Source organism: Podarcis bocagei (assembly GCF_964188305.1).
Source record: "Podarcis bocagei genome assembly, chromosome: 3".
Taxonomy (NCBI): Eukaryota; Metazoa; Chordata; class Lepidosauria; order Squamata; family Lacertidae; genus Podarcis; species Podarcis bocagei.
Window position 1 is genome coordinate 38,655,996 of NC_138127.1, and position 72,089 is coordinate 38,728,084.

At 42.2% G+C, this 72,089-nt stretch overlaps 1 long non-coding RNA gene across 1 annotated transcript; it reads right to left on the reverse strand.

Annotated features, from left to right (window-relative positions):
* Nucleotides 1-12,724: 12,724 nt before the first annotated feature.
* LOC308583084 lies at nt 12,725-46,493 on the reverse strand. Its single transcript, XR_014006040.1, has 3 exons — nt 46,163-46,493; nt 45,373-45,449; nt 12,725-12,992 (listed from the first exon to the last, which is right to left on the reverse strand). It is a non-coding gene; the product is annotated as an uncharacterized lncRNA (long non-coding RNA).
* Between the last annotated feature and the right edge of the window lie 25,596 nt (nt 46,494-72,089).

Here is a 72,089-nt window from a genome sequence, read left to right on the forward strand (position 1 = left end):
GAGGCAGCTTTGGGGTTGAAGAGTTGCTTGTTTGTTGTTTGTATGTTTGCTTAGTGCTTTGCGCTTCCTTAATTGTCTGAAGGAGCTGAAAATAAGGAAAACGAAACATGAAAGGCATTTTGGAGTGATCCTGGCATGCCCTCCAACAGTTCTGTGATGAAAATAGGAACGTCTTATTCCATAATAATAAAAATAATTTTATTATTTATACCCTGCTCATCTGACTGGGCTGATAAAAACACACTAAAACATTAAACATAAAAAACTTCTTTATGCAGGGCTGCCTTCAGATATCTTCTTAAGGTTGTACAGTTACTTGTCTCCTTGGCTCCGGAGTTGCATAACTCCCTATCCTCCAACATTTCTCTGATGAAAATAAGAACATCCTACCATATGCTCTAATGCAGAACATTCCGGGACCAAAGCAGAAACCGGTGTGGCTTTTGTAAATCTGGGACATCCCAGGAAAATAGGGACACTTGATAGGTCTGTCCTTGATTGATATAATTTTGAGAAACATCATGCAAATAACCAATGCAATGTTAGTCATGCTCAGATGTTGAAATTAATGGATGTAGGGTTGCCATATGTTCGGAATTTCCCGTACATATATGGAAAATACGGATGTATGGCAAGCCATATTGATAGTGTCATTTTTGCTAAATTTTATATAAAAATAGCTCTAATTAGTTGTAAAGCAACAAATTTGTCTGGTGGTTTTGCAGAAAACGTTCAACTTTGGTCAAAAAGGGGGGGGGGAACCATCTCAACAACATTTGTGTCTAGATTTTCACTTTTTGAAATATGGCGACCCTATACTAAATTAGGTCCATAAGTTTCAATGAGTCTATTCTAAGTAGCACTAAGTTATATGTAGCCCAAAGAGTGAGATTCCAATTTCCTCATCTCATGGCAACTCTAAAATCTGTTCCTGGCAAAGCTGGTATTTTCACTAGAGAAAGGGTGGCTTCAATTTCATCATCACTTTCCTTCTTCTTTTTAAATGGGAAAATATTATTATTTTACTGTTTTAAAAAATGCAAGGAAACCAGTACAGTGGTATATCGGGTTACATACGCTTCAGGTTACATACACGTCAGGTTATAGATTCCGCTAACCCAGAAATAGTCCCTCGGGCTAAGAACTTTGCTTCAGGATGAGAACAGAAATCATGCTCCGGCGGCGTGGCAGCAGCGGGAGGCCCCATTAGCTAAAGTGGTGCTTCAGGTTAAGAACAGTTTCAGGTTAAGAACGGACCTCCGGTATGAATTAAGTACTTAACCTGAGGTACCACTGTAATTACAGTCACTCCATGCTGCAGGAACAGCAACTGACACTCGGGCAATTAAAAGGAGTTATTAAAGGTGCTGCTGGTGAGAGGGGATTCATTCATTACTTGTCCCCCAGCTGTAATCAACAGGTAGTAATAAAATAGGCAAGGCATGCAAACAGGAAACTCTTAATTAACATAGAAGAACTTTGATGAGCTGAACCTACTTGTTAGAAACACAATAAAAGTATATTGGCTTTGGAGAAGGCATCTCTGCCTTATATTGCACTATATTAAATATGTTGTGTGAAATCTGTTTTAATTTGACATCCTTCCATTATGGAAAAGCAATGCATCAGCAGTGCAAAGGCTCTGGTGTGGAAGCAATGACTGTGTTTATGCAGAGTGCCTACGATGTTACCACTGTGCTTCTGGATCCAATCATGAAGAAATCAGGAACTGTACCACATATGCAATGCATCAATTAATCCCAACATCCGCTTATCAGCCATTCTTCTGTCTGAATAAATATCATCTTATCTTTGAGCAAAAATAATGGTGGCTTGAGTATGCTCAAGTGTTAGCAGATACAGATCCATCTGTTTTAATGACTTATATCTGCTCAGGCAGCAAATGGGCTTGAATTTCCTATCCCGATTCAAATCCAAGTTTAATCATAATGATGTAATAATTGCTATGTGATCACTGCAATCACACTTTCCATTCTAAAACACTCCACCCTTTCCGCTTAAACTGCAGGTTTCAATGCAAAAAAGTGCAAACAAAAACACCTCCTTTCTTTTTCTTTTCTCTTTCCCGCTATTCTGATGCGCGCACAAAGTCTGTAGCCTCATTGATGCCACATTGCTGCACAAAAATGCTCTTGCTCACAAGCCAGCGCTCAGCGTAGAATCACATCATGCTTTTAGAATCAATTGTTGCTTGAGTGTGTTTTCAGTGTGGGAAATGAACATTTTCAAAGTTATCTTTTATTTAGAACAAATGACATCTTAGAAATGCTTTTAGAGTCCCGAAAATAAAAACAAAGCACTTTTTTCAAGCGACATTTCACTGTGGCTGCAGTTATTTTTCAAATCCAATTTCCTTTGTCTACACATTTCAGTGCGGATGACATGCCGCTCACATCAACGTGAACATATCCTCCTAAGAAATCTTCTTTTATTTATTGTGGTGTAACACTTATCCAAGTAATACAATGATTTCCATTCATAGGGGAGTTGTGTGCAGATCACTCCCGTCATAAAATTGAGAATGTGGGAAGAATTTATGCCTATCTTCCACTTCCAAGTCAGACATGGATATTGCAAGCCACTCCCAGTTTTGGCATTCCTGTCTATGGTGGCCCCAGCCAACGTTATCTTTAATCACATGGGAGCTATTTCTGGGATGAGTCCAGAGAACACCACTCAGTAATGGCAGAAGTTTGAAATAACATGGAACAAACTCACAGTAAAGCTTCTTTCTCTGCTATTACAATGTGCCTCAAATCACACTTCTCTCCCACACTTCCAGGGGAAGGGATTTTCTGCTCAAGTCTTCAGGCTGTATTCAGCCCACCCTTTAGGAATGCAGTATCAGCATGCCTATTAAAGGCAGATGTGCCTTCCTTTAGTGGATTACTGCAGCAACCCACCCTCCAATCTATATTTTAAGCAGCATAGGATTAGCCAGTGGCCCTAGGGATCCACTAGCAATGGTTGGGCTCCTATTCCTATCAGAATGGATGGGCTTGGATGTCAGGTTTGTTGTTGTTTAGTCATTTAGTCGTGTCCGACTCTTCGTGACCCCATGGACCAGAGCACACCAGGCACTCCTGTCTTCCACTGCCTCCCGCAGTTTTGTCAAACTCATGCTGGTAGCTTCGAGAACACTGTCCAACCATCTTGTTCTCTGTCGTCCCCTTCTCCTTGTGCCCTCTATCTTTCCCAGCATCAGGGTCTTTTCCAGGGAGTCTTCTCTTCTCATGAGGTGGCCAAAGTACTGGAGCCTGAGCTTCACGATCTGTCCTTCCAGTGAGCACTCAGAGCTGATTTCCTTAAGAATGGATAGGTTTGATCTTCTTGCATGGGACTCTCAAGAGTCTCCTCCAGCACCATAATTCAAAAGCATCAATTCTTCGGCGATCAGCCTTCTTTATGGTCCAGCTCTCAAGTTTAATTGGCCAAGGCTGGAGGGAAGGAGGGACATGAGGGGCAGTGGCTGTCCTTCTAGGGTTCCCTACCCTTGCATTGGAACAACCAGAGCTGTTTCAGTCCCAAATATAGGCTGGGAACCAGCATGGAATGTAGGGGTAGCCAACGAGAACCATGTACACCACCTTGAACTCAGTGGAAGATAAAGGTGGTATATGAATTTAATAAATAAAATGAAAAAATAAATAAAGCTCAAAATGCCCTCAAAATGTTTTGAACTACAGTTCCCATCATCCCCAGACTGCAGGACCAAGAAGAAAGGAGTTATAGTCCATAACAACTGGAGGACACCATGTTGTTCACCCCTGGGCTAGATAATCGATGCCATACAAAAGTGATAGCACAGATTGAGCTACCAAATACCAAATTCAGAGTGAAAAGCATCCCATGTCTTCAGCGGTACAAAACAGCAAACAGGGTTCTGGCTGCTCAGGCAGCAATCCCTCCCATGCACATGCCATGGCCGTCATCATTAAAAGCCTGGCTAATAGCTTCATTTCCTCACCCTTACTATGCCAGTGCTACTGAAGAGGCCAGAGGCCATCTTGGCTGGGAGTCCTGGAAGACCTGCTCCCTGCCTTGCAGGTCTTTTCCACCGGGCCTGGGAGGGCAGGTCCCTGGCAGACTCCAGCTAGAAAAGCTAAGGCTGCTGAGCAAACTCTTGGGTGGAGCTCCTGTTTGTCAGGGAGCATTGTTGCTGTTATTGATTTTACATTTTTTGTATCTTTATTTTAGATGCCATTATGATTTATGTGGAAATTGTTTCAATTCAGTTGTACACTTTTGGATGTTTTATTTATTGTTCATGACTGCTTTGGTTGTGTATGTGATTTTTGTATTTTTTTCATGTTGTAAGCTGCCTTGAGCACAGTTTTAACTATGGAAAGGCAGCATACAATAAAATTATGCCTGTCTGTCTGGACTCACTGGTCTATGGAAATAGTCTGAAGGCATATGAGGGCACTGCCTTGCTTAAGCCGAAGCAGCTCTGGGTCTGGGAATCACATGTACATTGCTTGGGATCCATGATGGAAGAAAGGTGGAGAAAATAAATAAATAAATCTGAGAAATGTATCTCATATGATTTCCCTGTGTTACATAATGGAGGCAGTAAAACCTTGTGAATCAGGCTCTTTTTGATTTGGAGTTAAAATGATTCTGTTGCCATTGTTCACTGGCATTCAAGCAAATGCCACAACATGATATTCAAATCTCCATGTGTTTATTTCACTCAGCACTAATTGCCTTGCTGACAGCCACAACACTACCTCTGCAAAGAGCAGTGTGCATTGTTGTGGACACTCTGCACACTCAGCACTCCTGCCTGCTCTGGGTGCTCTAACCTTCCCAGCAGAACAACAAATCTTTTGATTTCCCTTTCTTCCTTTTTAACCAGCTTTGCTTGAATATAAAAAAACAATTCACTCAACACTTTCCTACATGATTAAAAGAACACAATTTAGTCCTTTCAACAGAATGTGGTGTGTGGAGTCCCCCAAATGCTTCAAAGTCCCTTGACGCATGACTCACCACATCCTGATTCAGCTCAAGATACACGTCAAACCATTCACAATATCATTTAAAAGCACACCAGCATAATAAAGAAGGCAGTTTGTGTTTGTTTCACTGCATGGCTCTTTGAACTGGCACCAACATTGCCCCTTCAACGTTGGTGTTATGTACTGAAGTTCTCACCCTGGGCCAGCAGGGGGATACTGTAGATAGTTTTCACTCAGGTCCACATATGCAAATAAGGTATCAAAAGTGACGTTCAGTGATTTGATAGTTACAGAAAATGGTTACTGTTGCGTTCTAGTGGAGCTCTATATAAGCAGGCTGGCTGAACCCTTCAGTTCAGTTCTGTTCTGGCCTGTGAATAAACAAGAGCTGTTTGAAGAATCGCTGTGTCGTCTGATATGTTCACCCACAACCTAACAGTTGGTGCTCCAACTGCACCCATTTGGAGGAAGATCAGAACTTGCCGTGGTGACACAAGTCTTGAGTGCATTAAGATGGGCAATGCAATGCACTGTACATGGCACTGCCTTTGAAGAGTCTCCAGAAAATCCACTTGGTTCAGAATCCACCAATGGTGCTCTCAGGAACATGGATACATAGCATATTATGCCAGGTTTAGAACAGCTGCATTGTTTACCAATATGTTTCCTGGCCCAATACAAGGTACTGGTTATAAAACCCTAAAAGGCATGACTTCTGGGTTCCTAAAGAGCTGTGTCGTCTTGTACCATCCTGCCCACAACCTAATAATAATAATAATAATAATAATAATAATAATAATAATAATAATTTATTATTTATACCCCGCCCATCTGGCTGAGTTTCCCCAGCCACTCTGGGTGGCTCCCAATCAGTGTTAAAAACAGTACAGCGTTACATATTAAAAACTTCCCTGAACAGGGCTGCCTTAAGATGTCTTCTGAATGTCAGGTAATTATTTATCTCTTTGACATCTGATGGGAGGGCGTTCCACAGGGCGGGCGCCACTACCGAGAAGACCCTCTGTCTGGTTCCCTGTAGCCTCACTTGTCGCAATGAGGGAACCACCAGAAGGCCCTCGGCGCTGGATCTCAGTGTCCGGGCTGAACGATGGGGGTGGAGACGCTCCTTCAGGTATACAGGACCGAGGCCGTTTAGGGCTTTAAAGGTCAGCACCAACACTTTGAATCGTGCTCGGAAACATACTGGGAGCCAATGCAGATCTCTCAGTACCGGTGTTATGTGGTCCCGGCGGCCACTCCCAGTCACCAGTCTAGCTGCCGCATTCTGGATTAATTACAGTTTCCGGGTCACCTTCAAAGGTAGCCCCACGTAGAGCGCGTTGCAGTAGTCCAAGCGTGAGATAACTAGAGCATGCACCACTCTGGCGAGACAGTTCGCGGGCAGGTAGGGTCTCAGCCTGCGTACCAGGTGGAGTTGGTAGACAGCTGCCCTGGACACAGAGTTAACCTGCACCTCCATGGACAGCTGTGAGTCCAAAATGACTCCCAGGCTGCGCACCTGGTCCTTCAGGGGCACAGTTACCCCATTCAAGACCAGGGAATCCCCCACACCAACCCGTTCCCTGCCCCCAAAAAACAGTACTTCTGTCTTGTCAGGATTCAACCTCAATCTGTTAGCCGCCATCCATCCTCCAACCGCCTCCAGGCACTCACACAGGACCTTCACCGCCTTCACTGGTTCTGATTTAAAGGAGAGGTAGAGCTGGGTGTCATCTGCATACTGATGAACACCCAGTCCAAGCCCCCTGATGATCTCTCCCAGCGGCTTCATATAGATATTAAAAAGCATGAGGGAGAGGACAGAACCCTGAGGCACCCCACAAGTGAGAGCCCAGGGGTCTGAACACTCATCCCCCACCACCACTTTCTGGACACGGCCCAGGAGGAAGGAGTGGAACCACTGTATGACAGTGTCCCCAGCTCCCAGCCCCTCTAGACGGTCCAGAAGGATGTTATGGTCAATGGTGTCAAAGGCCGCTGAGAGATCCAGCAGAACTAGGAAACAGCTCTCACCTTTGTCCCTAGCCCGCCGGAGATCATCAACCAGCACGACCAAGGCAGTTTCAGTCCCATGGTGAGGCCTGAATCCCGATTGGAAGGGATCCAAATGGTCTGTTTCCTCCAGGCGTGCTTGGAGTTGTTCAGCAACCACCCGCTCAATCACCTTGCCCAAGAATGGGAGATTTGAGACTGGGAGATAGTTGGCCAAATTGGCCGGGTCTAAAGATGTTTTTTTAAGAAGCGGTTTAATGACCACCTCTTTCAGCAGGTCTGGGAAGGCTCCCTCACAGAGGGAAGCATTCACCACCCCACAGAGCCCATCGCCCAGCCCTTCCCGGCTCGCTTTTATCAGCCAGGATGGGCAAGGATCAAGGAGACAGGTGGTCAGTTTCACTTGTCCAAGCAGCCTGTCCACATCCTCAGAGGTAACAGATTGGAACTGATCCCATGTAACAGGACCAGACAGAACTCTAGCACTCTCCCGCCCTGGCCCTGCTCCCATGGTGGAGTCTACCTCTTTCTGAATCTGAGTGATTTTATCTGCAAAAAAACTTTGCAAAAGCATTGCAGGAGATCTTGGAGTCCCTACCAGGCCCCAGTGGTACAGGTGGTTCTGATAGATTGCAAACCACCTGAAAAAGTCTCCTGCTGCTGTTTTCTGCAGATGCAATGGAGGCGGCGAAGAAGGCCCTCTTCGCCGTCGCCATTGCCAGTTGGTAGCCTCGACATTGACCTCTAGCCCGTGTCCGGTCTGATTCAGAATGAGTTTTCCGCCACCGGCGCTCTAGCCGTCTCAACGATTGTTTCATCACCCTCAGCTCCGGAGAAAACCACGGGGCTGTCCGGGCTCCATGCAATCGGAGAGGGCGCTTCAGAGCCAGACAGTCAATAGCCCTGGTTAACTCCGCATTCCAGCGTGCCACCAGGGAATCAGCTGAAAGGCCATCAACTTGGGATAAAGCATCCCCTACCACTCTCTGGAAGCCATTTGGATACATTAAGTGGCGGGGGCAGACCATCCGAATCGGTCCCACCTCCCTGCAGAGGGGAAGGGTTGCGGAGAAGTCCAGTTGCACCAGGAAGTGATCTGACCATGGCACTTCTTTTGTTTCGCTTTTAGTTAGTGTCAGATCACCAACATCCATAGAGGTGAACACCAAGTCTAAGGCATGTCCACGGCTATGAGTTGGGCCAAACTTATTCAGGGACAGCCCCATGGAGGCCATGCTTTCCACGAAGTCCCGAGCAGCCCCTTGTAAGGTCGTGTCGGCATGGATGTTAAAATCCCCCAGGACAACCAAACTAGGTGTCTCCAGGAGTATATCCGCCATGTCCTGAAGCAGCTCGGGCAAGAAATCCTTGGTGCAGCGGGGAGGTCGGTACACCAGTAGGAATCCTGTACTGCCCCTATTGCCCAACTTCCAGAACATGCACTCAGAAAACTGGGTCTTCCCAATAGGACGCCTGGTGCAGACTAATGACTTCCTAAAAATCACTGCAACCCCCCCTCCCCGCCCACATGACCTGGGTTGCTGTGCGTAAGAGAAACCTGGTGGGCAAGCAGCGGCAAGGACAGGCCCATCTGCTTCATCCAACCAGGTCTCTGTCACACATGCCAGGTCAAATCCTCCATCCACAATCAGGTCGTGGATGGCAGTGGTTTTATTCATCATTGACCTGGCATTGCACAGCAACACTTTCAGGTCATGTGGGTTTCCCTTGCTGATTACTGCATCCTTCCGGTCAGGACCAGACCTGGAGGCAGGGATAGTCCTCAAACAACGACTAAACCTGCCTCCTCAGTAATATTTAATATATGGTGGAGAGACGCATCTCTACTTCCTAACACAGACTATGGCAATCCTGGTCAGGAGGCATGAGGGGTTCATTGACTGCACCACAGGTGTGGAATTCTCTTCCATGCATCATTTCCTTTGTGATTACTACTGCCTGGTTCAGATGGGTTTGCTTAGCTTAATGTGGCTGATCTTTCATACTTTCTACATTCTCTGTTAGCTTATATAGAGACTCTGGTTTTCAACATGTTGCACTGTCTCTTTTATAGCTTTCCTGATTTTATGTTGCTCTTTATATTTTTAATTGTGTTTTTCCCCGCCTAGGAATGGAACTGTTATCCATCTTTGTATCTCTATCTCTCCATACTAAAATGTGGTGTGTACTGTATCTTAAATGACTGGATTGTATCTGAGCATTTCTGGCAAAAGCACTTTGCCTTTGGCTCTTTGCCCTCTTGTGTGTATTTATGAGTTTGCACCCTGATGACTTGTGTGTGCCCCACAGGTACCCCATAGCAGGCAGTATACTGCCACTGGCAAAGGCAGAGAAAGCACACAGCACCATAACCTAACAATTCAACAGTGCTTTTTTTCTAAAATAAGTATGTTTAGGGGTACTATCATCCTCAGTGTTGTTTTCATGGGATTGTTTCATTCTGCATTTTAATTATGGGTGTTTTTAGTTAAATGTTTGTGTAACTGGTTTCTACACCTTGTAAACCTATTTTGGCAATAAGTAGTATATAAAGTCAACTAAAGACAACTTACCATGCCCTGCCCCCAACCTCTCTCACTGCCAAGGAAAAGCAATAAATGAATAGAAAGAGAACCTACCCAAGTGATGCTAACACAACCCCCCCCCCACATACACTATGTAAAAGAATCTTATCAGCCCCACCCCTCATCCTTCCCTTCCCTTCCAACCTTATACTGTATACAATATAAATGTCTCACACTAAATGTAACAGATCAGTAGAAATGATTCTATGACCTGAAAAAGAGACAACACACGTACTTTTGTACCCCCCCCCAAAAAAATCCTTAATAAATATTATTTTTAAAAGAATCTCCCATGTGATTATTTGTCAAAAAAGGAAAGGAAGAGGTTTGTTCCGTTTTCCAAGAACAGCTATCAGAGCTGTACCCCACTCCCCATATTAATCCTGAATGATATTACATTTTATATCCCAACCTTCTTCTACAAAGGATTTCAAGACACTATAACCACAGGACTATACCCAGGAATTTCCCCTTCCAAGCGCTGACAAACTACGGACCAGTACAGCTTGAGCACGGTTGTGGCATCAAGTTCTTCTAGACAATGCATGCACGAACGCTTCTGCTGGTAAGATTGAGATCAAGGGAAGAAAATCACTCCAATTGGTCAAAAGGGCAGTGAATGTACAAGACAAGACTGTACACCTGTACAACTCCTCCTACCAATAGCGCCTTGAATATATTTCAGCAGAACCTGATGCTACACTGGTAGTGGTTCACAGGGCAGTAGCTTCAAATGTAAATGACAGCCTGAGACTATGGATGTCCCATTTCCTGCTTTGTATCTCATAAACCTGCCTGGGTGATTTAGTGAAGCTTTGCTGGTATAAATGGTTATTAATAACCCATGCACAACAGTGACAGCTGGTTGTAGTTGCCAAACCAGACAAAAGCAAGCAAGATTTGTGGTCAGCATTCCTCAAACATTTAATGAGATACAGCTTCCATCCCATAGAGTTTGGCTGCAAGCTGACTCACCCAAAGCTGACTCTCGAGTTTCATCTCTTTCCAAGGGACTCCAATCCCAGTCCCTTAATTTATGATGGGCTTCAGTCTAAGAGCAAAAGTGGTGGCGATATGTAAAAGGAGACAGGAAAGGGGGGGTTATTTTTACTCTCCATACTCCATGGTTGTTGGTTTTTTTAAAAAAGGAATTTCCTGTTGCTCCATGTGGGTCCATTAACATTTCAGTTAGGAAGCAATGGAATGGCTTATTTGAAAAAGATGTATTTATTTTCCTTCACCACCTGGGGATTTCCAGTGTGGAAATGCAGTGCAATTCATGACAGCTGTCATTCCGTTTCACTTCCACTTTTCCTTTTGCTCATTTTGCTTATGTGAGCTACAAATAAAAGGTTTTAAAAACAAAACAACTAGTTGCCTGTGAATGTCTGGGGTGTGTGTGTGTGTGTGTGTGTGTGTGTGTGGAGGAAATTCCAGACTTGCTTGGACATAGTTTCTCACAGAAATTTCCTTGAAATGCAAAATTTCCTAATACTGAGGCCCATCAACAAGACTCAGTCCCAGAGCCAACCCTACAAGAAGGAAGAGCAGCCACAACACGGTGACACTTTAAAAGCTTAAGGTTGTTGGCTGTGACACTTCAGAGATTGTCACAAATGGTTACTAAGGATCTGTTTCACTCTAAAAGTGTCACGTCTGAATATTGTGAATGAAACGTCCGAATGGAGAGGTGGGGCATCTATTTTGAAATCGAATGTACATTTTTATAAATGTGGCTTTTGCATTTGAACCCAGCATAACTCGTGTCACTGGTGTTAGCATCTCGCTTGTGATAAACAGCCTTCAATGCTTAAGGGTGGCTGATTGAAAGGTGTCAGTGAAAACGCAAGAAGAGCCCTGCTGGATCAGGCCAATGGCTCATCTACTGCAACATGCTGTTCTCACAGTGGCCAACCAGATGCCTATGGGATACCTGCAAGCAGGACCCAAGCCCAAGGGAAAACCATCCAGAGCAATGTGCGCTGGAGAGACATAAGCATGGCCAAAGGGAACTGCCTGAGTATCAAGTTAGGCCATAGCCATAAAGTGTTTTATACAAAGTCAGAGAGTTAATCCATCTAGCTCAGTATTGGCTACACTGACAGGTAGCAGTTCTTCAAACAGGAGATTTTTCCAGGGGTGGAGCAGTAAAATTCTGGACTGTACCATTCAGATTGCAGGTGAATTCTCTCCATGCAAAAAGCTCCTTACATATGGTTAGCAGGCTGTGTGTGTGTGTGTGTGTGTGTGTGTGTGTGTGTGTGGTTAGCTATATGGTTAACTATCACATCATAGAAAAAGGCTTAGCCTTCTTCATAATATGTTTGTGTAACTGCATGAAATGTGCATTTTAGGTAGATAAATATTACAAAATATGAGGCCCTTCGCCTCATAGTCTGATGTGGCACAGTCAAGAATTCAGTTTCCTTCAGCCCAACCTATTTTGTATAACATATAGATCAACTCTGAGTGTTATGGTCCCCACAGGATGGGCTCTGCAGCTGATTGCAACCCCCACCCCCCACCTTTCCTCTTGCCCGAACTCCATTCATATCCATATAGATCATTTCAAAGTATGGCCATTTCAAGTCCTATAAAAACTCAGTGTGAATGCGAATGCACCGTTTGACAGCAAATTGAGTGGTCATCAGAACTTTCCCGCAATGTCTTAAATATTCATAGAGCATGAGGAGGTGCTGTGCAGTCATAAACTCCTTTTGATGTTTACATAAGAGATTGTGAAAGAACTATATATCTCAGAGTCACATAGCAAATACCACAGTGCCCAAAGGGCTTCAGGCAAGCTGCTTTTCCTTGAATCTAAAGAAAAGTCTGCTAGGACCCAAGAGAAGCAAAAACCTTCACAAATGCTTGCACAGGAAGTTCATCCTAACTTGTACTGAGAGACCCCCAGCAAACTCTTCACAAAGGAGAATGAAAACATTCCCACAGACTAAATAGCGGTGCAACTCTATACATGACTACTCAGAGGGATGTCCCACTGAGTTCAATGGTGCATGCTTCCGGGTAAGTGTGTTTCTGGGATGTGCATATAGGATGTCAGTCTTAGTCAAAGGCTGTGCCTTTCCATATACATAGCCCGAGATTTCTATTATGAATGAACAATGAAGACAGATAACAGCATTTAGAACAGTCACAGTAGATTTATTCAGCCTCTTCTGCCTTCATGAGTTAGGTAGGCTATTTCATGGTACACATATGTTCATTTATGTAAATGTTTGTTCATCACCTTAACAATATGTGTGTGTGTGTGTGTGTGTGTGTGTGTGTCGTGCACACACACATATATAGCTGTTCCAGGCATTGTAGAAGAGGAGTTGGTAATGACACAGACACTAGCCAGTCTGCACCTGCCACAGCTGGATTTGCTTCATTCAAAATGTATCTACATCTGTAGGAGAGAGAGAGAGAGAGAGAGAGAGAGAGAGAGAGAGAGAGAGAGAATGGATAATGGAGTGAGATATGTTAGGTAAATGAGGAAAGAAGAGTACTTGCATACAATCACTTTAACTCCCAATTTGCTGCAGCTCCCTCCTGTGGTTGGCCTGCTTTAGGTGTCATGCGTGGCAAGCACCCAGGAGGCAGTGGCCATCTGCCTTGCTGGCCTGGCCTCAGAAGCTTCCCTGGGCATTCCCCAACTATAAAAGGTGGTCCTGGCAGCAAGGCCAGGCTTGCTTAGAACATGGCTTCCCCACCCACCCTCTCTCAAGATGAGGTCTTCTGCTGAGAACATGGGTTGCTGCTGCCTGACAGAGCCAGAAACAATTTTAGCTCACACCTAATTGGCCCTTGGTGGTGAGGATTTTGCCTTCCACCCAATAAAAGCTGTCCCAATAAAAGCTGTTTGCATTGTTAGGCATATTTAATACATATTTCTGTCACAGCTCCAGTGGGAAAAGGCACTAGGCAAGATCTGGACCTTAAGTGAGAGCCTCACATGGGGTCTTGTGTTAGTCCTTGGTCTTTGCCCTGGTTTGGGTGGGAGAGCTTTTGCCGCACAGCCCACATTTCCAGCTGAAACCATGATGCATGGCCTGCACCCCAGTAGGGTTAGGCTGGCAACACCCAGAAAGGTGCCCCAGCAAACAGGTTGAGTGTAGGATCAGACAGTAGGCAGGCTGCACAACCATTGAACCTTGCCCAGTGCTGAGCTAACCTCATGTACTTCTGAAATCAATGGAACCGTGGCCTATTTTTGTCTATATTTGGTCTGATTTACTCTCATTCTGCTCCTGGAGGCAAGGCATCAGTGCATATGGTGCACAATAGTAAGTATTCACAACATACTATTCAAGAACTGGATATGATTTCCCATTTACTATGGGTACACTCAAAGATCCCCTGAATATTATGGTCCTGTTCACTGGCTGCAAATTTGGGCGCCCATTTCTCTGACTTGCAGGAGGGTGGAATGTGCCCCTTGCCTTTAGCAATGATGGCATGTGTGGCTTCTTCTACTTTTATCTTAACTTTATTTCGCTATCAGGACCTCCAGGTACATTGGCTCATGCCATGTTCGTGCTGCTGTGTCCTGGATGGGAGAAGAAGAAGAGCTCTCTCTATAAAGTGCTTCTACCACTGCTGACATTTTCAAACAAGGAAATAAATTCTGTCTTCACTTACCTGACCTGACTATTTCTCTTTTCAGCTTCGTGGCAAGCTACAGAAGAATGATGGTGGCAGGTTAAGACTGGACCATGATCCTCACTTGCACAATTTTCTGTAATTCTCCCCTCACTATGGTGGCTAATGCTCATTGGGAGTGGTAGAATAGAAGTGAGAGGGGCCAACAATAGGTGGAGACAGAGTCAATGCCAGGTGGAGCCAATTTATTTTAGTTTTGCTCCCATCGTCCTCCTTGTTGAGTCCTACCAAGGCAATGCTGAGATGGAGGAGGAATAAGCTGACAACCAGTCCCAGTGCCTGGAGTGGACATAAGTCAGAAAACAGGTGGGTGGGGACTCTGAAGACATACTGAGGTTGGTGGAACAGTCCCCCATTTGCTGTACTGGACCAGCCTCCACTATCCCCTCAGGGGTTGGATGCTGGAGGAAGAAGAAGGCCAACATTTGCCGAGTGATGCTCTGAATGCTCTGAAGAACTGGCCAAGCTGTTCCATCTTGGCTGGCTACTCAAGTGTATTATTAAAGGATACTGGGATATGTTCTCTGGCACACACTTTCAATTTGCTAAGGGAGCTGGCCAAGGGAGGAGCGGATTTGCCAGTCCCCTGAGCACATTGATATTGTAGCATTAACAACATCTAGTTTGAGAAAGGAGGAGTGGAAGAAGGATAGGTCCTCTCGAATCCTGTTTCACCCCAGGGGCTTTTGGTCACTGATTGTTTCATTTTATAACTGAATAAAATAAAAAGTGAAACTTCCTTCCATAGTAGAGAGGACCTGGCTTGCTTCAATCTATAACAAAAGTAAATAAAATACGTTACAAGAGATTGGTATGCTAATACTTTATTGACAGGCATGCCAGTTAGTCTGAGCTAAAAAAAACCCCCACCCCTGTTCCTAATAAGAAGTTACAGCAGTTTCCCCCACTGGGTTAAAACAGCTAAAACCTTCAGGATTTCCCTTGTGTTTTGAAGCAATTTACTTCTTGAAAACAAATCCCTTACTTCCTCTTCTAGCAAGGGGAAAATGTTTTATTGCTGCACTGCTTGGTTTTGCAATGGCATGCTGCCCCCCCCCCACACAAAGTTTCAATAAACACAAAACAAACTGTCAGCATGGTCATATCTGTATAGTTAAAATGAAAAGCAGAACTTTGGCATTGACCATTAGCTTTCACCAAGACAGTTTTTTTCAAGATCTTTGTTCATGTGGAGACCACCACTGGTTCTTCACACTAGTCTTTATGGTGAATCTTCACCTATTTCTATTTTCAATTAAAAAACAAACTGGGGGCAAAATATTGCCTGCAGTATTTGTGGAATGCCTCAGTGGGTCATCTTTCCCCACTCTCTCCACTACTGTGTGTTTCCAGTGCCTCCTCCTTCTTTTTTCTGGTTAGGGCTTCTTTCTCCTTCCCTAGAGTAACCCTGCAGTGAAGTGGCGACATCAGGTTTGGCCATATGATGATGTCACTACGGGGGACTGATGCAAATTTAAATGGAAAGCAATGTTTCCAGAACTGGTCACAAAGATGGTCCCAGACAACTGGACTGCCGATTTTCTTCATTTTGAATAAATGAACACATTTGTTTTCTTTCACTGTAGTCTCTGAAAAATCCCTGAAAGGTGGTTGTCTGAAAATATCCCCATTCAGCAAGCAGCAGTGATTCACCTGCCAGGCGGTCAGGTAAACACCTCTGCCCCAACATGATGTCTACAAATGTGTTTTAGTCTGTAATTCTCTGTTAAACTTTTGTTCTTATTTATTTATTTTTATTTATACAATTTATACACTTACTTAGCTATATCTAAGCCTTGTACAAAAAACTTAACACAATGAAGAGAAAAACCAGCTAAAATTATAAAAGTAGAATTCAGTTAATATGCCTGCTAGAATAATACTAATAAAGCCTTCAGTAGGTGCCTGTTGTTTAACTGAAAGGGGGGCTATTTGACCTCAGCTGGAAGAGAGTTCCATAAAACTGGGCCGCATGGCTCCTGGTGGATACAAACCCTACATCTGAGCTATGGGGGAACCACTGCCCCCAGATACCTCCGTGATCAAGCAGGGGATGGATGGTATTCTGGACTCAAGTCGCTATGGGTCTTGGTAAATTAAAGCAAGAACTTATGCTGTTATCCACTTCAAGAATTAATTTCCAAACTGAAATGTGGGCTCAAATATATATTAAGGAAATTAATAACCACATCCAGGAAGGCTTAGCTCATATAAAAGATGAAAGGGAAAATTATGTATTTCAAAAAACAAAATACAGGTCTGCTGATGAAACTTAGTCCCATTTTTTGTGGCAACCCTGTGTTCTTTGTAATATTATATATGCATGGATTTTGCGACTTTATTTTTTCCTTTAAGAACATATTGTATGTTACCGAAGCCTCTAAACACCAAAGCCAACTTCACCAAATTACTGTGCAAAAATATTAGAGATTAACAGGGCTGATGTCTTAAATTTCCACCAAATTGTTTTTGCTCAAATGACATAATTTAACATTATATTTTCCAAAACTGCATATTACATAAAAGTCCGAGATATACCCTTGAGAGTAGTTCAGAGCTGCTCAGCTCTAACTGAGGTGGGATTTAATGCATTGTGTTTTCAGTTCAGAGTGGGGCTAGTTCTTTTACCGTTCTAGTTTGTCTGCTCCTAAAAATCACCAGTGAAGAGTTTCACTAACCAAATATTTGTTTGCAGAAAAAAGCTATTTGCTGGCATTCGCATAATTGACCACAGTAATTATAGAGAAAGCTATTTGTGTGTTATTTATAATTCTGCTGGATAGCTTGTTTTGGCAATATATAAAATCTAAGTCTTTAATCCACAAGAAACATGTTTTCCAAAGCCTATTTTGAAAATTATGGGGTTTTTTTGGGGGGGAGGGGAGGAACTTGCAGTTCCTCATATATTCCATAAACTATACAGTTCTTACTTAGTACTTTGAATTTTAAGGAACTAGATAGCTGTGGGTGTTGAATGGCAGTTTATTGAGGCAGCCTATAAACAGGTAATGTGAGCTACCATCACTGCCCAATCAATGTACCTTAGCAATGACCTGAATGGGCTATATCCAAAGGTGAGAAGGTCATTCAAAATGTCAACAAGGCCAGCTGGAAAGCTTGGATGTAGACAACATCAACTCATTAATAGACTTAAGGCTATATTCAACAGTCATATGGTAAGAATTTTGGTTACCATACCAACCTAGACCAAATTCAAACCAGTGACCTAGGGCTGAAAGACTCCATATCATATTGCCACCCCCCTGGGCCATTCAGACTTTGCAATTGTAGCTTTTAATGCTTGGTTAGGAATTCATGCAAGAGACTAAGAAAATTAAAGCTGTCTACTTCCCTGGTAGTAAGGAAGCAGACCCCCTCCCAAAAGTAGACTCATTTAGAAAGACATATGGAACTTGTCAAGTTTTCGATATTGCTTTTGCATTTTGCTATTGAAGATACCTTAAACTCCACAGATCGGAGTGAAGAATAGTATTCTCTCTGTACACCAGTCATTTTGGGAACGGATTTCTTTCTTTCTTTCTGAATTAAAATGAATTACTAATGTTTTAGTAGCCGTGTTGGTCCCATAAATTAAGACACATAAACCAAAAAGTGCACTCTTATTAAGTTCCATTGTGTTAAAAGATGCTTACTCCAAGGGAAGGGTGCATAGTTTCAGAAGTCCAAATATGGCAGCTAAGATTCCAAAACACATGGTCCTTTCTTCATAATGTAGTTTGCAGCAGGTTTACTCAGATGTCCCATTAACTTCAATGAGCCTCACTCACTAGTAAGTGTGTATAGGAATGCAGCCATAGTCTCTCAGTGGAATCAATATCTTATTTTAATTCCTTCCTGCTCCATGTAGGTGCCATTTTATAGCATTTGACAGATGTAAAAGATAGAATATATATATGCTAGGCTTCCCCCTCTATTTTTATTCTTGTTCTTGTCATTTCCAATTTTTACTTGGGACAGTTGGTCTGAATGGAATTTCATTCTGTTATTATTATTGTTTATTGAATTTATATACCGCCCTATACCCGCAAGTCTCAGGGCGGTTCATAGCATAAAATCAAAATATAAAACCACCAAATACATAATCAAATTTAAATGTAAAAATGTGAGCAAATCCTGAATTAAGCTCGGGTTGGCTGATTTATCATAAACCACTAACCCACCTTTGAAAAGTGACAGTGTCCCACCATTTCTTCTGAAAGCCACCGCCACCATTCCCCTCTGTTGCAGGATGTTCATCTTTGTTGAAGCCCCCTAAGCTTGCTGGCTACCCCCATGTGAGGTGGAGAACACCAGGTATTCTCTAGTGTAGGACTTCTGCTTGTGCAATGGAATGTTCTCCCCTTCTCCTTCCCCTGTGCACCCCCAAAATCAGCTCTAGGGGTTCCCCCAACCCTCTAGAGCAGATTTGGAGAGTGTGCAGGGTGCAGAGAAGTGGAGAAAGTCTTGTTGCACAAGTGAAAATCCTTGTACTGTCGGGATGCATTCACTGCATATTGCCCACTGTCCCATTCCCAGTACTGAAGTATGGTCCAACTGCTAGTAAGTTTGGCTTCTGAACATGGAATGAGTGGGTGTCAACTTTTCCTTCATCTCAAGCAGCAAAATGTCTTGGAACAACCCTGGGTCTCTGGGAATGTGCTGCCTATGAATAGTTGGATTAAGCTGTGAAAATTAAATTTGGGCCACCGGGAAATCCGAGGAGAATCCGGTGTGTTGTATTTTGCCTGTTGCACCAATTCCATCCCCACAGTTCTGCAAGGTGAAGATGGGAAATGGGCATAGCTCATGCAAGTCACCTTGTCCACAGGCCATCCTGATGCTAAGGCTTCAGAAACATTATGTGTGTACAAGGTGACAACAAACACCTCAGTAGTTCCAATGTGAGATAAACTGCAGAACTTTCCATTTCTTTGTAGGACAGAAAGGCTTGGCTTCAGGTTGTTTGTTTTAATTTGTTTGTCAGTTAATCTAATTTGCTGATTATTTAAACAGGAATTTAATTCTTACTGATGCATGGGAGCTTGTCTGTTGCAAGAGAAAGTATTTGCAGCTGTCATGCCTGCCAGCTTCTGTTTGGACACTAAAGCAGACTTAACTAATTAGGAGAGCTTTCCATCTGGTAAACTCTGTGTGAGCACAGCTCAGAGCCAAGTTCTGAACCATGGCTGCTACTGGTCAACTGACATAGGCCAAAAAGATGTAGAATGGAAGCTCCTGTCATTTCTTTCTGATATAAGACCACATGAAAAAATGTGGGAGTTAAATATTGTAAACAGCATACATCCTCAGAATAATAAGTGCTATATCACTTTCACCATATGCAAATCATGCAAAGGATCACATCCAGGTTCATTTGTCATTACATGAATCACTATTCTCTCCCTCTAATAGAAAGCTCATGTGCTGTTGACAGGATTGTAGCCAAAGCAGGACCATTGAGGAACAAGAGAGAGATAACAGTGTTCTTGGGTGAACCCCATTTTGGAAGTACTTTTTTAAAAAGACACCCAATAGAACAAAGAAGATAAAACAACAGCAGCCCAGTGAGGTCTGAGGATACTCAATAGTCACAGACTATCAGTTGGAAAAGAAACAGCTCCCTGTTTGTGGAATGCTCTCATCAGGGAGGTTTGCCTGGCGCCTTCATTATACACCTTTAGGCGCCAGGCAAAACTGTTCCTCTTTCGCAAATTTCCACATGGGGCTGAAGCTAAGTGATAATGATGTATACAAGACCACGTAGTGCTCAGAGAAAGCACAGGTAGAACTGCACTGAGCCAGGGCTACATTAGCAGTCCAGGTTAATGCCTGCATGGTTGATTATTCCTGCATTTACAAAAATAAATAAAAAAAAATCCTTGCTGTAGAAACATAGCATGTGGGATGCAGAGCAATCTATTCTAGATGTCTTCCTGACATACTAGATTTCCACATGCAAGGAATTTCCCACAGGGGAAGCATTTCTTTAAACAAACAAACCTTCTTTGCATGCTGAAGTGGTTTAGTCTCAGGGTGGGGATTTTACTGGTAGTATAGATAAACTCTGATGCTATAAGAGTGGACTTCAAGTTTGAAATCTATTTATAAAGCAAACATTAATATGCATTGCCTTCTGTGTTTAGAAAACCAGTATGTCAACGCCAAAACATTTTATTTTAGAATCAGAAGATAAAAGTGCTGATAAAGAGTATGCTAATCATATTTGTGGAGAAGTAAACAAGTCAGCTAAAGGGTGACCTCACTCAAAGGGATGTGGTTTGGATACTATATGTAACACCCTACACTGAGTAAATAAAATAGCCCTAATAGCAGGAGTAAGAAATGCCTAACCGCAATTTGCATGTTACCAACAAACTTGATTACACTTGCTGCTTGATCCCATTCGGAAGAAAGTCCTGATGTGATCAGTTGGATTTAAGGGCAAATAAGAGTAATTAAAAAATAAATAAACTAGTATATAAATAAATCAAAAGACAAGAGGCTTAAAGCTAGAATTTATAGAAGGTCCCCAGTTCTCCAAATTCAACATCTAATTTCAAATGCATTTTGCCCTAACTGAAAAGTTTCAAGTCACATCTGAAGGTTTGTCAGGTGAATAATAAGCCATGATGTAGAATCATAGAATCATAGAATAGAATCATAGAATCATAGAGTTGGAAGAGACCACAAGGGCCATCAAGTCCAACCCCCTGCCAAGCAGGAAACACCATCAGAGCACTCCTGACATATGGTTGTCAAGCCTCTGCTTAAAGACCTCCAAAGAAGGAGACTCCACCACACTCCTTGGCAGCAAATTCCACTGTCGAACAGCTCTTACTGTCAGGAAGTTCTTCCTAATGTTTAGGTGGAATCTTCTTTCTTGTAGTTTGGATCCATTGCTCCGTGTCCGCTTCTCTGGAGCAGCAGAAAACAACCTTTCTCCCTCCTCTATGTGGCATCCTTTTATATCTTTGAACATGGCTATCATATCACCCCTTAACCTCCTCTTCTCCAGGCTAAACATGCCCAGCTCCCTTAGCCATTCCTCATAAGGCATCGTTTCCAGGCCTTTGACCATTTTGGTTGCCCTCCTATGATGTAGTCATAGAACAGTGGTATCTCCTAGGGATGGGCATTTGTGGCCTTAGTATTGAGACAAATCAAAGTCAAATTGTGATGTCAAACTCAGGGCCCCTAAAAAGCCACAGTGTTCTGTTGTTCTGTTTCTGTGATCCGTATGTTAACATAGCTGTATGCCTTCCTATATCTCTTGACTTTAACCAACTAAGTTTTACTCAGAGTTGGTTCACTGAAATTAATCGACCTAAATTAGTCATCTCCATTCATTTCATTGAGTGTATTCTGAATATGATTAACAATAGATAGAACACACACTGTTTCCCTAGATCACATCTTATTAGGCAACCAGTGGACATCTTTTAAGTGACTGTCATTAACAGCAGAACAGACTATGCTGTGTGTTGTATTATTTTCTATTCTTATCTCACATTCATGGGATACAATTAATCTTTTTTCTGTGCAATATTTTAATCTGCCTCTGGCTACCCATAAAACCATTGTTTGAAAAACCCAATAGGCTTCATTTCCTTGCAAAAATTTATTGTAGGAAGAGTAAGACTAATTTATTTTACTAGTGGAAATGGTCACCCTTGTGTCTCCAATCAACAAAAATCTCATAGAACCTTTCCCCTTAAGTAAACTAATAAGGCTGCAATCCTATACACTCTTTCCCAGGAGTAAGTCCCATTGAATTCATTGGTCTTACTTCTGAGTAGACATACATACATGGGATTGTGCTGTTAAACTATTAGTGATGATGTGCCACTTAATGGTGATATTTTATCCCACTTCAGTGTAATTCCCCAAGGCAACTTTGATATATCTCATCATTCATGGCAATTTGTAAGTGGGAGCTCATTCTCAAGAAGAAGGATTTCTCCCACTAGTTTATTCATGGTTGTCTTCATTTTTCCAGTATTCTAATTTTTTCCATTGATTAATTAAAATCATTCTCGCTCCACAAACTTAGCTAAAAGAGAGAAAGAGTAAGGAAAGGAAAGGAAAGGAAAGGAAGGATAAGCATAAATGCCAAAACATATTTTTTTCCCAGGGTTTTCACACAGCTCTAATTCACATTGCAGTCACACACCAGGATGTGTCTGAAAGAAGTTTGGCGTTTCCTGCTTATGCGTGCTTGGAATGCCTAACCTCTGAGATGTCAAGAAGTCAAGTGGGTCATGGGTACAAGGCCTGATCCACAGGTTATGTTTTTGTGGTTTGCAGATATGAAGCACGTAAACAGCCCTTTGATGGTTTAGGTTTGATAGATTACACAGTTTAAGGAAACCACCAGATTAGCTTGTGGGTGTTTCTGAAAACGAATGGCGTATTTTGCGTTCCTGACTTCAAGGGAATTTTGTAGTTCGTAATGAAAACAAAACAAAAGGCATAAAATAAAAAGGGAGGCATATTAGAGCAGGCATTAGATAACGGAGCAATACCTCATCACAACTACAGTTGGAAGAATGGGGTTCTGTTAATCCTTTCACATTTTTATGTGTATTTGATTCCCCCTCTTGTAAAGATGGCCATCGAAACAGATTCAACATTGCAATGAGACATGTCTCAGATATTGTTACACCCAACTGAGACTTTAGGAGCACCCCAGTGTAACTAGCTCTCAATTCATTTCCCTGGGGAAGGAATAAATCTTGCAAATATGATGGCAAAACAAAAAAGGAGAGGCACACAGGATTGCACCTTCCATTGAAATAAATGAAGAAGCCTCGTTTTTGGGGATTTCATAGGCACATCAGAGTTTCTGCACTGCCAAGAGATTGCTGAATCTGAACAGAGATGTTTGATGCAACCAATGCTGGAAAATATACTGCGGTTTGGATATTATTTTTTTTGCCTTAAAACGGTGCTCACACATAAAACACCGTGGGAATGAATCTTCAGGGCAACTGCCTTTGCTGGATACACACCCACTTCAAGCACTTCTGTCCCATGTCAGTCAGATGATATTTTTCTCATACATCAACTACTGAGAAGTTTGCTTAAAAAAATAATCCATAAAAGAACACTGGGCTGTAGAGTACCAGCCTCTATCAAATGCCCATTGCTATTTGTGTGCCATGCACAGTTCTTTCACATACAAACGAAGGGCACATATCATGGGTTGAAGTTGTAAGGACTTTATTGTACTCAATATAACTATCTAATCACAACAAGCAATATATTGATTTGACTTCCCCTGTATTGATCTCCTTTAGGTTATAGATGGAGGAAGGAAAGAGTAGGAGACTGCATACACGCTCCCTTTTATGCTTCATCCAGCACATTCCCACCACTGGTTTGGGAAATGGTGAACATACTGTTATCCACAATGAATATCTATTTTGTCATTTCTTGTGCTATATGTGTTTTGATGCATTTTTATTTTGAGGATTAGCTAAGAGGGACAACCATGAGGTGTTGTTATTCTTGTTGTTTGGAGAAAAGGTGGGATATAAAAGCAATAAAAAATGATAAATAGAGAGTAAATAAGTCCCAATGAAAATCATGCACAAGGCCGGAATGTGAAGGTCTTAGGAGGCCAATGCTTCTTCTGGTTCAGTAATCAGCACTGGTAGGAGCAAAAAGTATTCACTCCAGCCTAGAAATTGTCCATCCTTTACCTCATGCTAAATAGACCTTATCACATACCAAAAAAACCATGGGAACAAGATGGAGCTCTGACAAAAACATCCATGATAGATGACAAATTTATGAGCCTCTTCTAAAATTACCCCATTACCTGGCCTGTGTTCTGGCTTGCCAAGAAAGGAATAGCAGCTCTAGCTTTGCGCTCTGAGGTAAGTTCAGCCAGACAACTCATTTCTTGCCTTTTCTGTCAGTCATTGAAGGCCATTCTATACCAGCAGGCTTTCACTTTAGATAGGGGCATGTTGAGGGCTGGGTTTTTCTTATTCTGAAACACCTGTCTAACTTTATGCTATGAATTTATTTTATTGTGATTTTAATTTATGTCTGCCACACTGAGTGGGGCATAAGCCTCAGAAAAACAGGGTAGAAATATTGGGAGAAAATAAATAAAATTTACTTCAAGGCTTCAAATACACTCAAGAGCCTCCTGTTTTCTCCCCCAGAAGAGCATAATCAAGTGTCGTTCTTGTTGTTTTTCACATGACTTTTCATGACCTTCTTCACTCTTTCCTGGAACTTGAATAATACTTCTAAATGTTACTTCCCAACATGGTAATTATGATGTCTTATTTGCCTTTGCATTCGTTTTAATAATACCAATGCTTCATCTTTGTGGGAAGTGCCTTCACATAGCAAAATCTTCACCACTCCTTCAACATACAGAAATCTAATAAGCCTATATATATATATTTTACCATTGAGAACCTAGCTACTCATGATGGTAATCAAAGGGAGCTGGTAGAAATGTTCAGTATATGTATTTTGTTCCCCGGGGAGTTAAAAAAAAAACCCAAACCCTCCATCTTCACAGAGATCTTCCAGCTGAAGTCAATGGGAGTTTCATCACTTTATCGCTTGACCAATAATAGGATTAGACCCCTGGGCAGTATGTGGCATAAAACGGGTTTTGGTCATAGAACTCAACGTTAGAATAGCATTAGAAACTCTCCTACTGTGTTAGCATCTATCACATCAATACTACACACAAGTCTTTAGTTCCTAAGTAAACATTACTTTTTATCCAGTCAGGTCATATAGAGAGTTCCTTTATTTATAGGAGAGCACAGAAGTATTATTATAGGTCCTTAGAAATATTTTAATTATTTATCTTTCATTTTAAAAAGACTTAGGACTTTGAAATTTCAAATACAGTGGAATCTTGGTTCTTGAACACCTTGGTACTTGAACATTTCGGCTCCCGAATGCCAAAATCCAGAAGTAAGTGTTCCTGTTTTTGAACATTTTTCAGAAGCCAAACGTCTGATGTGGTTGTCGGCTATTGTTTCCAGGGCGCCTGCGCCAATCAGAATCTGCGCCTTGGTTTTCAAACATTTTGGAAGTCAAACGGACTTTCGGAACAGATTATGTTCAAGAACCAAGGTACCACTGCATACAATATACTGTGGCAGTCACACTATATGCTCAGTTAGAAAGCAGTGGCTTGCTTTGTACACATTAGAAGTGGATTATGCAACCAGTTTTTATGGGGGGGTGTCACTGCAAGGTGGAGTCCTTTCTTTATTCATGATTATAAATGTACTGTCGCACAGTGGGAAATGGTATATGTGCACTGAACACTGGTATATGTGCCCCTGGATGCAATAATGCTATTTTATTGCAATACACACAAAAGGGAAACAGAAAGGTCCATGGCTATTACTAGCTCAACTCTTTCCCCTATCAGCATTTTATATAATAATGACTTGCAGCCTGAAAATCCCACAGGAGATAAAAATAACACATGGGTTTGGATCCTAAGCCTTGATTCAATGAATGGAAGAGCTCCTTACATTCAAGGTAGGCTTTCAGTCCATGGTGGATCCAACTGGCAGAAGGATAGAGATAATTTCCACTCATTCCCCTCTTCCTCTGAAGCATCTCTTCTCCGTTGTTGGTAGAAAGATACTCCCACTGGTGGAAAGAAATGTGAACTCCAAGTGTTGTATTCAGCTAAGTTGAGTAGACCCATTGAAATTACCAGACTTAACTTCATCATTTATCATTAATTAAAATGGGACTACTCTGAGTTAAACTTAGTGGAACCTTCCATGTACTTTAGGAGAAAGCTCCCAAGAGGCATCACCCTAAACATCAGTGCCTTTGTGAAATTAAATACTAATCTTCACTCTTATAATTACATGGCCAGCATTTTTCATGCCTCGTGCTACAAAAAGGGTGAACACAGCCATTCTTGACAGCCTCGGAAGCAAAGGATCAAGAAGCAATATGGACACGAAGAGGTGAGCAACAGCCAGCACAGCCATTTCAATTCAATTTATGTATCACTTCACACTGCCGTAAATAGCCCTGAAGCTATTTACAGGGACAACAGCACACAAATAATAAATGAAAGTCCATTTACAGTAAAACAAATATACTAAAAGTATTTGTCGGCAAAAAACACCCAACAAAATAAATAATCACCCCATTCACATAAGGATGAAAATAACAAAAGACGTAATGAAAAGATTGATCATTGACACTGTCCAAATGATTGGGAGAATAGAAATATCTTTGCCTGGTGCTGGAAGGATGACAAAGTCATCATTTGAAATATATTTTTCTTTCAATGGTCTTATATCCTTCTCTTCCTCCTCCTATTATTGTTAGTAATGGTATATTAAACAAGTTATTGGTTTATTATACAAAAAGTTCTTCAAGTGACTTACAACATATTTAAATACAAAAGCATAAGTAATAGTATGTTATGATATGAACACATTTACACAAAAGCATGTGCAATTCAGTAAAAGCAATAATACCCCCCTCACCCCATCACAGGAACAGAAAGCTTCAGTGGCACACAAGCTACGAATGTCATCATGATCTATCAAAAACCTGTTAAGTTTTTACCTGATGAATGTCAGTGGGAACAGTGAGCGGCTAACAATATAAGTGAATCAGATGATCATAAATGACAATTAAAATAAATAAAATCATCATTCACACAACCAGAGGAGCCAACTCTTAGGGGCTGTGGGGGCTTTTACCACCACAACAAAATATTTGATGGGGCTGCCCCCCCACAAAGTTGATGGGAGTCTCCATCAAATGGTGTTTGTGCACTGCATCATGTGATCGATTATGCAGGGTGGGGCTTACCTGGGCCCCCACAATATTTTATTCAAGTTGGCACCACTGCATAAAATTGTAACAAAACTGCCACAGAGGTGGAAGATTTAGGGTTCATCCATATGTCCACTTGTCTCATACCTAGAAAGCACGGTTTTATACTTGACCCCCCTGATTCTTTCCCAAGGAAAACCTGATCTTTAGTTCTAAATCGGAGCAAACATCAATCCAGAGAAAACCCAGAGCGATTTTCCCCAGGAGAAAGCAGTTAGACAAAAGGAAGTATGGATGAGCCCTTAATAATTACATTCCAAAGGCCTGGAAAGGTTTTTTAACTGTGCCTATGTATTGCTAACACGTGGGGTAGCCAAACCTAGCAATTCCACACCCTCAGCGCCTAGTGCAAAGGGTGCCACCACCACGTTGACCAAAAAGGTTATTTGGGCAACTTCTATTTGTAATGGGGAATCAAATTATTTAGTTTGTTTGTGAGATATACAACTGGCTGGGTATTGTTTTTCATTCAGGCTGATGGGAAAGTTTGTGTCACAAAATTAAATTGCAAGAGGCACATGAGGCTTTGGCCTTGAAAAATGTGCTGTCTCCCCAATTGCTTTCCTGAATGTGGCCAAGTATCAAAGAGCAACATCTGCCCTCATTTTAGCTTTAACAGCAAGATGTTGCTTTAGGGTGGTTCTTTAAGATGATCGCTGCCTTCAGGCTTAGTTAAGGCTTTGAACTATGTAGATGCTTGCTGTTCAAAGCCTTTCTTCTCTGCTTCCCCCACCCCCTCAGAAAAAGCAGAAGCTAACAGTTGCCATATTTTTCACTTTTACATCCAGATGCACTGCCCCACCTTTCATATCCTCTCTCTCTTCTCTCCTATTCTCTCTCACCTACCCACCCGACTTCTGCAACCAGTCTCATAAAACTATCAACCAAACACAACTGAATGTCACATACACACACACTTAAAAATAACATTGTCACATTGGCTTCTTTCTTGTTATCTGGTTGACAGGAAGCAGTTAATAGAAACAATGTGCTCTGCCACTTAAAAAGAATTGGGAATTTTAAAAAAAGAAATCAGACGCAAAAGTATTTCGTGCTTAACAGAGACATGCATCACACACAGAGAAACAGAGAGAGAGAGAGAGAGAGAGAGTTTAGATCTGAGTTTTAAGTAGGTGGAAAAGTATATGACATTGTTGCAATAATTTTGCTCCATGCCAGCGGCAGGGGAATGTGATCCACCACTAGCTATGTTTTCACAAAGGGCTTGGAAAATATTTGAGCAGGGCCTCTTGTATAGTATGCCATTTTTACAATCTAAGTTTTTCTTGGAAGCTACTTTCCGTGTTGGTGCTACTTAAAATTTTGAGATGTGAAAGTTGGATACAGGAAGTGGGGGTGGTGGGGGCTCTATATTTTCCAAGGCTCAAAAAAGAAAAAAAGAAAGAAAGAAGAAGAAAAAAGGAAAGGAAGGGGAGACTTATTTTTTTAATGGTAGAAAAATTGAAATGATTCTTTTGCAGGCAGGGAAATCCAGAAGTAAAATAATTTTAAAGACTATATAAAATAATGCTCCTTCCCCTAATAATATGGTTCAGGCTCCCATTCCTGCCAGAACACAGTTGAGTGGGGCCCTGTCAGTGTGCCAGCCAACCTGCAAACTCTTCTACACTTCAAGCCTACTTCTCTCATCCCTAGGTATGGACTGGATGGATCTTGATGCCTCCCCACCCCCCAGTTACATGCCATATTTGGACTTCCCCTGAAGACACAGGGTGTAAACACAGGGCCTAGGTACATTATCTGCTTTTCAGATCTTTGCATGATTAGTGTCAAGTCTGGAAAGAGTTTTTGGGAATTTGGTTGAATAAAATTAGAAACTCCATGACTGAGAATTCTGAGAGAGGTTTTCAGGTGTGTTCTCCTGCTTTTCCTAATCACACACAGGTCTCAACAGCAGTCAATAAACCCAGGGATGTTTTGTGGGGGACTTGCATGCTTGCTTCCACCACCCCATCTATTTCTTTTACACGTTGTGCATTCTGCTGAATGCCTCAACATGGCTCCTTTCCATGCTGCCTTTAAGTTTTGAGATGAGGCCTTTGCAAGGTGTCCTCAGTGGGACCCAATCCATACCACCTTTCAGGGGGAGAGGACAAAGTGGGCAAAGAGTGGTGCTCCATAAGTTTTGATTTCACTTTGGAAACCAAAGTGAGTGCTGCTGTTGAGTGCAGACCACTTTCCTTCCTCTCTGCTTTTGCCTTGTCTTACCCTCCACTGCATAGGAATCAGGTGTGATAGGTGAGGAACAGCTGGTTTGCACTGCAGACATGCCAGGGTTGCCCATTGCTTCTCATGAAAAAGAACTGATGTTCATTAAGGTGTGGAAAGGCAAACACTGCTCTGCTTTCCTATGGAAGACACCAATGCCTTCTGATTTCAGCTATAGATACACAGTTCCCCCAGTGCTTCCATTTACAAAACTATTTGAAAGCATTTTTTTTAAAAAAACATATGAGTGTCTCTAGATCCCCTGCACTCTTTACAAGCTGTAAGTTACATTAGCATGAGAATCGGTCATGCTGGGAATTTATGTAGAAAACACAGATCTTGGGCCATACTGACCTGCCAAGTTAAACCTTCATTTGTTTGCAATAACCATGTTGTGTAATTCCAGAAGCATGGAAGAAATATTACCCAGCCTCCAAAGCATCTCATTAGCAAATGTGCTAACAGGAAGACTTTTCCACTGGGTTTAACACCTAGCTCCCAACAGCTTTAAACAAGGAAAGTGAGAAGGTGACACACAAAATGACTTACTGGACAAAGGTTAAGATTTGAATGTTCTAGGTTTTGATTACTGAAAGACTATTTCAGCACCTTATCCTTTCAACTAACCATCTTCAAATATCTAATGGGCTGTAACAAGGCAGATGGAGCAGGCTTGTTTTCTCCTTCTCCGAAGGGTAGGACCCAAACCAATGGATTCAAGTTACAAGAAAGAACATTCCAACTAACCATCAGGAAGAGCTGTTCAACAGTGGAACAGATTCCCACAAGAGGTGGTGGAATCTCCTTCCTTGGAGGTTTCTAAGCAGAGGCTGGAAGGCCATCTGTCATGTGTGATCTAGTTGAGATTCCTTCCTTGCAGGAGGCTGGATTCGATGACCCTTGGGGTCCCTTGCAACTGGTACAATTCTGTGATTCTATGATAATTGACCTATTCAAAAATCCAATTCCCACACAGAATTAGAATATCATGGGAATGGCTGGCCCTCCCCCTCCAACATGCCCTTCCGGCCAACCCTGCTTTCCTCCCCACATTAGAGAACAAACATCTGCTCTGGACAGCCTGGTTTACTTCTCGAGGTTTCTCATAATTTTAAACTCTGGTCATGTAGTATAGTTATGGGGAAGGCTAGTTGGAGCAAGGTGGCTGGATAAATAGAGAACTACTTGATCCTCTGCATGTCCTGTTCTAGAATATACTAGAAGAGTCTATCCATGGCTTCAATTTGTTTTGGAGGGAATAAGGTCTACTTCCAATGTAATATATTCTTCCTCAGGTATTCTTCTGGCAAAAAAAACCAACGGCCCTCGGTTTTCTGTTTGTGGTTATAGTTGCCTCACTATACCTAGCTCACTATACCTGCATAGAATTTCAGACTGGCTTTTGTGAGAAAGAATGTTGAATGCCATTTTATTATTCCTCAATAATACTTATACCCTACTTAATATGCAAAACCTTCATCTGTCTTGAGGAAAACAAAAGAATATCACTTTTTTAAAAAATCTTTAAGCAATACAAAGAATTACATCAATAAAAAGTTCAATAAACATTCAGCGAAGCATCAAAAAATAATAAAACAGAGCAGTTTGATGAATCTTTAGAAGACACATTTTATAGGTAAATCTAAAGTGGGCCACAAAGAAGCAAAAGAATAGCCAATAATTTATTGGTGGCTTTTTGAAGAAAAGAGAGCAAATATGGCATTCCTATGACTGCAACTGACCTTGTAAACAGGAACGAGATTTTCATACACTATCTCAGGGAACATATAAATCCATTCCTTTAGAGAACATTAAAACGTAAATCACAGTCACGCTCATTTGAGGGTGGAGGTTACTATTTAACCAGAACTCTGTGTGCATCATCATGAACAAGACAGAACACAGTTTTGGCAAGCAGAAACGCTGCACGTGTTGTTTTGAGTCCACAGTGGCTTCCAAAGTGCAGCACAATTCTTTCAATTTTCTGTGGTGGCCGAGACTGTATTACTAACAGGAGGGCTCATGAAAGGGAGAGGAAACGAAAAGAACAGAAAGAGCTTAACATGACCCAGGCTGGAATTTTAACAGGATGGCCAAACGGTGGGTCTTGTTAGTCAGTGCACAATGTGTTCTATTAATAATGATACACAAACTATCATTTTGGAATGGTATTAAGTTAGTACTAATAGAGTGGAATGGATACCTGTCCTGGAATCATAAATGTAAAGGTAAAGGGACCCCTGACCATTAGGTCCAGTCGTGGCCGACTCTGGGGTTGGGGCGCTCATCTCGCTTTATTGGCCGAGGGAGCCGGCATACAGCTTCCAGGTCATGTGGCCAGCATGATTAAGCTGCTTCTGGCGAACCAGAGCAGCGCACGGAAACACCATTTACCTTCCCGCCGGAGCGGTACCTATTTATCTACTTGCACTTTGACGTGCTTTTGAACTGCTAGGTTGGCAGGATCAGGGACCGAGGAACGGGAGCTCACCCCATCGCGGGGATTCGAACTGCCGACCTTATGTTCGGCAAGTCCTAGGCTCTGTAGTTTAACCCACAGCGCCACCTGCATCCCTGGAATCATAGAATCACAGAATTGAAGAGTTGGAAGGGACCCTGAGGGTCTCTTGTGGACATCCAAGCAAGCTGAAGATTCAGGAGCCAAAAGAAAATACTTCTTCACACAGCAGATAATTAAACTTTTGAATTTGCTCCCACGGGCAATGATGGCCACCAACCTGGATGGCCATAAAATACATATTCACTAGCCATGATTGTTATGCTTTTCCTCCACAGATGGTGGCAGTTGACTTCTTAATACAATCGGTGGAAACTGTAGGAAGCCTCACTCAGGTCCTGCTTGGAGGCTTTCTATAAGCATCTGGTTGACCATCATGAGAACAAGTTGCTAGACTAGATGGGCCATTGGTCTGATCCAGCATGATCTTATTTTGAAGCCTTAGAACTGATCATCAGCATCACCATCACCATCAATATAAGATATTTTCTTCTGATGTTTGAAATGTGAGTCCACATTTTTATAAAGCCTTCAGTGAACAGCCAGGAAAGTGGTTCTTCCCACGAGATATATAGAAGAAAACAAGGGAAAGAAATTGATTGCAACTCACTAACACCTAACACAATGCTGTTTATTTTTATACATTGTTTTTTCATACAAAAGTCTCACAAAATGGTTCAAGTTAATCTATACCCATGCCTGTAGACTATAAGCAAACTATTTCATATGCAGGAAGCATCTGTCGATGCTGGAGGGCAGGGGGTGAAGTGAGAAACAATGGTGCAGTTTAAGGAGGAATGATTGACTGCAGGGAAATCAGGAAGTTCAGGCTGGAGGTGAGATCCACAAGTCCCACTTTAAACATTAATTGCAGGGAATCAGAAGTGTAAGGTACTAGTGCTAATGCAAACTCTACAATTCAAGTAATGTATGAAAAGGCTTTGATTATTTTTTTAAGAAAAACGAAGAAGCCATGTCTTATTCAATAGTGCTTGCCGTCAGATGGAATTAAGCTCGGTTAGAAAAGCAGGCTGAGGAGGGTATTTCAGCACTGATGAGAGCAGAGGATAAGCATCAGTCTTGGATCATTACAGCAGACAACCCACTGGCGGTGCAAGGGCCAAACTACACGTGATGCTTATCTGCACGTACTTTGAGAACAAACTTTTTCTTTCACACAATGTCAGGTCAGGATGCAGGAGTGGGGGATGAGATCTATGTGAAGACCCTGGAATGGGGTGGGAGGGATTCACTCCTTCCTGCAATGCAAACTGCATGTGGAGGGACTGTTGCAGATTGGTACTAGAGCCAGGGACAAGGGTTAAAGCCCCCCACAAACATACCAGTTTCCCATTCTAGATCCGTGTCCCCATGCTGCCAATTTGTGATAAACGTGGCGTGCAGTTTGGCTCTTAGCAATAGAAGTAGCAGCAGCAGTACAATATTTGCAGAGCTAAAATATTATGTGATTTGACTGCTACTTTGAGAGCCAACAGGCATTTGCATTAATAAGCAACTATGTGCATTCCACAGCTCAGAATTTAGCTATCATTCCTTTCTGCCTGGATTAAAAGTTATGTGAAACCTGACAGGCTGCAGAGGCTTTAATTTAAAATAGTTCAGTAAAGGACCATATTATTCCACAAATCTGAATTTTTGCTATACAAAAGCATCGCTAAGGGTTTTCACCAGTGAGGCCTAATGAAGTGTGATGTCACAACAGCAGCCTTACTAAAACTTAGGATGAGACATAGTCTCATGCTTTTTGTTCATGAAAACCTCCTATCTCTTCTCAAAACTATTTTAAGAGAAGGAGAAGAAGCAGAAAAAGTCAGCGAACGCAGAGCATGTAGGGCTCCAATGGGTGGGGGGTCATGGCTTACGGACATGGCCCATTTCCTTGGAGATAGCTGTGAAGAGTTATTTTATTTTGGCAAGTCAGAAGGGCGAGGGCTCTCTGTCAACATGGGACAGGCAATGAGGCAATTTACCGCCTCGTGAAGCCTGTGTAGAATAATGCACTGAAGTCAGAGTCAGTTTTTTATGGAATGTATGACTGGAACAAGAGGCCAGACTATATACGACCCATTAATTTCCCCGCCATCAGTGATATGATGCAATTAGGAATACACCCACAGCACCTGCGTGCATTGTAGCACAGCAGGGCACCTCTGTCAATGACCTTTTCATAGCTCTACACTGTATTTACACAGTCACTAACCAGATTAGGGTTGCTGTGCAGCTGTTTTCGTTCTATTGTTCATGGGTGGCTTTCAAATACTAGCCTTGCCAGGATCCTTGAAACAACAACAGGATGAATCTCCTTCAGGGATACTTCCAACCACATTCTTTCAGTGAAAGGAAGCGGTGTTTTCTGTCTTGCTGTCCTTGAACTCTCAGGCTTTTTATGTCCCCGACTTACCATAAAATGAAACAGATTAATATAATATAATATAATATAATATAATATAATAATATATAAATTGGTCTGCCCCGCCTTTTAATGCACCCACCTTAAGATACAGCAAAGACATTTCAGATCACCAAGAAAACTGGCAAATCTAGAAACAGGCAAAGCCTCTTTTACTTAAAGCTGAAAGTTTGGGCTAGTGTAATGCCTGCACTCTCTTGGGAACAAAAAGTTGTTGTGCCCCAAACAGAAAATGAAAGTTTCACCCATCCAGTCTCCCAACAAAGAGGGGACATAGTGAGCTAAGCTGTGCAGATGTCATCAGTCATGAACCCATCTGAGAATGACTGCTGCTGAAGCAACATCTGAGGCTGGATCTCACATGGCCCTGTCCAGGGTACCCTGGCCTTGCCTCTGCTGAAGTCAGTGATCACAACAGAACACACAGAGAGACCTTCACCCTCCATCTAGGCAAGCAAGAGGCATGACCACATACAAGGACACATTCCAGCCAGGCAAAGGTAGTCAAGGAGAGTGCAGAGCAGGGCCGGTGAGGAATGCCACCTGGAGGGTTGGGCAAAGAGAACTGAAAGGCTACATTTGGACCCTAGAACTGAGGGTCTGTACCTCTGCTGTATATGTTTCCCACTATGTTCAATGGTGCCGACTCCAAGGTAAGTGCCATAGGATTTCGGCCTTGATAGGTTTGATTAATTGGTTAATCCTGCCAATCAAAATGCTGCCCTCACATTTCCTGGCTGGTGTGGCTGATTTACTTCTATTCTTCCTTGCCTTCATAGTTTTTCTTACAGTATCTGACTTTTCTGACATAGGAAATAAAACTGCACAGAAGACATATACTGTATATTATTTCAAGATGTCAGTTCTGCTCCTTGCGAATGATCCAGCATTCCAGGCCACACAATGGCTGGCATTGTTATGACTTCATATTCATATTGTTGGGGTGTTAATGCATTGTTGTACATTTGGCCATCTTGATTGCAAGGAACAAGGCCAGAGGGGGAAACATGGCAGAGCAGATCTCTGATAGCCAAAAGTTTTACATCAAATAATTTACTAAGAAGCCATGTACCTTTTACAAATTATTCTGAATAATATTTTAATTTTTAATTTTTGGTAAAAATAAAAAGAAAGAAAGAAAGAAAGAAAGAAAGAAAGAAAGAAATGATTTTTACCTCTGAAATGATTAGAGGCACTCTCTAATGACTGTACTTAAAAACATGCAACATGAGACTTCTTCTTTTTTTAAAGATTCCCCTGCAATAGGATCTCTGAGCCAGAAAATCTTGGGCTTGATTCCCATGCTGAGTGTACACATTTCCTCTTTGGCAACAGGCAGTGCATCTTAACCTGTCTTGATTGCTTTAATGTCCTGAGGGAGCGCTTCTTATTTAATTAAGAATTAATTTCCTCTATTTAGCCATTTTGGGTCCAGTTCATATGCAATCAAATAGCATAAGATCTACAGTCTGATAAATCATAGCTCTCAGGTAAGGCCCCAAGAGTTCAGATGTTTATCAATACATTGCAACCCTGTAAAATATGACTGGAAACCAGGCCAAAATCAGACTTGCTGATGAAATTTCCAGTGTTTCCTATTTTGGTTAAGAATCTTAAATGTCACTCAGACTGTTCCCTACTCTTCCAAGGACATGGCAATTTGCTTTTTCAACTGACACCCTGATTGTAACACTTGATTGAAAACAAAGACTCATTGACTTCTATGAAACATATTGCCAGTTTGCCATATAGGCAAATGGAGGACTACATATGGAGAAGTGAAAGGGAATTATCAGGTACTGATGTCTCAAGGACATCACATTTTTCTTCAAATTTTATCTTAGTCATCAATTATTTGGTGGTAGCAGGATATGTGTACAAAGAGTTGCTGACTTTACAACTCAATGTGTGCAAATGAAGGGTTTTATCTAAAGTAGATCAGTAGTGAAGAGCTGGTTGAAGATAATTGGTATATCTGGTATAATAATCAGAAAAGACTTTAAAGCAATGTGCAAGGCAAAAGTAACATGCCTTAGGCATGGGGTGAATGAATCCATACCGTAGGAGGTCATAAAATGTTTATCAGGCAGCTTCAAGGCAGTGGCGAAGCTTCATGCTCTGGCACCGGTGGCAGAGAGCAGGCGGGAGAGGGACTGGTGTGTGCCCCAGGGGTGTAGCACGCATCCTGGGGGTGAGCGGGGCACCGTCTGCAGGGGCGGGGGGGGCAGCTGCGATGGCACCCTGAGGATCGTGCTGCTGGGGGCGGGGTGCTCCCCCCGCACACCTCTTCCTTCTCCAGTGCTTCAAGATAACTCCAGCTCAAAACTCAACCTCCATTTCACACACCAGTGCCACACCAGTGCCTCTCCTTTCCTGAGCTTGTGGAATAGGAGCCGCTGTAATGCTTTGAACCCCTCCATTGTAGGCTGAGGTATAAATGTGTAAATAACCATATATCATAAAGACACCACAGTCTCCACTGTGCCTCATTTCCAAGGGAAACACAAACCCTGGTTAAGCGCCTGAAACCCCTGGACTCTTGTACTGCTCGGAGCGTGCAACAATATGTTGTGCTCCAAACTCCCATGAGCCCCAGCCAGCATGGCAAATGGTCAGAAGTGATGGGAGTCAAAGTCCAACAGCATCCAGAGACCTCCATGTTGGCTATGAATGATTTTAAAAGACTCACAAAAAGAAAGGGCACTCAACTGTTAAACCACGCTCAACTGATTTTGTGAGGAGACTAACTCAGAGGAGGTATTCTCAGCTGAAATAAGTGCCTGCTGTACAAAGGGGCGGGGGAGGATTTTACCTTCCCATTGGCTCATCTTCTCCATTCCCAGCATTGTGCTGACTGCCGCACTGTGTCACAAATCCGTCCCACAAGGCACAACACAGCTGCAACAGCAGCAACAGCTTAAAGGTTTGCAAGGCAGGAGGCAAACATCTAATAGAGTTTTCTAAAGCTTTGGAGTGAAGCTCCCACTGTACACATCCAGTGGTCATTGTTATCCAGGTGTTATTCTTATAACCAAAACCATTCCAAGTATTGATTTCGAAAAGACTCACTATGCCAATGAAGGGCGGGGAAAGGAATCACATCATGATCAACCTAAATTCAATAATATTCCATATTTATGTTGAAAGTCATAATTAGGCCCCTTTTCTCCATCCTTATTTGTTCAGCTGTCACAGGGGTCAAGAGGCATTTGATGCCATCAGGAAAATAACAGAAAGAGGAATCTTGGAGTTACAGATGTAATGCAGCCCCTAGCTACTAAAGAAAATAAATGAAGGCTGGAATTTAACATCCTCTTTGTTGGCTTGAAGTAATTGTAGAAGGTTCTTGGAAAGGTCATTTCACTTAAAGGGAAAAAACCCCATTTCAGAACCATTTTCCCCTCCAGAAATTCCAGTTATCTTTGTAAACACCATCAGTCTTCTCCCACAAAGGGTTCATTCCCAGTTTTGGCTTATCTCTGCAATCCACCACTCAGGTGAAGTGTGTATACTCTACAGGCACTCAGGAGTAATTGATTCTTGCGCCTTTTCAATCCAGACATCTTAAATGGGAGTAAAACTCAACCATTACAAGAACCCATGTTTTTTGTAGTATGGCTATAAGAATGCTGCTGATTGCTTTTGCTCCCCCTGTATTTTAAAGATCAAGCTGGAAGTGTGATTTTTGTACACCTAGGCTATAAAACCTTATCACATCAGAGACAAAGGTTCAGCATAGTCCTCTCCTTGCTATTTTAGTTACTACCTGGAGAGAATTCTCCATGCATAGGAACATTCAAAATTGTTTTCAAAGTGGTACATTTAATTTTAGTAACTCCAAACACTTCCACCTCAATCTGATGCATGTGTAAATTCAGCTGAACTGTTGAAAAGGCTACTCTGATAAAGATCAGCAAAATGCATTGGGAAATAGTAAATAAATATGGAACCTTATTAGTTTTGCTATTGCATTTTTATTTTCTGGTTTTCTTTTGGAGGGTGGTTCATTCCCCTCTTTGTCTGGTCACCTGTATGCAATCCCAGCACATTATTGCTTGTGCTGTGATATTACACATCCTTAAATTATCTCTTGAAACATGTCATGAAGGAGTGACTTTGATCCAATGCCGTGGCAACAACCTAAATCATTAAACTTGGCCAGATCACAAAATCTAGACCTGTTTGACTACTTGGCCTACAAAGTGGAATTTTTATTCAAAGGCCACTTTGATGAAGTGAGCTCCATCAGCAATGTTCCCATGACACGGAATGTCTGATATAATGAAATATAACTGAATACAAAGTTCAGTTGAGCCTGCCACTAGCATCCTATGGTTTGGCTTTGTGGAAAGCAGTAAGTGGGTGGCATTCCACTAAGCTTTACTCAGAGTAGCCTAAGGTTAATTAATTTCAGTAGGTCTACCTTAAGTCAAACTTAGCTTAGTACAACCCAGAATGTCTGGTAGCCTGGAAAGCTACCTCTGGAAACCCCTCTCTTTGCCTGCTTGGCACCAAGATGTTCAAAATGCAGGGAAAGGAGGACAATTCACTCACCTTCCTAGCAGTTCTTCTAGGAAGAAAGGGTAGAGTGCAAGGACACACTCTAAAACGTATATACCCAAACACAGTGCACACTTCAAAACACTTCCATTCCCAAGCTTTTTTTATGCCTGTATGGTTTGTGGTGAAGTTTTACAGCTGCAAATGCAGTACAGTGTAGATGGTCTGTTCCTCTTTGTAATGTAGGTTTTCATCTCACCTTCCAGCCCACCTGGGTCCTCCTGATGACTAACAGCATAAGAACGTAAAAGATAACAGTCACATTGAAAAAAATAACACCAAATAAAATAGTATGAAACTTTTTTAAAAGAATACTAATATACATATAAAACTCTCTGAATCCCAATGATAAAACACATTTTGAAAAATGAAGCTACAATGAGAAGTTATCTGAAGAAAACTTCAGCGCTCACAGAAACACATTGCCAGCCCAAGAGATGCAAAGCAAATCAAGTTATCAAGAGCACTAAATAAAACCTGACAATCCATCAAGGGACTGGGAAGTAAACCTTCAGCTGACATATTTCCTCTGCTTTTCTGCTTTGAGGGAGACCAAATGAAGTTCCTTCCAGTCCATTAAACTCTGCTTGCTAAGAACATTGTCTTGGTTGGTTTGTTGAATCTATTGATTGGCTTCCTACAACTCATCAGGAAAAAAACAACTCTCTGACCTAAAATAACTTTGCATTTTAGGATCTTCTTTGCTAGAGACACTGCTAGCTGTAGCTCTATCACCAGTGTCATCTTCCTTCTGGTAGCAGTGCTGGACCTCAAAGGAAAGGGTGTTGCGGAACACCAAAGACTCACATGAAAAGTGACTGAGGACAGCCAGAAAGAAAAGAAGCCCGAAAGTGGCCATAGTTGTCATGCAGTAATTTTGACATAGTGTTTCTAAGGTGGTTCCCCCATACTCTCAGAAGGCTTGAGGGGGATTTTGAGGCTCCATACATTGGCCTTGCTGGAATTACCTGCAGTTCAGCTCTTCCCCTTACAGACCAGACTCCACACGACTTGCTTTTCCAACTTGCAGCTGTCAGAAGATGGAGACAGACAGCAAGGCTCTCACTCCTTCTCTGACCAGCCTGCACGCCTATATGCTGACATACATTTCATGTTTCATCATTTTTATTCTAATTTATGCAATGTGATGATGGAAATGTTTCTCTCCTTCCTTTTGTTTTCACAGCTTTCATTCAAATTGGAAGACATTCTGACAGGGATATAATTTATCCTTTGTATGGTTTTAGGCAATTAATAGGATGGCCATATGTCCTACTTTACAGTGCATACAAGTGTAAAATAAACCATATATATTAAAACACTGCAGTCTCTGACATGCCTGAATTCCCAACAGAAACATGCCTGGAAACCCCTGGAATGTTGCTACCACTCGGCAGAGATTTGGGGTGGTGCACAACCACTGTTGCAATACTTACACCAACTGCTTTTCTTCCAGGCAGCCTGAAAATGCATGCAGGGCTCTCTGGCTCAGGCCTAGATCAGTTCATAATTCAGGAAGGGGGGGGGGTGACATGGTGCCATCTAAATATTTTGGACTACAAATCCCACCATCTCTTGTCAGCATGGACAATGGTCAGGGATGATGGGAGCTGTAGTCCAGCAACATCCAGCTGTACGCATCACACTAGCTACTCTTGTACATAAGTGACCACATCAAAACATATAATCAACTTAAAATTTCTCACAGAATGTACCTTTTCTTCTTCTTAGAAACACTCTGCAAATGAGATCACGCATGGTGTGGAATGCTTTAACTTAACTCTTTCATTAACTGGCCTAAAATCTATAAGGCTTTCCTGCGCTTCTGAATATCACATGAGAAAGAGCTTTCCCTTTTTGTTTTGTTTTAGTAGGAGAATGTTCTTTGCGTACCTTTCCAACAGTGTCCCTGTAGCTTATTCTTCTTGCATGCCAAGAAGCTTTTGGTTTTTTACATTTTTTACATTTAACAACAGCCCAAGAAGCAGCAGCACAAATTGCTTCTGAAACTCTCCTGAGTTTTATTTTTTAAGTTTGCCATGTAGCATGGGGAGCTGCCTTTCAACAACACAAGGGAAAGCTCCCTTTGGAAGCATAGAATTACTTTCACAGTTTTTTGGTTCTGGGCAATGGAGGAGGTCACTGTTCCCCACCCCTGGTGTCTTAAGAAGAATATTTTGGTAGAAAGCTATCAAAATACCATTGCATATGACCATCCACATTCAGTGCCAGAAGGCCCTGCTCCAGATGTTGGGGTGGTGGATGCTGGGGGTCCTGCCAGGGTGCATTTACCCCAGCAAATGTCCCAGGATGCCAGGGGCTTATGCTAGACTTGGGTGCCAGCTTCCCTGCAATGAATGAGAGCTATGTAAGAGCACTGCACCGATATTAATCTAACTGATTTGCAAGATTTTCTATGCTGCCAACATAAGAAAAAAATACAATGTTGGTAAATAGCAACCGTGAAATCACATTTATAAAACAAGTACAAATGAGTACACCATGAACCAGTGAAGACATCATCATAGCTGGATCATCCCTCAAGGAAAGCCTCGTCAGTCAGCGCAGACTTTAAAAGGAAATGAAAGAGATTTTCAATTCTGTACAAAGTTTATCTGTAGTTTTGAAGCCTCCACAAAGTTGCCTGGGCTTATGCAATGGCAAAGGGAGAGAGGGATTGTTTTTAGGGGGGAAAGCACCGCCTATAGCATCCACTAAAATATGCTCCAGAGAGTTGGGGAAACCTCCAGAGCAGATCTGAGTGGGACACATGCTGGGGAATGCCAGGCAGAAGTCCTGCAAAGTCATGGGCATGTTGCCTCCTTACAAAACTTTTGAAAGTGAGTTTTAAAAGATTTTGAGGTGACTGAAAAGATGCTGAGGGAAAAGAGAGGTGGTGGAGAAGTTGCTCAGAACAAAGTGTGGCTAAAGTGAGTGGGCCAAAATCATCAGTAATTTGAAAAACAGGAACATGAGGTAACAATCATGGCCGGAAAAGTGTAGACTAAGGATGAGCAAAAGCAATGCATAGAACCTGAAGACAGAAACTATTGTGTGCTTGGCAGAAAAGGAGGCAACAGGTAAGGAAGGGTTAGAACAGAGTCTGACTGCAGAATCCTGCCAACTGCTGCACAGCAAGCCAAAAAGATTAAGCCAGAGCAATAAAGGTGACTGGACTTCACATATTAATTTGAATTACCAACTACATAACCAATCTGGCTGCAAACTTCTAGCACTCATGGTTGTCATTAGCATATCTTTGCATGACAAATAATATTAATAACTTTAACTTTTTTGTTTATGCTTTCTTCTATAGTTTGTCTTTTCAAATGTAAAGTGTGTTGTTGTTGTTGTTGTTATAAGAAATGGATAATTGAGCAGTTCAATTAATAGTAAAATCCCAATTGTACAATGGATGTCTAGAGTTGTTTCGCTCTGTAAATTCACACAAGCAAATTGATATATGTTTAAGTGGCCAAGGCTACAAATATGATTTAAAATATCATTATAATTCTCCAGTTTCTGAATTTGAAGCTCCCAAAACCCAGTGAAAATTGAATATACCCAGTTTTGCACATTGGACTGTTTTCATGTTTACCAGTATAGATTCTATACATTGCTTAGGCAAACACAATGTATAGCGGTGTTTGGTCTCATTTCATGTCAGAATTGTCAACAATCTTGAAAATATGGGTAGTAAAGCTAATAAATAATTAGAATGAATTTGCTACTATGAAAGCACAAAATATGTTGTTTATATGCTTGTGAAAAACTAGAAATGTGTTTTTATTGACAGAATGAATTATATCAATATTAGAACTTCCAAAGCTTCTGCTGTACCACATGCTTGTTTGTGCTTGATAGAAAGAGAAAAATAATTTGCTAGTTATCACACTGTTAAATACATGAGCATAGTTAGCAGCTCATGATGTACATTGCAACATTCAGTAAGACAGTAGGATTGTGTTGGCATTTTTTTATATATAAATGTGTGCAGCTTGAGGATACTGTATGGGCAAGATTTCTGGAGGTGTGTGGCCCACCACATGCATTCTCAATCCTTGCCCTTTCTGGCTTATTTTGTCAGATCTAAACTGAGGTGCTTGGTCACTGAGGTAATAAGGAAAGGTGAAGTCTTGGCAACTTTGAAACAGGTCACAGGAAAACTTCTTCTTTAATAAACCCTGGTGTCATACTTCATTTGTGTGCTGGAGCCTACAATGTCTAGCTTTTAAAAACAGGGGATATAGAAGTGCAGCAGGTATATAGAACACAGCCAGTCTTGGCTCATTAGAGAGACTGGTTATCATATTATTTGCCTTTTGGAAAATTAGCATAAATGGATGGAGTGCAGTAAAGCCACTTCAGACAGATTGTTTGGGAAAGCCACCAGAAAAGAAAGCAAACATTTTGAATTCGCACAATCTAACTTTGAAATACGGCTTTTAAGGAGATAGCAGTATATAAATTTTCACTTGTGCTTAAATTATGATACTTTTTTACCCTGTGCAGAAGAGAAGAGACATGACAGAAACACAGCAATTCACATTACCAAAAAATATCCAATTGGCACCAACGAGAGGTTTCCCACCCCCTTATTAATTGCCATGTGTGGAAGCAGGTGATTTTACTTGAGATCACGTCTGGTGTGGGAAGGGTTAAACCTCATCTCCTCACACATCATGGTGCCAATGATAATTGCTCCCTTGCCCCGAATGCACCTAGTGTTTAAATAATAATAATAGTAGCACAACCTGGGTTGCCATATGTCCTCTTTTTCCAGGACATGTCCTCTTTTTCATGGGTATGTAAAATGAGAGTTGTCTTAGTGATCCATAGTTAAAAGTAGAAGTCAGCAAATTGTCCTCTGTTTTGCTCTTCAAAATATGGCAATTAGACCTTCAATGGTCTTATGGGAGGCCCTCTTTAGAGGCAACACCAATTATTGAAATTATAGTGATACCTTGGGTTACATATGCTTCAGGTTACATACGCTTCAGGTTACATACGCTTCAGGTTACAGACTCCGCTAACCCAGAAATAGTACCTCGGGTTAAGAACTTTGCATCAGGATGAGAACAGAAATCGTGCAGCGGCCGCGCAGCGGCAGCAGGAGGCCCCATTAGCTAAAGCGGTGCTTCAGGTTAAGAACAGTTTCAGGTTAAGAACGTACCTCCGGAACGAATTAAGTACTTAATCTGAGGTACCACTGTACTTCAAAATATGGTAGGCCATATTTTGCTGCCTGTATGATCACTGCAGATGGTGACAGCAGCCACAAAATTAAAAGATGCCTGCTTCTTGGGAGAAAAGCAATGACAAACCTAGACAGCATCTTAAAAAGCAGAGACATCACCTTGCCAACAAAGGTCCGTATAGTTAAAGCTATGGTTTTACCAGTAGTGATGTATGGAAGTGAGAGCTGGACCATCAAGAAGGCTGATCGCCAAAGAATTGATGCTTTTGAATTATGGTGCTGGAGGAGACTCTTGAGAGTCCCATGGACTGCAAGAAGACCAAACCTCTCCATTCTTAAGGAAATCAGCTCTGAGTGCTCACTGGAAGGACAGATCCTGAAGCTGAGGCTCCAATACTTTGGCCACCTCATGAGAAGAGAAGACTCCCTGGAAAAGACCCTGATGTTGGGAAAGATCACAAGGAGAAGGGGACGACAGAGGACGAGATGGTTGGACAGTGTTCTCGAAGCTACCAGCATGAGTTTGACCAAACTGCGGGAGGCAGTGAAAGACAGGAGTGCCTGGTGTGCTCTGGTCCATGGGGTCACAAAGAGTCGGACACGACTAAACAACAAAAATGGCACCACTTGATAAAAGATGAAATTAAGGAAGTCTATGGGCCTATTCAGGCATTCAGACCTCTTGCATTGTGAATTTTGTGAGGAGAAAAGTGGGGCCATGCTGATTGCAGCCCACCTGCATCTGTGTGCCGCAGCTGAGTGGGAGATCTGAAGCAAGGTGCCTTCTCCACTTGTCGGCAGAAGTCTAAACCAGGCAGGGAGCTTCAGACCTTTCCTCACCAGGCATGTGGATAGTGCAGCATGGGCGGGGGGGGGGGGCGGGGGGGGAGTAGAACCATCAGGGATATGTCTGTGGGGATGAGGGCAGTGAGCATGGCCCCTCTGCTCCCTTCATAGGGATCGTAACTTATTGCTATAAAATATTAGCACATAATTGTGCTTTAAAAAGGCTATGTAAGCAGCTGTCTTCATTCTATTGTTTTCAACGCCTCCTGAAACAAACCAACCCAGACTTGAATGCAAGTTTGTTCATATTTTCCAAACAGTTGATTTCATCTATATTTTGATAATTTTTTTGTCTGCCCTTTTATCATCATTTTGAACGACTGTTTTGCACTATTATGTAAACTCCTTAGATATTGTTTTGTTAAATGGTATATAAATCTTGCTGAATAAATCTGTATGACACATTGTGGTGGTGGTGTTCTTACCAGCAATTTAAAAATACAATATTAAATCGGTTTAAAACAAACAATAGTATTCTTTACATAACTCACCTTGATTTATGTCACCATCACTTAGTCTTGAAAGGCTTCCCTCCATAATTTTCTTTACCATGTTTGAATGCCTGATTCTAAGAAATGAGGGGTAAAATTTGGGATCAAAGTTAAATTGGTTTTGTGACATTAGTTCACTTTTACTGGTAAATAGGCCTCATTATGGAGATTTTGCCCTGCAGACTTTCAGCAACTAATTTCTGTTTCTTTTCTTTTTTCTTTTAGGGCAGCTGGCAAATAATATGCCGAAAAAGAGCAGTGTTCCCAAGACTTCAGAAAGGGAATTTCCATCCCGTGGTAACAAAAATGATGTAAACTGCAGTTCTTAAGAAATATATTAAGACTAATGCTTTCAAAAATGGGGACACGTCATTTTTAATCATTTGGGCATTATTGCAGTTCAGCTTTCTATCTTGACTTATGGGCAAGTTCTCAGGGTGAAAAGCCTCATAGTATGCAATTCCATTGGAATCCTGTTTAATGAAAGCTTCAGTGTTCATTCAAACAGAGGAACACTGATACAGTCATCATGACACCATTTTTAGCAGAGCCACTCATTTACTAAAAGAGGTTATTTTTAAGAAAATGTACCAAATGTACCAAAATGCTTATAGGAAGAGAGAGCAGTTTGTTGTTTGAAACTGACTTAGAAATACAATGTTAAAAAAATTAAAATTAAAATGGTGTCTAAAAGCAATAAAATCCAGTAGCAATAAAAGAAAAGAAAACAGTAAAAAAAATCAATGTACAGTCAAGAATCTATCCCAACATCTTGCTGGAAAAGGGTTACCTTGGCCAGGCACCTGAAGGTCATCAAGAAATGAACAAAGGCATCCCTTGGGAGGACGTTCCATTGCTATGGTACCATCACAGAGGAAGAAGCCTTTTCCTGCTTCACTTAACATTGTGACTTCAAATGCAGAGTGGGCACGATTTAATTCAGCAAGGAAGGAACTAAGCATGAGCATAGCTCTGCCACCGAAATAAATTTGGTTGAAAATTACTTCACTTGGGATGGATGGATCATGCATGCCTATACTTTGTATTGCCTTGAAACTGGTTATATACAAAACAAGAGAATGAGGAATTGTTACAGTATCGCCTCCTACCAAAAAAAAAAAAAAAGTCCAGTGGTTCTGTTCTTTAGAAGTCAGGAATTTCCCCTTCTCCCCCTCTTGTTTTCTAGGAATCACAAGACTTTGGGTTGTGGTTTTTAGGAGGAGGAAGCAATCCTAGCAAGACAGCTGCCTGTTTCATGACTCTGATGCACGGCACTAGATCATGTGCTGCTTGAACCTATTTCTACAGTGCTCTGCATTAAAATTTTAATATCCTGTGCCAAAAATTAAAAATGCTTGAAAATGAATAGTATTTAGGTCAATTAGAAACAACTTTTCCCCAAAATCAAACAAACCACAAACAAAGAAACAGTGTATGTACACTGTACTCCAAATGCATTGATGTGAATTCATTTTCCTCGGCCAACCACATATTAGAGCCTGCTGAATAAGCAGTAGACTTTTATCATTGCCTTCTTTGGATGGAACTAAGCATTACACTTAAATGCATAGAACTAAATCTGCATGGCAACTTTTGTTCAAGAAAGGGAGGCTGGGGAAGGTACCCCACTTTGAGGGACCTTTCGATTGAAAGGTGGTCTGGAAGTGACCTAGGTAAAGAAATAAGATTTGGAACTGGGAATGTGTGTATATGTTTCTTCATCTGCTACTTCCTTCTGTCTTCCCCACCCCGTGCTATATCAACAAACAGGTCACAGCTAGAGGTTTGTGAACTGAAACATCTCTCTAGAACACTATGGGAGGTTGGAGAAGACTTAATGGGTGGGGAAGGGTTAAGTATCCCCCCCACGCACATGCACACTTATTTTCTCCAAAATTAAAAAGGAGGGAGAAAACAGCCTTTTTCTAACAAAAGCAGTGATTCAAGTTTTGATACCTACCTTTGCAAGTAATGTTTAGTTCTGACTCAAGCAAGGCTCAAAAAACTGTTACTGCTTTTTGCCTAGAACGAGCAACTGTTTACATTCTGGAGCATGCTGAAGAGAAGGAATCAGAGTCTGTCCATGAGACCAAGAGCCTTAGAGCCAAATCATATATTAGCTTTCTAATTATACCCTCTGAGATGAATTTAATAATGACAAAGGCTGGAGGTCATGTTGGCTACAAACTACTCAGAGTTAGACGTACTTAAGCTCATTGAACTCAGAGTAGGGCATGCTTAACTATGTGAAGGATGGTGGCCATGACATTGTTTTCGCAGTTTTGGATGATTTCCACAAATCACAAACTGCCTGCCTCCAGAGAATGTGTCTTGTGTAGCATGTACAAATACGAAGCAGAAGCAGAAGAAGCAGTTCCTGAGACTGAAGGCCACCACCTCCCCACAGCTGCCTAAGTCCTTCCTCTCCAGAGTTCCCCCCCCCAAAAAAAATCCACCAAACTCTTCTCTTCCCTTTTCAAGCCTCTTATGGATCTGGGAGACAAGCAGGAGGAGAGCTTGTCACAAAAGGAGGAGGAGCCACCCATGACTCTTCACCAGCCTCATCCCATTCTCCTGCTTCAGCTTCTGCCTCTGATTCTGGACTTCTCTCTGCCACAAACTCTCCCAGCTCACTATGCTCTGTTACCTTTTCTGCTTCCAACACCTCCACCTCCCAGTCTGCTCCCTCTTCTCCCTCTTCATTGTCCCACCACCAATCTGTGGGGTCTGAGCCTTCTTCCCTTCGGGGTTCCCCACCTGGTTCTTCCCACCATTCTGCTTCCGACCATTCCATGGTGCAGTCTTATCCTTTTCCCTTTTCCACATCAAACATACAATTCCTTCCCTTTAAAACTCTCCATGGCCTTATCCCTCTTAGCCTTTCTGCCCTTGGCTTCCGATATATTCATTTCTGTGATTTTGGTATCCTTCAGCATTAACTGTCCTCAGACCCACTGCTCTCAAAATCTCTAGTCACAACCCAACTTCAGATTGTAAGCACTTTGGGGCAGGGACCTTACAAATTGTAACCAGGGGTCTTTGAGACAGAAACATTTTCATAATGGGCTGCAAGTGGATTGATGGTACTATTTAAATAAACTGTGCTATCGTATGCCGTAATAATTGCTCCAACAGGGCATCCTGGTGTAATCTGTCCCTATGGTGCAGGACGCATTTAAATGGATGGTACAGAAGAGCAAAGCTGGGCAGATTTGAAGGCTAAAGCTGGGAACTGCATTAATTACATACTGTCTCTGCTTGAGTTAAATCAGTGCCTTTGCTAGCCTATCATCAGGCACTTTTTACATCTAGAAGGCGAGACTTGCCGTTATTTCTGCAGATGCTCTGAATGTGCACTGATCCTCTTCTGCTACAGCTTTTGTTTTCAGCCCCCCCCCTTTTCTTTTTCAATGGTTGCCATAGAATCTCTCAATTATCATATGAAAGGCACGCGCACGCACACACACACACAATCCCACAAAAGCCTGTTGCCAAAGCCTCGGACAATTTTATTGTATTATTTTCATGTAGAAAGAGGAGGGGCCCCTGAAGGAAAATAATTGGTGAGGCTGATGCTAATTCTCCACCTAACTTAGAAGATTGTGATGATGTTGATTACTATTATTTATTCTTTTAAATGTGTGAATTCAAATCTTACTTGATTCCTCCTGATCAGCTGTGTCATAGCTATTATGGGAAATTAATTCACTGAAATACATTTTAATTGCTCTGTGAGTCATGGGACAGACATGCATTTTTCTCACGTTAATGCATTATGCACACAGCTCCAGTTAGAGCTTGCCTGATTTTCACTGAATGTTTCAATTATCAGTTCCCATACCCTCTTGGCGATTGGGGGGGGGGCACACAGCCAGGAAATGGTTAATAAAAGTCCTCTTTGGTATTATTGTTTCAGGACAACTGGCTGCTATTATTTAGGAGTAGTGGCTGTACATTATTGGGGGGGGGGGGAATATTCAGAGAGTCCAAAAAGCAACTGAACTTTCTTTTTCCTATATATGTAAAAGGAGTTCCTGTGCCCATAAGTTTTTGGGTTTTTTAATGGATTGGCTCTTGATGTTGCTTTTGAAATAACACATAATCATCAACATCATAATTGCCGGTCAAGGTCCAACTTAAGCACTTTTAAGTTGAATCTAGCCATCCATTTTAAAGGCTACATTTCAGGCAACATATGCAACAGGGTAATGCTGTAAGAAAATCAAACTATTGTAAAGTCACTATAAAACAGCAACCGGAACTTTTCCATCAAAGTTCACATGAAACATTTTCAAACAGCTCTGAAATCTGAAAACAAAAAGTTAAGCAAAAACCTCACCTGCTGCTTGGCCCAAGGAGAGGCCCAGAAAGGCGAGTGCTAAGACTCACTTAAAAGCCTGTATCATAGAGGCCATTTGTCATTGGGTTTGAAGGGTGCTTCTTAACTGCGAGGCCACCTTGTAATTTTAATAATATCCTTTTATATTGTCACTACTGAGACTTGCAATAGGAGAAGATTCTAACCATGCAAAGGTTTACAGAGGAGCCTGTGCTTCTGGGGACATTGGACTTATAGACATGTCCTTGCCCTCATCCTCAGCTTAATTCCACACATGCTCAGGCAAACACCTTAACAGGGCTATACTTGTTGCTTGTTTGTTGTGCAGAAATCACCTCATCACATTATGGGTCTTTCCAGCTATCCCCACCCCCACCCTTGCCTTTGGAAGCCTTATAGGAAGCAGCTGCAGGAGAGAAACTGTGAGCAACATGGGACAGCTGTGTCTAGGACTAAGAGTGGCTGGGGCAACTGAGCCAGATGGGCAGGGTATGTATGTATGTATGTATGTATGTATGTATGTATGTATGTATGAATAAATAAATAAATAAATAAATAAATAAATAGGTGAAACAGTGAGGCTCCCTTGTTATTTTTGCTACATGATGCGGCATGTTGTTTAAGTAATATTGTTATATTTATAGTATTGAAATGTGATGTTTTGTATGTTATTATATTTTTGTTTTACTACATTATTGTTGTTTTGTAGTGCTTGTTTTGAATGCATCCCTATTTTTTTGTCATAAGCTGCTTACAGCATGCTTTTTTGTGCAAAAGCTGCTTACAAATTAAATGAATGAATGCTAGGGGTATCTCATTTTCTCAATAACTCATTCTTCAGGTATTCCAGCTCCCATGTGCAGCACCAAGGGAGTGCCAGCACCACACCTGATATTTAATGTATTAATAAATTCCTTCCTCCAACATCCACACATCCAGCCCTGCTCCCATGTTGCTCTATATGGGAGTTAGAAGTCTTTAGTAGAATACTCATTGAGATTCAGGGTGACACGTCTACCAGTCTATTGATTGGATCTAACGGACTCTCACTCATCATAGCGCCAAATCTGAAGCCAGTGAATAAACCTGAATATTTTCCCTCTGCTGCAAATGGTGACAGCAGCCATCGTGTACACTTGAAGCTTTCATTGTCTATCTAGCGTAACCCTGTATGAGCCGTCTCAGCACGTGAAAACGTAAGCATCACTTGAGAACTTCTTTATGAAGACATGTACAAGAGTGAGTGATACATGGCAAATGTCCAGGGTATGGACATTTCTTTTGATGCCCTGATTGTGTGCACCCACAGGCAATCTGACTGGGTGCTGTGGATACAAAATGCTGGACTAGATGGGCCTGGCAGCAAGGCAAAAATGTATGTGTTTATGAACCAAATTAAGACTGGAGAGGCTGAAAGCTCTTAACTGCTGGAATGGCAAGCAGTCCTTAAAGCAGCTACGCCTGGTGGCATTTATGACCTAGGCTACAAAAGCAGGAAAGGAGTTGCATTCTTTGATAAATGAGTAGACTGTCAAAGTTAAGCATTCATAGGTCCCATTGGTTTGAACAGCGAACTTACGCAGGCTGAAAATGCTCAGCTTTGGCTGGATTGTGTTTCTGTAGTCACTATATTCCATTTTTACTGTGATGTTAGGAATTATCTATATAGGAAAGAAAGCATGCCTTGAATTTTCCATGGAGATAGGGAGACAAAAACATGGACAGGCAGAGTGACTTCAGATAAGAAATCTTTACCAGACCAAAGCTGTTAAATGGTTTCTGTCATAAACATGGCCATCAAAGAAACGAAACCAGCTGAATTTCTCATTATTCATTCCAAGTGCCTCATCTATGGTCCACCCTTACAGAATATGTACATTTTTCCATATATTGTGCAATATCTTGGCTGCTTCTTAAGCATGACACTTATGCTAGCAATGCAGCTGGCGAATCACACCAAGTGATTGTGTTTGAGAGTTAATCCTATGCATCTCTACTCAGAGTCTTTTTTTAGTTTTAAATTGTTTCCCAACCTTCTTTGTTATGTGAAGGAAACATTTGTTTTTACTGAGCCTGAAGAGTTCTACTTTTCTTCCCTCTGTGTATCATCCCACCTTATCTGAACACAAATGACAAACAATGGTATGGAGGAAATATTACACTCTCCCCACCAGTGTGGACTTCAGGCCAGGTGTGCTGGAATGTACTCATCCATCCCAAGCAGGCTGAGGTGCTTCTGCACCCCACGCCTCAGGTGTGCATGCTATTCCTAGCAGAAGCAAAGGTGATGCATAAGGAGGTTCAGAGAACAATGGACTTCAGGATGAATATGAATGTGTCATTGGCGTATCTAGAATGGCTAGACCAGAGGTAGCCAAAATGGGGACCTCTAGATGTTTTGGGTTTCGACTCTTATCACCCCTGGATATTAGCAATGCTGGCCAGGTCTGATGAGAGCAGTAATCTACAGTGTCTGGAGGACACCAGGTTGGCTAAAATTAAGAAAAAATGCCCACTTGAAACATTCAAGAAGCCAGACAACTATATCAACATTCAGATTGTTTTGTCCATCTGTCAAATGCAAATGAAGGCAGGGAATACAAATCTAATCTGAGTCCTCTTTAAAGATATATCTTCCCTATCTCCCAGGACTTCTTTCAAGTCTTCTGTAGTGATAATGGAAAATTTTGGCATGGAAGGGGGAATCAGGAACAATCTTTGCAGTTGAGAATTCCCGGGCTGCGTCTAAATTGCTTCCAAAATTCCATAATAGCCCATAAGGGATTCAACCCCAGTGCTCCTCTTTAGCAGCCCTCCCTTTTCCCAAGGAAATGTATCATTGCGAAGGGAAAACCCCCCAGCAAAAGTGTCAACTAATGCTTTTGAATTATGGTGCTGGAGGAGACTCTTGAGAGTCCCATGGACTGCAAGAAGGTCAAACATATCCATTCTTAAGGAAATCAGCCCTGAGTGCTCACTGGAAGGACAGATCGTGAAGCTGAGGCTCCAGTACTTTGGCCACCTCGTAAGAAGAGAAGACTCCCTGGAAAAGACCCTGATGTTGGGAAAGATAGAGGGCACAAGGAGAAGGGGATGACAGAGGACGAGATGGTTGGATAGTGTTCTCGAGGCTACCAGCATGAGTTTGACCAGGCTATGGGGGGCGGTGGAGGACAGGGGTGTCTGGCGTGCTCTGGTCCATGGGGTCACGAAGAGTTGGACACGACTAAATGACTAAACAACAACAACAAGGAGAAGGAATAAAGACTTGTAGGGGCAACATCCCTAAGGCCCAGATACACCATAGCCTGTTCATCAGTGTTTCTTGCTATGTGGATGCATGAGAATTGTAGTTTCCAATGTTAACAGGGGTGGGAGAGAAATCCATTCAGTTCACATTTTAATGTCTACCTAGTTAGCAATTCCAGAACCAGTATGTGAACTGAAACACAGCTACCAGCTGAAATTTGCACTTTTCTGAATTTGGTGATACATTTCTCCAACCGAAAAGCATAAATGTGGGAAAGTGTGCACAAAAATCCATATATTAAAATTCAGTACTTTAAGGGACATTGTTTGCAAAAAGGTGTCTATTAGGAGAAACTCACATAAAATGCTGAATTTTCATGTTTATTTTATTTTATTTTATTTTATTGCAAACTGATGTGGAAGTAGGGTTAATTGAATTTAAGATTGGGGGGAAATCAGAAATGAATTAAACTGAGATTGACATATTGATTCATCCCTACCTCCAACTTTAATAAATTGAGCTAGGAGGCATTTAAAATTATAGTTCCTATGCATCACAGCAGCAAAGGATGCTCCTGAGAATGCCAGGCCTTAAAGATGACGTTCATGAGATCTCTGCTGCCTCCGTCCAGCACTCCTTAGTCACCTTTGCCCCCCCCACACACACTTTGTGAGCATAAGGACATAGGAAGAGCCTGTTGGATGAGACCAAAGGCCAACCAGATGTCTATGTCATGCCCTCAAGCAGACCTGAGCACAACAGTGCTTTCCCCAGCAACTGGCACTCAGAGGCATACTGCCTCCAACAGCAGAGGTAGAACATAGTCATAGCAGTTATTATGAGCTTGCTTGGCTAACAAAAATAAACTTTGTGGCTAGTGAGAATAAGCTTGCTTGGAATGGGGGTGGGGGGAAAATCACTTGGAGACTTGATCTTTCAAAGCTTTTCAGAGAACCCTCAGAAAGACCCTGAGTATTTTCCAGGAATTTTCTGTGACATCTCAGAAATACCAAGCTAATTATGAGGGGAGCTAGAGGGAGCTTTCCCATCCACTGTGTGAGGTTTCAACCCTAGCCAAACCAATGAAAATTTCCCCTTCCTTTGCAGAAGTTGGTCTGCAAACTGCTTTGTTCCCGGAGCAACTGAACATTCCAAGCCATTACACTAGTTCAGCCAGTCAACCAATACAATACAGATGTCATCTTTTGGGCACATCAGTCAGCAGTATTTTTGTAAAGCCTGGAGTTTCTGTGATTGAGGAAGACAAGCATTTCATTGTGTCTTTGTGAGACATTTTTATTTTTTAAAAGGTCTTATCCATTGCTTGCCATTTGAGCATAACAGAAAGATGCTTGAAATTAAGCATGTTTGCCAAGATTGTTTTTAACCACACAGAAACATTTTGCAGCCTCCAAGAGTTTGGGGTTGTTCTTCCTGTGATGTGCAGCTGGAAATCAGAGTTTGCATGAAGGTGGCAAATCACATTGGAAATTCAACGCTGCAGAGAGGAATGCTTAAAGAACAGGGAAATGGACTTGAAAACTGGTGATCTGTATCCCATGATCTTAGAACCAGCACTTCTGTGAGGTGAATGTGATAAAATGCAATAATGTTAGTTGCTTGCCTCACCTGTCACAGAATACCAAGCAACATCCCTCTTAAAAAGCACTGTCCAAGTGACAGGGCCAGCCCAAGACATTTTGGCAACTGAGGCGAACCACAGAATGGTGCCCCCTTCCCTGCTAGGGAAGAAGGGGTGAGTGAAGATCTACATCAGGAACAAGTGGGACATCAGGAACTAGTACACATGCATAAGATTGCACTCTTACTTTGGAGTAAGTGTTTGTAGAATTTCAGACTAAGACTTGGCTAACTGAACTTCCATAGGGCACACCCATTGCTTGCATATGGCCACCAGAGAGCAAATGCATCCCTTGGGCCAAAAAAAGGTTACCTGCCCCATCCCCAGTCTAAAAAGGTCAAGCACTGAACAGAGCACGTTGTTCTAGGAGGAAAGGTGGGATAAGAATGTAACAGAACAAAAAGCCCTGAGTAACTAGACCTTCACCATGTTGTCTAAAATATTTTAGTTGACTTCTGAGTCTCTTGGGCTTGCCAATCAAAATGTTGGTGGTTTGAATCAGCACAATGGGGTGAGCTCCCGTTGCTCTGTCCCAGCTTCTGCAGTTTGAAAGCATACCAGTGCAAGTAGATTCATAGGTACAGTGGTGCCTCGCAAGACGAAATTAATTCATTCCGCAAGTTTTTTCTTCTTGTGAGTTTTTCGTCTTGCGAAGCACGGTTTCCCATAGGAATGCACTGAAAATCAATCAATGCGTTCCTATGGAAACCGCCTTCAGACCAGGTCCGGGGACAGTCTGTCCCCCGACCTCTTCTGAAGGCTGGGGGGGGACAAGGGCTTTTCTTCCCTCTGCCAGCCTTCAGAAGCCCTTCTCCCCACCTCCCGCCCCGCAAGCTCTGGGGACAGGAGCGCTTTGCTGCCGACCGCCAGCATTTTAAAAGCCCCCGCTGTCCCGGGGCGATTTTAAAATGCTGGCGGGCAGCAGCGAAGCCTCCGCTGTCCTGGGGCGATTTTAAAATGCTGGAGGGCAGCAGCGAAGGCTTCGCTGCCACACGCCAGCATTTTAAGATCGCCCGGGACAGCGGAGAAGTCTCCCCTGTCCCGGGAAGGCAGGCGGGGGGGAGCAAAGACTTTTGCCCCCCGCCGGCCTTTAGAAGAGGTCCAGGACCTCTTTTGAAGTACGGCGGTGGGCAAAAGTCTTTGCTCCCGACCGCCAGCATTTTAAAAGAGGTCCCCGGAGATTTCCCTATGGGCTTTCTTCTTGCGAAGCAAGCCCATAGGGAAATTCGTCTTGCGGAACGACTCAAAAACGGAAAACTCTTTCGTCTTGCGAGTTTTTCGTTTTGCGAGGCGTTCGTCTTGCGAGGCACCACTGTACTGCTGTGGCAGGAAGGTAAACGGCATTTCTGTGCACTCTGGTATCCATCACGGTGTTCTGTTGCTCCAGAACGGTTTAGTAATGCTGGCCACATGACCTGGAAAGCTGTCTACGGACAAATGCTGGCTCCCTCGGCCTGAAAGCAAGAAGAGTGCTACAACCCCATAGTTGCCTTGACTGGACTTAACTGTCCAGGAGTCCCTTACCTTACCTTTACCTTCCTTACTCCTAGAACATAACATTTTCCCCTTCCCGAAAGCCAAAGACGACTTAACACAAAGTGGACTAAACTGGCCCATGTTTAAAAGGCCATCTGCTGAATCTGTGTGATTGCAGCAAGCACAACTCCACATTTACTATATACTATATAATACTAGAAGCATACAAAATTTGAAACACACTAGACTGCACATGTGGGTTCAAATTCAGACAGTGTGTGCGTTTTCATAGTCATAGGGAAGCTAACTGGTCTCTCCTAAGTTTTCATTTTGCACTCTAATGGATTTTACACTCTCCAGGGTATGTTGCCCAGATCTGTAATCCTATTTCATTCCTGCACTCATTGCCATTTAGAAGAGATGGACATTAATTCAGCCCATTTGGTGAGAGAGGGTGGTCAGCTGACCCTGCTCCCCCCTTTTCTACTGCAACTCCTCTTCAGGCACTAGTTTCCCATTTTGTCCCCATTAACATTTTGCAGTTGCCTGTCCCTTTTATTTTTTTTAATGGCAATAAATTTTAGACATTTCAGTGCCAAATTTTGGCTCATTACAGGTGATCGATCTGCATTAAGTGAGTGTGAAAAGAGAAATGAATCCTAAATACATGTGAAACTGCTATCAAGGGAAGAGACTTTTGTCACCAGTTAGGCAATGAGCACAGAAACACTCTGAGGCCTCTGAGTGTGTACATGCATCCACTTTGCAAGCAGGTTGTCTGCATCACCCTGCCAAAAGGCAATGAGGATTTGATGCAAGAATTTGTTGTAATGAGTAGCCATTAATTTGTCCTACAGTGCACTGCTTTTGCAGGTATTTGGAGATGAAACATTTGATCTCGCTGCCAGCATGTGAGGTTAATTCTGATTATGGTAGGTGGGTGTGAAATTACAGTAAAATTACAGTGGTACCTCGGGTTACAGACACTTCAGGTTACAGACTCCACTAACCAAGAAATAGTACCTCGGGTTAAGAACTTTGCTTCAGGGACTTCCGGGTTGGCGCCATCGCCGAATGGCGGACTCCCTCCGAGCTCCGGAGGGAGTCTGCTCGGCAGGGGCTGGGTCCTACCACGCCGGCGACGCGGGGACCCTCAAAAACCACGGGCACGGAGCCCGTGGACATGGGGACGCGGCTGGTACCGTCAGCGCCCTCCCGACTCGTGAAGGAGCCTTTTTAAAGGCTACGGATCGGGTGCCGGGGAGCGGCGTGGTACTGTGAGTCTATCGCTTCCCCTGCCGAGCGCAGCCGCATGCCATTCGTCGGAGAGCGCTGGCTTCTTCCATTGGAAATTTGGACATTTAACAACAACCCGTGAGTAATTGGGTAACCGGGTACAAAAGGAGAAAAAAAGGAATTTTTTTCGGATTCGGCACGAGCGGGGGGGGATCTAAAAAGGAAGTCAGTCCCCTCCCTGATTGTAAACATGCTAAAACAAGGACTGAGAAACCAAGATCGATTCAGAAGTTTATTGCTGACAAAAAATATCAATTCCACGATGGGATACTACAAGAATTGTGCTGGAGGAGAAAAGTCGAGGGTGAGAGGGAAAAGGCAACCCCCCCCTGGGAACCGGGGCGATTCGGAGAACCTGGCGGAGAGAGATGGAGAGTTTGACAGCTGTCAAAGTAGCTGTCAAATCTTGAGAATACAAAGAGGACTTTGTTACAAGCATTTTGCTGGTTAATTTTGATACAATTGGATATAAATATGGATACAAAATGTCGGGGGGGGGAAAGAAACAACAACTTGACTTTTGGATTAGAGGACATAAAGTTACTGCAACCCCCCTAGAGGGGCTTTGAGACATTACAAGTGGCGTATGTGGAAAACTACTCTGGGATGTGTACTGGTCTTAGCTCCTGGGAAAGTAGCAAAACTGAAATATTGTTTTGTCTACAGAGGTGACAACACAATAGAATCTTTCTATTGAAGTAAGGTAGGAACTGGACGTAAGTTTTTGATCCTGAATAACAAACCTCTGTAGAGATACTAGATTTCAGAATAATAATGGTTTTGCAGCTGAACAAGACAGAAACCTGAGAAAGTAAGAAACAAAAGAGCAAAGGACCAACTACGCCACGGAAAGAACAATGGGAGGAACAACAATGACCAAGGGAAATTAAAGGCCTCTATTAGACTGGATTTTTGAAATTAAACATTATCAAAACAAGCAAATTCAAAGAATACCGGCAAGATGGATTGAGGAAAATTTGGCTGTGGACTTGAGACCTCCAGGCCGACAACATACAGACTGATGGACATGGGGAATCCAAACCGGGGAAGGGAGGGGGAATTCTAGAATCCAAAGGCTATGTAACCAACTTTTGGAATCTTCTTCTATCTTCTATCTTTTATCTTTCTATATAACTTTGGTATTTTGATTTAACATGTTATGGAAAAAAAAGGGGGAATTCGTGGAAGGAAACGGGGCTGATCTTGGGGGGAAAATCTTTGTTCTATTTTGTTAAAGATGAGGAGTGTTGTTAAGATTGTAATTTAAATTGGCTAATAGGTACAACATATTAGGTTTAAATTGGGAATGAGAACTTGTGGAATCAACTTAGGGAAAGGGGAATACAGTCGGGAGGGGAAGGAGGGAGTCCCAGAAAGAAGGTTATGAAAATAAGGGTTTAAAATTGGTCTTTCTTTTCTTTATCTTCTCTATTTTTTCTGTTCTGTTTTTATTGGAAATTTTAATAAATATGATTATAAAAAAAAAAAGAACTTTGCTTCAGGATGAGAACAGAAATCGTGCAGCAGCGGTGCAGCAGCAGTGGGAGGCCCCATTAGCTAAAGTGGTACCTCAGGTTAAGAACAGTTTCAGGTTAAGAACGGACCTCCGGAACAAATTAAGTTCTTAACCCGAGGTACCACTGTACTTTCATCACTTGCAGGATGAATAGTTTCCCATGTGTCTGGTTACATCTACACCATAATAAGTGGCCACATGGTCAGTTGTTGCCTGTATCTACCCACTGTCAAGAGCCCGTGTGGTGTAGCAGTTAGAGTGTTGGACTAGGTCCCGGGAGACCAGGGTCCAAATCCCCACTCAACCATGAAGCTCACTGGGTGACCTTGGGCCAGTCACCACCTCTCCACCCAACCCACCTCAAGGGGTTGTTGTGAGGAGAAAATAGGGAGAAGGATAATAAGCTATGCCACCTTGAGCTCCTGGGAGGAAAGATGGGATATAATAATAATAATAATAATAATAATAATAATAATAATGCAGAAAAACATCAATTGACTAGTCACCAAAGCTAGTTCAGAAGATATTTTTAGGTCATTTGCAAGCATGTCCAATGGCCAGGGATTGTGGGAGCTGTAGTTCAGAAATATCTGCTACAGGCTCCCTAAAAAAAGGTAAAGGTAAAGGTACCCCTGCCCGTACGGACCAGTCTTGACAGACTCTAGGGTTGTGTGCCCATCTCACTCTAGAGGCCGGGGGCCAGCGCTGTCCGGAGACACTTCCGGGTCACGTGGCCAGCGTGACGAAGCTGCTCTGGCGAGCCAGCACCAGCGCAGCACACGGAAACACTGTTTACCTTCCCGCTATAAAGCGGTACCTATTTATCTACTTGCACTTAAGGGGTGCTTTCGAACTGCTAGGTGGGCAGGAGCTGGGACCGTAGACGGGAGCTCACCCTGCCGCGGGGATTCGAACCACCGACCATGCGATCGGCAAGCCCTAGGCACTGAGGATTTACCCACAGCGCCACCCGTGTCCCTTTCACAGGCTCCCTGAACCTGGTTTAAATTATAGTAATTATTTCTAAATTTGCATACACCTACAATTTAGCATGTACTAATTTTATGAAAACTTGTGTCCTCTGATTTGGCAATGCATTTCCCTTTTTTGGCCATGCCTGACCACAAACACCACATCAAAAAATGGAATCCCAAAGACAGACATATGACAATATTAATACTGAGGCGGGTTTGGTCAGGAGAATGCAGTTCTGGAAGCACTCCAGTCTCAAGCCATTCAGGGCTTTTAAGGTAAGGACCAACACCTTAGATAGTGCTCTTAAAGAGATGGTAGCCAATGCAGCTTTTAAAGACTGCCATGATGTGATCCATTTGAGCAGTACCAGTTAGGTTGATCACGTGCAAAAGCAAGCAAGGCTCCTGCGCCTTTAAGGTTGCACATAAGGGGGAAATTTCAGTGAGCACTGCTTGCAAGACAAGCTACATCTGCAGAAATAACCTCTTCTACATTACTATGAAAGGTTCAATAGCCCTGCCCCACATTTGCATTGGACCACCCTAGTTCCAATGAGTAATTGTGCCACTGTACTTTCTCCTAATTGAAGTTTATGAACAATCTTCAAAGGCAGCCCTGCACAGCAACACATTACAGTAGTCCACAGTTGCCACAGCATACCATCTGATGCCTTGATGTAGCTTGAACTTTCATAGACAAGATGCTTGAAGTAGATACTGACTGCGATAAAGATATGGACACACTTGCAAGATATGTGTCATTTGGGAGTGGGAATCTGTTCGATGAGATGACATTAAAAGAAAGGGACACGTCCAGAAAGCAAAGCCCATGTGGCATTTGTCCTTAGAGAGAACTGGACTCAGAATTCCTTCCTCCTGTTTCTAATCCTCCACCACCACCCTTCTGTTATAGTGTAACAGAGACAGACTGTAGCTAATGTGTGAAGGCAGAAATGATTTTCCATCTGAGCGCCTCCCCTCACATGTGATGGGGAAAGCAGCGATCGACGCGTTGTAATGTATATTTATGAAGTTGTGTTGAGTTGACGAGAGAAGCGGAGATGAGGGGGCTGGCAGAAAGAAAACCAATTGTCAAATTTACCAAAGCCGATGTGCAAAAAGGATTTTGTATATAGATATATATAAAAAAGAGCAAACACAGAAACATTGATTTAAAGGTACATTTGTATACCTGGGCTAAATATATTCCCGACTTCCGCATCTATTAGATAGTGTCATGTCTGCTCTGAATGTCTGCTAAGTATATTGCAGAGAGGGGGGAGGGCTTCCTATAAAAAGCAGCAAGTGTGCTTAATCTTGGAATCCTCTAGGAGTGCTTCTTCTTGGGCTCTGGTACAGCAAATCGGGTTGCCATGGTAAAATGGGTCAGCACAGCGAGCAAGTCAGTATGAGCAACTGAAATCAGGCTCACAATGCTGAGATAGCAGCACAGGCCCGAGCAGACAGTAATCTAGTGGAGAATCTAGGTCACTGGGATTCTTTGAAGCTGCAGCTGTCCGTGTCGGACCACTCGCTCTCAGTCAGGGCTCACAAAAGAGTCACGGCGGCTGGGCTTCTGATTAACGGTTACAATGCACGGGTTACAACGCACGGCCCCGGTTGCACGCTTTGTCTTCGGCGGGAACAATTCGCTATTTTAGATTTCGTTTTACGATTGCGTATGTGTGGCGTGTGTGCGTGCACATACACATCCAGAAAGGGTATGCAGAGGTGACACATCTCCGTTCCCACAGATACACACCTCTTTATTATGCATTTGCATGACAGTACAAATTAAAGCTTTCTTTTCTTCAGGATAATACATTGAATTGTTTACTTCACTCCAAAGCAGAGACAAACATTCATCTGCAAACAAGATGCCACGTTCTTCCATCCTTCCCTTTCCAGACTACATGCAGTCACATTTCTAAGCCAAACACTTATCAAAATGGAGGGGGAATTAAGTTGCTTCACAAAATTGACAGACCTCTGCATGTTGCCACACATCTTCATTTCCATCCCTAATATCTCCATCACCATCTCCAGTACTACACACACATAAATTCACTGGCATCTAATCAGAGGTGTAGAACCTTTTTCTTAAAAACCAGTTCAATAATTACATTGGACTAATTGTGGAATAATTTGGATTAAATTTTACTCCAGATATACCCACTGAAATCAGCAGGCCTAACTTAGTCATATTCGTTCATTCCAGTAGGCCTACACTGGGTGAAACTTGGTTGAATACCACGCATCATTGGGGGGCAGGAATCAAACCCTGGTCTGTTCAGCAAACCCCTTTATACATTTTGAGAGTGTTTCCCATGCATAGCTGACTTTTATGTTTTTAATTGTTATTATTTATCCATCACATCCTATTATTTAGAAATGGCCCCTTTTAAGCAACAGCTTCACAGAAGTACGCTGGAAACTGCTTGTGAAAGTAAGAATCGTCTTGGTTGCTTCTTTGGATGGTGGCCAATGTGGAGAAGACTCATGTATTAGCAGATGAACAGCCTGCCTTGTAACATCGTCATTACACAATAAAATACATATGGATGTTAGCAAGGATGAAATTGTGGGAAGGATTTAATGAAGTTTCTCAGGCATCAATAACACAAAGGAAACAGTTATTGTTTTTAAAAAATCATTGCTATATCAATATATGCATACACTGAGATTGAACACAATTTTGAAGCTCTTTCAAAGCTCCAAACTTGGTTCCAAACTATTCAAAAATCTACATTTTAAAGTTAGGATTAAGGAATGCATTAATTGCACTAATTAAACAATTAACATTTTGTGGTTCAAGTGCTATAGAATATTTATGAGAGCCCAAAAATGGGCTAGAGCACAGAGCGTTAGTGGGTAAAAACAAACAAACAAACAATCAAAGCTGGGCACTGCCCTGTCCCCCAGCTTGCCTCCTGGCATCCAGTGCCATTTCCAGGTGCATCTGAGCCACATCAGGCAGGTGGGCGGGTGGGCAAGCAGGCTGGTAGCAGGCAGCAGTTGAAGGCAAGGGCAGGAAGTGAATGAGCGGGCAGAAACTTCTCATGCACGGGGGGGGGGGTGAGAGGCGAGGGATAAAGGTGCACTCTGCAGAAGTGCAGGGAGGAGGGAGAAATGTGGAGAGGGGCAACAAGGGCAAGCAGGTATATGCCTACCTCTCACCTGCTTGCTTTTAAAGATGACTAAGGACTTACCTGGATTACTTTGTAAGAAAAAGTAATTCTGTCTCAAGTCTAGCTTCACAGAAATTTGCACCCTAACAACCCCGTCCACAATGTCCTATGCCACTAGCCATGTCCCAAACACCTGTCTGTTGACCACAGGCATCTGAAAAAGGAATCCCATGTGCCTTCAGCTCTCTCTCGCTCTCTCTCTCGCTCTCTCTCTCGCTCTCTCGCTCTGTGTGTGTGTAGGTTTCCACACAACTTGAGGAATCCCAATCTTGCAATGCTCCCAGTTGCACTGAAGCCTATACTCATACAGTTAGGCTTCCCTTTTTTGGTTGTTTGTGTTCAGTGTGTGGCTCAGTGTTGAGGTGGGCCAAGTGGTTGTGATGTCCTGCTCTGCCTCCGCACATTTTGCCTTCATGTTGAGGCTTGTAGCCTCAGAGTGCTCTGAACTCCCTGCTCAACTAGTATCATGAGAAAGTAAATCAAAGTGGAAAGACATGCTGAGGAACCCCAAAGCATGCTTCTCAGAAGTAGGTATCAGTGTGTTCAATAGGATTTACACCCTATAAGACTAGTTTAGGATCACAGCCTAAAGATTACTATTTTATAAATCAAGTTCTATGTAAATTGCAGCATTGCTGTGGGTAATTCACCTTCCATAAACACATATAACAAGTTTCAGTCCACATGCCTAATGAGAACCTGCAGTGAACGGTACCAACTTACTGTTACCATTCTACGGAAAGCATGATTATCATTATATACAATTAAATGCACCAGTATTTTAGGTAATCGTGCCAAAGGCACAAATCCGTTCCCTTAAAAATAAAGGGTGATGGCTTGACTTGTATAAATAACATTGCTGTTGTTAGTGACCAGAATTAACTGTAGTTTAACAAACCCAAAAGTCATCTGGTTGCACAAAGTGTATATGGAAGTATATATATACATATAAGAGCGGAATATGTTGGCTGGTCTTGTGTGCGCATTTGAATGTGCATGCGCACATATATAGATATAGATATATTTGATTCTCATCACTCTTGTGTTTCAACAATGAGAAAAATACAAGAGTATTCCTTTCTGTAGACTTTATCTTCAACATGTTTTCGTAAGATAAGATCCATATACTTTGGGCTTAAGTCCCTCAATTATTTTGTCATTCTAAATGGCCTTTAGAATCAATATGAAGCAACACAAATGACTGAAATATTTGCTCAGGCAGGCTTCTTCTTGCAAAATCAACAAACTCCACTTGGTTCAAAAGAGTCTGCAATTGAGGTCAACAGCCTATTGGTACAGAGCATAGCTCAACATGGGCCTGTAGCTCAGAGGAGCACACACCTCCTTAGGTATCTGTAGATGTGTGTTAAAAGATCTCCTGTGATGCTGATAAAATTCTTTCCATTCTTTAAACGCCTAGATAAACAACACTGAAGCATCACAGATACGGCTTGCCTTCCAGACCATCCTACCTGTTGCTGGTATTCTGGCATGACATTCCATTTGTATTTTTGATGAGGCAATATTGCAAGCCAAGCGTGGAGCCCAGTGTACATTTTGAAGGAAATGCCAAGCCCCTCTGTCTGTGGGATTCCCATACATCATCCAAATGAGAGCTGCCCCCAACACTGAAATGAATGAATGAATGAAGAACCTATTGCCCTGAATGTACATATCGCTGATCATTGGATAGGCAGTAGAATCAGCAATGCATTGAGCAAGAAGTCAGCGTGAAAACCGTGGATAGCTCAGTCACTAGTGTGTGAGACTCTTACTCTTGGAGTCCTGGGTTCGAGCCCCACGTTGGGCAAAGGATTTCCTGTATTGCAGGGGGTTGTACTAGATGACCGTCTGAGCGCTTCCCAACTCTACAATTCTAATATTCGATTAACTCTTTTAAGATAAACTGGAAAGACAAAATAGGAGAGAGAATAAATGACAACCCAAAAGAAGAGTAAGAGAAAAATAAGTAATAAATGTAAACAAGAGAGGGAGAATGAACATATAACTCACATATATTGCTAATTCGTGTTCAGCTTTATTGCCCAGAAATGGTAATCTGGGGATTGCATGCCATTTGATGAAGAAACCTCTATGACAAAATTCCAGGGAGAGCTGTGTTAATCCATGGAAGGAAAATTACTAGATAAATTCAGGGTTAGGTCACATTCCATTATTAAAGAGCTAAGAGTTTAAGATGCCATATCTTCCTCTCTAGTAAAACACCTCTTGGGGAAAAAATAACACAAAGGAGCAATTCATTTTTTATTTGCAATTTTGTGACAAACCTGTATAATCAGGATGCAGCAGATGTTTAATATAAGGGGAATGATTTTTCTCAGATGCAAAATATCCCAAAGGATACTTGCTGAGTTCTCACTCTCTTTCTTTCTTGATCTCTCCAGGGAACTACCAAGAGGTCAACTTCTAGGAGGAGTGGACATTCTCCCCCCCCCCAAAAAAAAAAATCTGACAAACCAAGAAAAAAACTGAGTTGGGAGGAGACGATAGGATTTTTTTGTTGCTTTGTGAAACCCAGAAAGCTGGAATTTCTACATAAATCACTTTAACCCAGGTCTGCAATAAGTTGTGAGCCACAAAGTGGAATACAGCCTTCCCAAGCCATACATGGCCAATCCACCTGAGGTTTGGAAAAGGTCATATTTGTTTGCTGCCTGCCTGTCTGCTACTGCAAATAAAATAAATGAGGATGGCATCCAGAAGAACAGAACAGGGGGCTGGCAGGGGCTGCATGTGGCTTGATGAATCGCAAGTTGTGCCTGCCTGCTTTAACCTTGAAGGCATCCAATCACTCTTCTGTTACTGATAGCTTCACCCCTATTGAGTGACATGTTTCTTTAACAATTATCCCGCATGCAAGCTGTCTGATTTTAGGCATTCCCCACTCAAGTAGCCTATTTTCTCAGGAGGTCAATCTCTTCTAGAATTGTACATATCCACAAGGTGATAACTGTGGTTTGCATTTCTTTCCTCTCCAAATATTTAAGAGGCTGAAAGAAGGAACATATCTGTCATATATAGCCCTCCCTGGAATATTCTTAGGAAAGGTTAGCACTCTGGCTAGGAGAAATATTTATATTCCATTTTACAACATAACATCTCTTTTCGAATGAACAGGGATCAAAATGGACATGAATCCCCTTTTGGATAATTGGCTGCTTTTGCATTCATTATTCTTGTCACTGCGCTAAGTACAATACCAGACAAGGAAATCTTATGAATGTGCTAATATGGCAAAAAAATAAATAAATCGATGATTGTGACAAAACTGCAAAGTTCATAAAGGTGATTTAAGTTAGTTCACCCACTGATTTCAGTGGCTGTACATTAAGCATGACTGGAGCTTGAGTTTGGCATGGCTAGGGTTGTGCTGTTAGTTGGCTTCACCCCAGAGAAGAGAATGCTGGAAGGCAGCCACAAAGGCTTAAAGAATAGGATTGCTAATGGCGTACTTAAATTTAAATGAAGAGTTTGGCTAGAATCAGTGACAGAAATTTTCCCATGTCATCAGTGTAGACACATTAGGCTATTATTAAAACAAAACAAACTTCCTTGGCCACTCATTGAGCAAACTGGGTTACAAATATTTCTGCCATGGTTAATTTGTTTTCAGCTACACTTTAGATTCTAAAGTTTAGAAAGTTCTTCCAAGGCAGTTACATTATACTGCTAGCTGTCAAATACCAATTTTGTAGAAAGCAAGCGTCACCACTGTGCCAGAAGTGGATTTTATTAAGATCACATTACAGTGGGATCCTATGAAATGATAATGAATGCCAAAACAAAGTTCACCAGTAGTTTCCCAGTTGGAGATAACAAGAAACAGCAAAGCTACAATCCTAATTACATCGTCTTGGAAGCAAGCCCCATCTGTTTCACTGGACCCTCCTTCTATCCCAAGCAAGTCTGCCTGAGTTCCCACCCTAATAATATTACACTTTCAGCCAATTACCAATTACTCAAACTGCCTCATGCCACCATGATTGTAATCCTCAGCAGAGTTCTGTTCCACAAAAGAACTTGGGAAATATTGTTATTCCTTGTCCTAAGCTATTCGCAGCTGTGCCCAAGTGTGGGGAAGTGAGCAGAGTGTTGCTCTCGGAGCAGGGAGAGCTGAGTTCAATTCAGCCAGCCATAAGGCTCCCTGTATAGCACTGGTCTTGTCAGTAACGGCAGTGAGCTGCTCCACACACTCATCTGACTGAGGGTTGTGGTTTAAAGGCATACATAAGCCATTGTGTGCAAGATAAATGCCATATTGCAATAGAGCGAGAATGTTATTGAAAAGCTGTCTTTCTTTTTAAAACAAATGTTTTTACACCTGCAAGCGGGGGGAGTTTGGATACTGAGTCGTCCATATTGATTTCCCACTTACATCGATTGAGCTGCCAATAGCTGTGAATGTGTAAAGTGACACAAATAAGCCTGGTGGCTGTGGGGGTTTTTCTGTGAGATCAGCAAAGAATTTTACTTGTGTATTTGTTTTCCGAAAACAACATCATTTCACACCATGTTGTGTGACTCCACACCCTTTTGGAACGTGAATGTCTGTGAAATTGATATTCTTGCCCCATATTGAATTTCATTATGGTTTGTGTAGTTTATTTAGCCTGCAAGCCTATACAGTGGTACCTCAGGTTACAGATGCTTCAGGTTACATACACTTCAGGTTACAGACTCCACTAACCCAGCAGAAATAGTACCTCGGGTTAAGAACTTTGCTTCAGGATGAGAACACAAATCGCGCGGCAGCGATGGGAGGCCCCGTTAGCTAAAGTGGTACCTCAGGTAAAGAACAGTTTCAGGTTAAGAACGGACCTCCGGAACGAATTAAGTTCTTAACCCGAGGTACCACTGTACAAACCTACCTGAAAGTAAGTCCAATTGCAAACTACAGAGCTTACGCCTGAGTATACATGTATAGTATTTCACCATTAGTTTTGTATTTTGTCCAGAAGGGTCTCATTTAAATTCTTAACTGGGCAGACATCAATCCTTTCACTATGCGTGATCATGTTTTCACTTGGGAAACTTGCTTTTCACACACTGGGCAATTTTTATCTAGTCAAGCACCTTCCTCTCATTGATCATTGACTCCATTTTTATGCCAGTCATGTCACAGATAACATAGTTCAGTTTAACTGGCACATAATCTAACCTTAGCATTTTAAGTTAGAACTTCAGTTCTGAAGCCAGTAACTAACAATTAGCCCCACTAACTACAGCAAGACTATCAGGAGTAACAGGCTTCCAGACAACCTAGATCTTTAAATCATAATATATTCGTTTAAAAATTAATATTCAGACTTCAGCTTTAGTGAGCAGTCTGATAGTAGTGGAGCTAGTGGCAGAGGCTGCCACCCAATAAACATCCCAAGGAGTTGCTCATGAGACGCTATTCTGGAAAGGTCACAACAACTTTTGAAATATGCAGAGATAGCCAGACTGTCAGGATGCTGTCAGTGGCTCCCGGCTGGTTGCCCAGGAATGTATAAAGACGAGGAAAAGTTTCTTAGAATCCTTTTTTATTTCAGTCTTTACAGAGAAAGGCTATAAAACCCAGCCTCTTGGATAATGGCGTTGTCCCAGGGTGAATCTCACCTCCTCTATGGGTGCTGCTAAGTGCCCTCTGTCTTTGAGCTCTTTGCTCTCCTACTTTTAAGGCTTGCCAGGGTCTCGGAGATGGTGGGTCTGGCAACGTGTCAGCAAGGTGTTGCTCTGGCTCTACCTGCTGCTCCTTACCATTATTTCCCAACTTTTCCCCTCATCTGCCTCTGAGCTGTGACCTCCCGCACACCACTGTTGTAAACCTATACTGTCTTCCTCTTCCTCCTCCCTGGAAGGGTCAGGATGGGGAGGTGGTCTCCACCATTCCTGCTCCTCTGCCCAGTCCCTGACACAGACAATTTGCACATTGTGATCTTTTTCTATGCTGGCTCTTGAACAAAGACATGAACATGTACTCTGCTTTTTTTGTAGGATCTGGGTAAAAGTCAGAATTAAAGTAGAATTAAAATTAATCCTCATGAATTTTCATGATTTTACATATGGCTCCCCCCACACACACACACACCCAAACCATCTAATTAAAACTTACAGTGATAAAATCACAGATCTGTTTTTGGGCAGCAATACAAAAACATTGATCCAAGGCATAAGTCCACATGGATATTCATTATTTCACCCCCATAGGATAGCAACAAAACCACCAACAAATCACACTGAATATCTGTGGCCATAGAGCTGAGTTCGGATGGGGGAGGAAAATTTATTCAGTTCACATTTAAAGATGACTCCATCAAATCTGCATTTTTTTGAAACAATATGAGAACCTACACACAACCATCCTTCAAAATTCGTACTTATCCAAATTTTGTGATGCAGTTCACCGAACAATAAATGTTTCTAAAAATACATATACTCAAAAAAGGAATATATCAGTAAAAGCAACATACAAAAGGGCATTATTTAAAGAGAATTTTCTTGCAAAAATATACTCATTCGTTAAAGCTACATACAAAAATACATTTATTAGGCGAAACTTGAAGGAACTTGCTGAATGAATTGCTGCTGAAATGCAGAGGGCAGAATTTAAGATTGGAAAAATATGAAACTGAGAGGAGCAACATTGACAGATCCTTCCACACTTATAGGTGACGGCTTGATCTGATGGTGGTTTGAGTGGATCGCTCATAAAACAAATAATTATAAGAATCGACATGTCTTCTTTGTGCCATGGCAGTGCTAGAAAACACCAGATCCATGATTTTTCCTGTTCATTTGATGGTGCATATGGGGAAACAAAAGTTATTCAGTTTCAGTGGTATCCATTTCACTCATCTGATGTATTCGTCTAGGTGCCTGCACACCTCTTGCTCTGTCCAACCAGCAAGGCCAATGGACAGGAAAGGTGGGGGTTCTATTCCAGCAATATCTGAGGGGCCACATGGCACAGGCAACTCCCCACTCTGTAGCTAAAGTAACATTAAAACATTTGCTTTAGCAAATTTCAAAATCTCTCTAGAGTATAAGAAAATTATAAAGAGGGGTCAAAAGTGCAGAGCTGGCATCAGTGCGAGCAAGGTAGATGAGGCAGGAGCAAAAGAGCCTGAGATGCAGCAGTCGAAAAAGACTCTTCTCTTACGCATTGCGGGGTTTGGGCCTTGCTCCAGGCTCTTTCCTGTAACATTCCATCATCGCTCGCCTGCTCTGAAGTTAGCATCCAGGCTGCTTAGTGTCCCAGCCACAGCTTGGGTGAGGAAAAGGGCAAAGCCAAAGGGAGAAAAAAGAAGCTTTTGTGACTTTCTCTTTTTGAACTTTGTTGGCAACTGAGACTGAGCTTTGTCACAGCCTATTGGCCTGTGACAGAGGTTTGGGGAGATGGGCATTCTTTGAGATACAGAGCACAAAGGGAGAAAATGAAAGGAGAACTGTAGTTGAGCTGATTGGGAAATTAAATGTGTGCCTACGCAGAAGTATATAAAAAAAAAGACCAGGGAAATATATCCATTTTAATTGGGGTTGCCACCTGCTTTCATTTCAAGGGTTCTTCCCATCTGAGTGCAATACTTTCTTCCTTCATGAAACACTTGTGAGAGCTTAAGGTCTTCTTCAAAAGCCATTGCTAATGTCCACCACCTATTTATTTAAGTAGCCTTTTGTTTTCTGAAAGTATCACATCAGTGTATGGATAAACCAAGGCTGATAACTCAAAAAATATTCCTGATTGCTAGAAGTATCTCATATCAGTAGACTTCCAGGCCCAGATGACATCTTTGACCCTGCACTCTAGGCTGGTACCTGAATGAGCTCCCCCTCACACAGCCCTTTTTTCACTTCTAACATAGAATGAAACTCTCCAAATTTTTATGAATGGTGTCACAGTCTCTTTTTGGAACTAAAGGTACAATGCCATTCAGGGTTTGGGAGAGCTGCTGTGACTCAGAATCTCCGAAGTGAGAGGGGCACTAAGAATAGGGGGGTAGTAGCAGCCTTCAGGTCCCATATTAATTGGCAGAAATGGAAGGAAGATTTTATGAGGGTTGGATATAATGACTTTAAATTATATTGTGCCATGGATGGTCACAGAACAATGACACATAGTCCTCTTGTTTAACTTGAGAGACACAGACAAAAGTTTCAGGACCACAATGTAATGAAAAGCTACACTGAGCTTAATTTGTTAGTATATTGTGTGTGTGTGTGTGTGTGTGTGTGTGTGTGTGTGTGTGTACGTATGTGTGCGCATGCATGTGTGTGTGAAAGAGAGAGAATTTGGAGTAGATGTCACATTAATGTACCAAGTGCTTATTTCTTTACAAAAATTTTGACACTAAAGCAAATGAGATGCAGCAGATTGACTTTGAAGTTTGGAGTTTGTTTTTCCACTTCCCAAAACTCAAAAGTAGGATAGGAATCAAAAGCAATCAAATATAAAGGAAGCATTCACCAAAAAACAAACAAAACAAAAACTACTTCATGAAGGAAGACCACAAATCACAGAGTTTAGATACAGTTTCCTGATGCTGTCACTGTGCCCCAGATGTAAAACTCTGCAACAAGCTTGCTCTATATTCTTGGTAAAAGAAGAGCAAAATATATCAGTCTGGCAGATGCCACACCATGTGCTGAGTAGAACACACTGGTGTTCTGCTTTTTTGTGTGGTCCCCACTCAATGTGGGTCATTCTGAGGAACATCAGATGTGACTGAATGATTCGGTGATTTCATTTGATAACCAGAGGTGCACCGGAATCATGATGAGGGACCATAGCTCAGTGGCAGAGCGCATTCTTTGCTAGCATCTTCAACTAAATCTGGGAAAGACTTCTATATGAGATCCTGGGCAGCCACTGAGCTTAGATGGACCTATGACCTGCCTTGGTATAAGGTAGCTTCCTATGTACCTACCCACAGAGGATGCCTGCTCAGAACAGTGACTCACAGATAACCAGTGTTCTCTTTTTACACTTGTAAACACACCCCTAATTTTAACTAGGAGGTGGATAGCATGTTT